The 72,089-nt window shown below is 39.3% G+C and overlaps 1 protein-coding gene across 2 annotated transcripts; it reads right to left on the bottom strand.

The window, feature by feature from the left end:
- Window positions 1-6,914: 6,914 nt before the first annotated feature.
- LOC139735721 (E3 ubiquitin-protein ligase RNF38-like) lies at window positions 6,915-57,787 on the bottom strand. Of its 2 annotated transcripts, none has more exons than XM_071646468.1 (8): window positions 56,883-57,787; window positions 17,490-17,725; window positions 13,551-13,773; window positions 11,905-12,318; window positions 11,118-11,276; window positions 9,515-9,621; window positions 7,751-7,954; window positions 6,915-7,252 (listed from the first exon to the last, which is right to left on the bottom strand). In XM_071646468.1, the coding sequence occupies exons 2-8, from the start codon at window positions 17,693-17,695 to the stop codon at window positions 7,090-7,092; spliced, it is 1,476 nt and encodes a 491-aa protein (XP_071502569.1). In that variant the 5' UTR covers window positions 17,696-17,725; window positions 56,883-57,787; the 3' UTR covers window positions 6,915-7,089. The 2 variants fall into 2 exon arrangements, with proteins under 2 accessions (XP_071502569.1, XP_071502568.1); XM_071646467.1 differs by lacking the exon at window positions 56,883-57,787 and adding an exon at window positions 21,832-22,228.
- Between the last annotated feature and the right edge of the window lie 14,302 nt (window positions 57,788-72,089).

Here is a 72,089-nt window from a genome sequence, read left to right on the forward strand (position 1 = left end):
GTTTACCCCTACAATATTTTCCTGTTTGGGAATGCTTCTCTACACATGTCCATAAACTTCAAACAACCAAGATTTGTTTGGTAATTTGTATCAAATACCAACTTGGACCCTGACAGACATAATTACAGCTACGTTTCTCAAATAACAGTAATCACAGAGTCCAAAACAGTATGAGTGAAATATGCGACCATCAGATTTACAGCCAAACAAAACTACTCTGCTCTAATTGTGACATCAACTACTGTGAAGAATCAGGAAATTAGTACAAATGTACACATCCCAGAAAGTTCACATCTTTCTGATGATTTAAGATCACTTCATACTATACGACTTTCAGTCGCATGACTGACCAACTTTGGATCTGAATAAACAAGCATGTTTATTCTGAGGCTATTCGCTTTATATCAGATCCAAATTCTGTCAGTCGTGTGACTGAAAGTCGTATTGTGTGCGGTGGCCTTTATCAACAGCTGATGCGTTAACCTGACACTTCTTTATTTTTTTTTTCTTCTTTTTTTAAACCACAAGTTGACCTACATAAACCAAACATCATGGTACATGTAGTTTAACGATTAATGGAAACCAAGCGAAGAACTACAGTACTTCAAGACTAATGTTAATACTTCTCTGGTACTATGTGGAGTTGACATGATTTGGATATGGAACTGCAGTCTCGTGCAATTCAAAGCTCTATGGAGAACAAGCCTTGTGGTGAAAACACTACCTTCAGTGAAGTGATGAGAGTCCGTCTCATTCAAAAATGTGTTTCAAAAACCTGATCATCACAAATGTTTGATTCCAGATATCAAAACACTTGTTGTCTGGTGAAGTTGCTGCATGGGAAAACTGAATGAGAATAAATGGTCACTATAACTTGTTCTTCTGACAAGCCCTTGTGATGCATTTAGCTACTGAAATATGATCTTTTTGACCCGATCAACATTACCCCTTTTTGATATCTGATTGTGAGTCCAAGTCTAACACTACATGACATTTGAATGGCCTCTACCAAATTTTGTGAATGAAAACTGACAGGCTCAATAAGTGAAGTTATCGAGGAAATCTATACGAATATAACTTTCATACATCAAACAAACAATTGTGTCACATTTGTTTCATCGTTACAGTTTATTGTTTTTTTTTCCTTGCTATTTTGAGCACAGAAACTTGATGCACACACAACGTACATAAAGGATAGCAAGTGGCTGTATATGTGGAACTAGATGTATTTTTTTTTTTTGTTACTGTGAATCGAGTCAACAACACCACCATCACTATTATGAAGATTAAGGCTACACAATGGTTGCAAATAGAAGCTGAAATGAGGTAGATTGGTGAGTATCATCTCTAACTATTATCACACAGGAGGAACCAGTGCAGGCCCTAGATAAAAAGCAAAAAGAACACCAAAAACAAACACAAATTCAGAAACGCAGTAGCCCCTTGGCCTGCAGTTTGATGTAGCTTCCAATGAATAATGCATTTTTACATTTGCTCATACCTTACTTCCTTTGCATTTGATAATGCAATCTCATTTCTTGAGTATATGGAAATCATCGTTCACTAATATAATAGTATGGAGTACAATTTCTTTTGTCAGTGCAACTACTGCAAATCAAAATATCTTGTTGTGACAGTTTTTTTTTAAAACCAATATTCTGCACTCTGTCAGAAGTAATATGTACCTTTAAAGCCTACATCTTTTTCTTTTTCTTTTTCTCACGAGGTACTGATCCGGAGGAATTTTCTATCAACACTCATAACCTGACGGTTGGAACTAAGGCAGAAATTTGTGACTAAAATCAAATCTCTCCAAAGAATATACACTCACTTCCCTAATCAGTCAAGCCATTTAAACACAGCAAACCATCAACAATGTATTCGTCAAGTAACTGCCATACTGTCAATAATGCGCATTTTCAAAACAACCGTGTAACGAATAAGATTAAAATCTAAATATCAATCCCAATATAAACAAGACCTAACTTTGTGACCACGACAAATGTAATATGTGATACTGAAGCATCTCGTCAAAGTGGACCCAAAAAATTCTTGGAGGCACGAAAATGACAAATACACTCAAGAAAAAAAAAATGCTTTTAGACCAGTTGTGCACACTTGATTCAATCAGATTTCAAAATAACTCCAAGGAATATTTCTGGTGCAAACAAAAAAACTTCTACTCTAGGGCCACCAACCCACGAGAGGTGACGAGAAAAAAAAAACCTCTCATGAAAATTCTCTAAAGCTATCAAATTCCATGTAAAAAGACAATGTGGAGATATAAAAAGATGCATTCATATTTGTTTGTGTGTGCTATGAAATATACAATGGCCACTCTCCAACCAACAACTACAATTTGATCCAATTTCACAACGTGTGACAACTTTCCACCAATGCTCAGTAAACCTGTAATGACACATCCATCTCACGAACAAGGGTCCCACACTAATGTATCACTGCATTTCTACACATACCACATTATTTTCCTCCCTCAATGTTCACGAGCATGAGAAATCTATCCTAAGATCAAAGATGCATACAAACACTGAATTCCATCTTACAAGAGACCAAAATATGAATTTTGTATTTCTGACATTCATTTGATATTGACTCGTTAAAAACACAGCAAATTCACATGCTAATTTTTTTATCAATTTGGTTAGATTTTTTTTTTCTCGTTTGTAATCACTAGACAAAAATAATGCATTACGAATTCCACAGCTATTGATAAATAGACCATTAGAAAAATTCTTCATACATTTCAGCAACACCATATATCATCATATATATGTGTGTGTATATATATGCATTGTTAGATGTACAACGATACAAATACTGTGAATATATATATTTTTTTGAAAGCAGCCGATAAGAACATCCTGGTTTCATACTTCCTTATCTACGAAATGCAAGTATACCACTCAAAGCATACATCTGCTTGAAACAAGTTCCAATGTTGATATACAGTTTTTCCCCAAAACCAACCGGTTATTTGTTGATTGTGTTGTTCGTGTGTCTTTTTCTAGCACTAATTTTATCCTACATTAGTTCAGCGTTATACTAGGCACTCAAGTCATGAACATCCACATTCCAAAAGACCTTAGCAAGACCAACAAACAGGCAAAAGTTATCGAAACATGTAAAAGACGAGAGTAATATTCCATCCACAGAGTGCGACGGCCTAAATTGGAAAACATACGTGAGGTAATACACAACATTAGTGGCAGAGACATTCCCAATCGGCCAAAGTACCGTAATACCATGGCGTGATGCATGAGTGAGGTTCAATTGTAGTTTGCCATTCCATCTATGTGCTCAAACTTTGGATTGTCTCTACTGGATAATACTCAATATCACACAGATGTTCATGCACACAAATTTTGAAGAAAAAAAAAATGGAATGCAAAAAAAAGAAAAAGATAATAATGACAAAAGATATGAGGCGAGGGATTACTTTTTCGGTCATAAAGAGCTTCAAGCAGTTTTGCAAGGGAAGATTACATCGTTCATCTCCGATTTAAAACCACGGCACGGCAAAGAGCTGGTTGCAGGTGTGCGAGAAAACATGACACTCTCGCCTTTGAGGATTTCTGCATGTGTTTGTACAAAGCACCTCATCTTTAATATGGCAATTAATTGACTACACACAAACCATCATTGGTACTAGCAGCACTAAGCCAACATATACAGCACAATGGAAACCTTTGTTAACTAATGTGAAATACATGTGTGTGTGTGTGTGAGGGTATATGTGTGTATGTATACACACATACAATATATATATAAATGCACACAAACACACACACATACATTTCATCATTGTAGAGCACAGACAGTATAATACTATTTCAAATTGCGTAAATGTGGAAAAACTGCATGTTAGCATATTTTGTTATCGACAATTAAAGTTAACTTTGAAACAACAATTCCCTGTAGGCTACAACTGTAAGTGTCTCTGAGCGCGCTACATACAAATGGACTTTTTCACAAGTATATTCTCTTATCTCTCTCTTTCACTCTCACCCACCCACTCACACACACACACACACAAACTCACTCACTCACATACATGCTAACAGTAAGACAAACACTTTGATATCCCATAATCTATCACAGCCATACATATCCATATTCCCATCACATAATACCTGGCTATCAATTATTACATTTTTTGCCGGTACATCTGAATCCTCAAAAGAGTGGTATCTTTTGCTGCTCTTGGTTTTTTTTTATGAGACTGCTCTCAAGTTTCTACGGCTTAGATGCAAAAATATAGGACATAAAGACAATCATCCGAAAAGGACACAAAAAACACAGGCCCATTCTATATTTTCATTACCGTATAAGACAGCACCACATTCTGCAGAATACACTATTGCATATTGCCTTCTAGTACAGCATGGGTTAGTAATAATACTCTAGAACTGTTCCTTAGCCAAACATCTCACGGAGAAAGTCGCGAGTCAGGGGAAATTCATGAACAGACCTGAGGAATCCTTTAAGACTTCGTGTTCAAGAGGTTGAAGAGAGCTTGCAAATTCTGAACTTATAGAGGAAGTCACCCCTGCAAAGATTCTCCTTCCTCGGTGACTATCTCATCAAGCTCAATTCCCATGATTCGCAACTTGCATGCATGGAGATGCTGGGCAGAACAGTACGAAGACTGGACAAGAGAAAAGTAACATGGTCATTTTTAAAAAGAAAATTGTCTATTCAAATTGCGAGGGAGGGGGAAGAATTTGTCGTACAAGAGAAGAACAGAATAGATTCAAACAATCTACAAAAGGAATAAATATTGCATTTCTCGGTTGAAATGATGTTAATTCCAGCAGGCCAGGGCCGAGACATATAAATTCTACATACGGAGAAGACAAAGAAAACTATATAGCCTTTCTAAGCCCGTAAACTGTATCAAAACAAGGTACATGAACATTTCATGAAATCTATTGAAAATGTAATATGAATATAAAAAAGTAAGTACACCATAGCAAAGTTTGAACAGTGCCCACCTGCTTCACAAGATCAAGACACTCTACTATAAATTGTACCAAAACTTCAACAGTGGACGAAAAGGAAAATAGAGGAGTCAAACCTATAAGGCACTGTCAATGACTTGTGAAAATGGAGAAAAATATATTTGAAAAAGACAAAAAAGGTAATGCACATACAATGTAAAGTTGCTATAATAGGAAACATATCAAAAAAATTGGGGCAAACAGAATGAATTTTAATAGTGCTATGAAAAAAAAAAGAAAAAAAAATCCTTTTCCGAGTTATTATGGAATTCCCTGAGCATACATAGTTTTGCTGTGAGTAATGCTTGTGGGGAGGGCGCATGCCATAAAGCTGCAAAAACCAAATGAATCAAATTGGTACATCCTGCGTCAATGTCCTTTAATAGACAGGATGCTAGGCCCAAATGGGAACAGTCGTAAACGAGCTTATATGGAATCTAGGTATGTAGCACTAGCAAGCATCCCTCTTTTCCCAGGATTTTTGGGTTTTTTTTGTAATTTTTTGACACAGGCTTGTTTATTTTGGGAGGAAGAAAATGTATTTACACTGCTGGCTTTGTCTTTTCTGTTTATTAATAGAATCAATCCCTTGTGAGGGACAGACGGGAGACAGAAATTGTGCGCTGGGTGAACAGTATACAATGATGCAGCATTTTTTTTTTTAAATCAAGAATTTGAGGCAGAGGGGGCAGGAGATCTATGGTAGAGAGCAAAATTAGCCCTTCATATTTTTCTCTTTTTTTTTGACGGAATTGTGACAATTTATGTGATTGTTATGCAACAGAGAATAGCAGATACACAGATTATAAAAGACAGCAGACAGGATATGTGCAAACTCATTCCTATAAAAATAAATATATGGGTAATACTTCAGTTAGTGGCAGGCATACAATCTAGGAGCTGGAATTAAGCAGCTTTACACAATCAAACAAATCCAAAATCAAAGACTGGCTGTATGTTTCTTTGACAGTGGTGACAAGTATGGTAAGCTAAATTTTTATGGCAGCCGGAACATGTAAGAAATAAGACAAGAGATTTCAACAAAACAATGCTGAATGAATACAAAATAAAATGAATTTAAGTAAACTGGCACATGATTTGCAGACAGAAGCAAAGAAACTGAAAAGAACGATAATAATCATCAAAAGCAAATGGACAGCAAGGTTTGAAATCGCAAATCTTGAATTAATGCAAATACATTGATAGAATGTACAGAAAAGCTCATAACAACTTAAAAAAGCTTGAGTATAGATTGCACAAGTTAATCTAGCCAGTCAAGTTAATTGGAGGAAAAAATAGATCTGCCTATAAAAGCACTTGCCTAAGGAGATACATCTATTGCAGTCATTAGTAAATCTACTTTTGACAACAAAATAAAAACACAGAATAAAATCTTGCGTACTTGAACTGGCCTTTTACACTACACATTATAATAGTGCTGTTTGAAAGAATTGAAATCAACTAGCAAAATTGGTAGCCAATAACTCATTTTATATGGAATAATCCAGGTAACGATACTTTGAGTTGTCTAGATTATCTACTGAAAATATTCCCTATCAAATATTAGATAATTTGAAATAACAGTACTAGCTTGACTGATCATATAGTATTTCATATTTGAAAGGACTGAGTATAGATCGCTCTAGTTTACCAAACACACATTGTTAGTTACTTTGAGGTACAACGCAAGCATGACTAGATAATGTTCAAACAACAATCTATTTCTCTGCATAAAGTGCATATTCAACCGCATAAATAACAAACAAAATAATCCTAAATTTGAAGCAAGTAAATAAGTAAATATCCCTGAAATATATAGAAAAAAACAAACAAGACTTTGTTCTTGCGTGGCCGGCAATTCGGCGCCACTTGGAGCCGCAGGCGACTCCCCCAACGACAACCCCTCTCTTGTAGCCCCATAGTTTTCTCATCTGCTTGGCTTGCAACAGAAGCAGGTGCATAGCCGAAGAGCGCCCCCCGCTGCCCTGCTCGTTGGTCACTGTTCGCTGGTATCTTTCTAAGGTGGGGGAGGGGGGCGGGAGGGAGGTGGTTGGCACGAGATGCAGACGCTCTAGCTGGATTGGCTGGTGATCTCGGAGGCATCCGCTCTGCAGATGGGGCACGTCCTGTTGCTCTTGAGCCACTTGTCCACGCAGCGGGCGTGGAATTCGTGGCTGCAGGGGAGAACACGGAGGGTTTGCCTGGTCTCGAAGTCGCTCATGCACACCACACAGCTGTGAGGGGGTGAAACACAAACAGCAAGGTGTTACACTAAAAAACAAGCCACCTTCCATGAACTGTGGTACATGCAATTCATCACTTCTTGTTGTCGCTGAATTTCACTTTATACAATTTTCAAGCAAGCCTCAATATCATTTTAATATGTTCTACAAGTTAACTTCATGTATGGTATGGTGTTTTTCCAAAGAAAATCTAAATTTCTCATACTCTAAATGATAATATATTCAAATAAAAGTTCAGGTCTCCCCCCCCCCCCCCCCCCTCAATAGCAACAAAAAAAAAAATAACACCATCATCACAATCTCCAACACCACCACCACCAAACACAACAACACCTACACAAACATCACAATCTACAATACTAACACGACCACCGACACCACCATCAACACCACCACCGACACCACCACTGGCACCACCACCAACATCAACGCCACATCCAACATCAACATCATCACCATCAATAGCAACAAAGCACTGCTTTATCTCACCAGGTTTGGTCATTGATTGTGCGAGGCGTCTCGGGATTGTAGCGGTAGGATGGGAGCTGATCGATGTTGGCCTTACTCAGGCCCCGCGGCTTGGCCTCCCCGAGTCTCTCGGCCAGGTTGAGCAGCGCCTCGTAGTTCTCCACCTCCGCATCGTCTGTCTCGAGCTCGACGGGGAAGCCCTGCGTCACCTGGGGACTTGGCAATCTGAGGACAGATTGGAATGTTCAAGAGAGAGAGAGAGAGATGATCTTTAGATCAGGTCAACCAACTTACTGGAGATTGACGGATACATAAGCAAACCACTACCACAAGATTACCTAGAACTATCTGTAATACATCATATTCATGTACCATTACTACCCCTGATGATGATGATGATGATGATGATGATCACCATAACAAAAATGATGATAACAACAACAATACCACTACTACTACTACTACTACTGCTGCTACTACTACTACTAACTAGAAATGTCGCCGACTGGTTATACCCCCGCCAAACAACATTTCATAAGCTTTGGTCAAAACAACATTTCATAAGCTTTGGTCAAAAAACTGAGGAAGTAGTTAAATCCGCAAGATCTTTCCTTGATCTTCTGCCATTAATATGCCGTTACCATGGCAACGTACTTTCGGGTACTGTCGAAAAATGCGTCTTGCACATCTACAACCAAAGGCACACATCTGTACCAAGTTTCATGGAAATTGGGCAAAAACTGAGGAAGTAGTTTGCAACACAAAATTTTCCATCATTTTGGCTCATAATATGTGAGCTGTTACCATGGCAACATACTTTTTGTCACTGTCAAGAAATGTGTCATGCTGACCTATATCCTAAGACAAACATTCAATATGAATTCCATGAGAATTGGAAGAACACTGATGAAGCAGTTTTGCCATGAAGCATTTTGCCCTATATTTTACCAATAACATGCCGTTACCATGGCAACGCACTTTTTGCCACTGCAGAAATATGTGTCTTGCACATTAACATATTCAGATGAACATCTGTACCTAATTTCATAAAAATTGATCAAAAACTGTGGGAGGAGTTCGCGACGCAAGATTTGTACCCATTTTTGCTTATAATATGCCGTTACCATGGCAACATACTTTTGGGTACTGTCAAAAAATACGTCTTGCACATCTACAACCCAAGGCACACATCTGTGCCAAGTTTTATGGGAATCGGTTGAAAACTGAGGAAGTAGTTCGCGACGCAAGATTTGCAACGGACCGACCGCAACCGACCGCCCCCGACCGACCGCCCGACCGTCCGCTGATTCCTATACACCCCCTTCAAACTTCGTTTGGCGGGGGTATAATAATAATAATAATTATGATCATCATCATCATCATTGTAATGATAATAATATTGATAATAATAACAACAATAATGCTATCATACAGTAGAAATAATGTATAATAGACGAGACGACAACGATAGATTGCAATAATTATGAAGGAGAAAGGAAATATAATGACATACCAGTCTATTTCCTTCCCCTATAAAATTGTTTTTCCTTACATACATGTACATTGTACTACAGCAGCAGGATTTTAAATGATTGACTGACCTTAGTTACACTCTCTTTAGAAATTAGGGATATCGACGGAAATTATTGATGAAGATAAGCATCTCGAAAATTAATGACCAGAACTCGGAAAACTTAGATGCTAGCCCCCTACCCCTCCCCCCCCCCCCCCTCCAAAAAAAAAAAAAAAAATTAAATGAATAAAAATAAAAAATTGGTGACTTACAAATATCTGAATAACCACGGTTGCAGAGCAGCCGGAGGTGGCCTCAGAGGGCGGGGAACTGGTCTCCTCTGATGACGCCCCATGCTGTTGAACCTTGGGTAGGTGAACTGTGAGATACAAGACGAGATAAAGCAATCACTACCACATACATTCAAAAAATGTGTGACATAACATGCACACAGAACATTCTATACAGCTGTAAACAGCTTGTGTATTCATTTCGTGTGTCTTCACCTGATTTGCTAAAATGGAATTGATGTCTACATTAAAATGATAACAATGTGATGTGTCTTTCAGATTTAATGGATTTAACTTAAATACATTGCATTCTTTGTATCCATATAAATTGTTATACCGGTAATTGATTGAAGCCATAAATCCCTTCATATTTTATGTATGTGTATTGGTCAGAAAGAGTGCACATACAGATTGTACATGTGTACAGATGATGTATCATTTGTTTTTCAAGAAAACAACAAATTTATTTTCCCTAACCCTTACTGCGCTTCGTTCACCGACTGGAATGCTCACCAGGGGTCCTTTTTTCCACCAAACAGTGCAGATGTCTGGAAACTAATTGTCAATGAACAGAGATTACCTAAAGCCCCTAATCACTATTGTGTCCCCATGGCCTTTGCATTATATGAACCAAGGCACACTGCCACACCTGAGCAGGCTTGTTCATCTATACAATTAGGTTGGATGGCTTACTGCATGCTGATGATAAAGCTTGGTATTAGTTAAAGGGGAATTCCAGTGCAGGTGAAAGTTAGTCTGAAAAGGAGGAGTAAATCTTTCTTGGCACAATGATGAATATTTGATCAAAATCGGAAGAAAAATACGGAAATTATGAAATTGTGCATTTTCACAATTTCTTTTTCCTGAAATAGTTCTTTACAGTCAATATGAATATGCAAATAGTGAAGTGATGATGTCATCCCCTTACAACTTGCATTACAGTTTGCACATAAAATTTTGAAACTTCCAGTTTTTATTTGAAAAGCAATTTTGCCCAGTGTTAAATCCTAATACATCTGACTGATCATTTATTTTGAAGTTATTCAATCTGAAAAAAACATCATGGTTCACTCTTTAATAACGCAAAAGTTGAGTTTTCGTTTTTCTTGCACACAATCAATGGGAAATTGTGAGGTGATGAGATCATCAGCTCACTCACTTGCATTTTCATGTCTAACTGTATGACAACTTCTCCAAAGAAATCAGTGAAAGTTCACGATTTCATAACTCCCCTAATTTCTATCTGATTTTGATCAAATTTTCACTGTTGTACTTGCAAGATTTTATTCTTTCTTACCAGACTAACTTAAAACTGGTCTGGAATTCCCCTTAAAGCTAAATGCCTGGCTTACAAAGGGTTAATGGAACCCACATGCATGTACTCCACATAGAGACAGGTATATCAATCAAGAGAAAAGGAGAAAGATACACCACAAAAGAGCAAAAGACACAATTAAGTGACATAAGATATGAAGAGAATAAAAAGAGGGGAAAAAGAGAGAACAAAGAATGATACATATTGCAAAGATAGAGAGGAGAAAGCCAAGTGAGAGAAAGAGAGAGATGGGAGAGGCCGAATACTCACCAGTTGGTGAACATCTGCAGAAGTCCTGAGGTAGGGATCTGCGATGATGTGGAGGGAACTGGAGGAGGTGAAGGGAGGGTTGTGATGGGTGGAGGAAGGCACATGGAATGCTGCTGGACTTTCACTCATCAAGTCGACCTCACCACTTCGCTGGTGATGCTGCAGAACAGACAGACAGACAGACAGAAAAGCAAACAGGCAGACATGAGAAGTTGATCTAAACATGCTTTGATTCATCAGAATTTTTAACAGAATTGAATTATCATAACCTGCAAAGGGTACATTATTCATCATACACCTAGGCAAATGGACAGGCATAACAGTCTGTGATGAAGATTTCACAATGCAACCTTCTGAGTATGCTCATCACTGGAGGTACATGCCTCATACAACTACAGAACACTAAAATTGGACGGATGTACAAGAATATAGAATCATTATGTTAAAAAGATGACGAAAAAAAGACAAAAGATGCCCATCTTTACATTCAGCTCTCAGAGATTCATTTTGAAATCAGAGGTTTTTTATCAATTGCATAGAGCCTCACTAGGAAAAAAAGATTTTAAGGAAATGAAATAAAAAGCAAGGAGGCACTGACATTTTTGTAATGGCAGTTTGATGTTTAAAAATGACAGATTTTCAGGGAAATGAAAATCGAGAAAGACTAGCATTGCTGAAAGCAAAGTTATCACTCCTTCCGAAGGAATAGCTCCATAGAGAGATGAGTAGATGTGAGATATACAAATGAACAATTAAACAGCCTTGCAAAAAAATGTGCCAAACCAACCTGATGATGTGGTGCCGACGGAATGTACTGCACCTGTGCCGTGGGCATGTGGTGGTGATGGTGGTGGTGGTGGGCCGCTGGGTGCTGCTGGGCCGCCGCCGCCGCATGGAGGTGGCCCAGGAGGGCCTCCTGGGGTAGGATGGAGGTCTGGGTGCCCTGGGAGACGGGCATGTGGTGGCCGTGGCAGGTCGGCATGTGAATGCCGCAGACCGGCAGGTGGCCCACGTTGCACATAGGGATGTGGGTGGGCGTGGGCGGGTGGTGCGGGGGTGCCCCGCCGGCAAACACGGGCGACGGATAGTGGATCGACTGGCTGCTGCAGGTCGGCATGGTGGTGTGGGCGGTGCACATTGGCACGGCAAAGGTTGGAACTGACATTGGAATCGAAATTGGTACGCTACTTGGCACAGATACCTGCAACGAGACAGAGGAGAATGGTTTGCATGTAGCTCGCACTGATTTCCCTTGAACTGTTATAGAAACTTATTATCATTATCATCCTTTTTTTTTCATGGAACAGCTGTTGGTCTAGGCGGGGGGAACTAAAATTAGAACATGCAAGTCTCTCACCACATGGAATTTGGGGCTGCTGCTGTATGTTCTCATATGAATACATTTGGCATGAGCTGGTGCTGTGACAGACAACTCAATGATGCCTGAAAAGACTTAACGACCTGGTTAAAAAAAAAGTCTTCAATATTATGTGCGAGCTGGGCCATGACTGATGGCAGTTTGTCACGGTGCCAAAATGGAAGCATCTTTCTGGCACGCAGAATGGCAACCTTATCTCCTCATATACCTCTTCAAATGATATTTCTTTTCATCTCAAATAACATCCTATTTTGCGGTCCTCTGCCATGCTTGAGTGTACATGGAGTTATGTAAAAAATGTAACGCTTCAATTCTAGGGTCCAAGTATTTCACACAAAACAGCCACTTTATAGGACTACAGGAATACATGTGCAAGTTTGATATAAAAAGATGCCTTCACTAACTTGTTCCATCTGTACCATCATTCACTCGATTGTCCATTGTCGTGTATACTGCTGCTGACTTACTCTTAATAATCTCACTCTGCATGTGATACTATCATTGCAGACAGAGGGTTAGATTTCCCTGAAGACTAAAGCACCACAACAAACAATCATATCATTTAAAGGTACATATATGCATCACCAGTACAGAATAAACTGTAGAACAAATCACATGGATGTTGTTGATGGGAAACAGAAAAACATCTATCCCTATCACTGAAAAATAGATAATGTTTGTTGGTTTCTTCTCTGTTGTTTTGTTAACAGTGAAACGAGCCACAATCTACAAACACTGTTACCCAGCAAAGGAGAACTATAACTTTTGCAAAGTTGCAAGGAACCGTAACCTTTTGCAGGGCTGCCATGCTATCTTTTTGAAACCCTTCAAGTAGATACAATGATCAAAATATTTGTAGCAGACTTTGGACCACTGTATATGAGCCCTGCTAAGCTTGCAGAGAGCTAAACACACCAACACACTGTTTGTTAGGAGTTTGGTAGCTGCATGTGTTATTTTTACTCAGAAGGGAAACCATGTCCCCAGAGCAAAAACACTTCTCCTATAAACAGACTTTATAACGAGAGCGAGCGTCATATCGTTGCCACGGTTACCTCATTGCTGAGGTCGATGATGAGCTGGGGCTGGAAGGGCACGCCCTGGTGGTGGGCCCCGTGGGTCCCGTGGGGCAGGACCCCTGGGTGGGGAGGTGGGTTAGGGGGGTGGAATGCCCGCTGGTCGGTGCTCATGACTCCCAGGGAGGTGGGCTGGTTCCTGCTCCTCAGCAGTCTCTCCCGCTGGCGCTGGCTCTGCCTCCTCATGCTGGTGGTTGGCGGACTGGAGAAAAACAAGTCAAATCACAGTTGGGAAGATTCAAAGTCAGTCACATTTTCAGAAGATACAGTCTGACACCAAGAATAAAAACAAGCAAAAAAAAAAAAAAGAATAAAAATAAGCATTGAAGTACTTATCAGCATTGCTCTTCACTAACCCCCCCCCCCCACACACATACACACACATATACACAATGGGGGGGAAAACAACTTCACTATTTACATCCTCTGCACTTTCACTTGGGTACAGAGTGTCCTTTCAGTTTTTTTGTTTTTTTTTTGTTTTTGTTTTTTTTTTCATGGACGGAGACAGCACTAAAGCTTTATTTCAGTCTTTTCAACAATTTCCTGTGGTTCAAATATTTTGATTTTCAGTTTCTATTGAATTTGTTCCAACTACAGTGGGACATACCCATAAGCCACATTCTAAAGATGTATTTTGAGTGTTTGTTCAAATATTCTGTTTTTGCCCAGGATATCTGAAACTTCTTTTGATATCAAGGACCACATATTATCATCCAGTCCTTTATTTTTTCTCTCTCTACAGTGAGTCTTGATGCTCTCCACGATCTCTATCAAGATAAACAAGAATAAACCCTACAATACAGCATGGACACCCTTAGACTTTGTTTGATACAGCTTTTATTCTTTTAAAGCGTCATTTATGATTTTGTTCAGTCAAGAATTGCCCTTCCTCTCACTGACATGCTCTCACAGTACTGTTCTCGTTGCATTTAAAATAATGCACTATCTCGGGTAGCGATCAGGATTGTGACCCAAATATTAAAAATTGTCACAGTTTGAACAGAAATCAACTCTTTATTTCATGAAATTCAGGTCACAATTCAAATTGCAATAGTTTTTGCTTTTTTTTTGCAAAAAGATGTAAAATTGTGCAGTGTAAATGGTGACTGCAAATAATTTCAAGATTTTTATATGCTGCTTGCTACTCTACTAGCTGTAACATGCTGTAGTACATTGAACTGTGGCATATTGTGTGTAATCTTTGTATGCAGTAAGCCAACCATATTCGTGTACATGTGCAGATCAGCTCTTCATAACTGATCACAACCCAAGTTTCAAAATTCTTCAGTGAGAACGATGTATTAAAACGATGTGACCCTGATCACTCCAAATTTCACAATCTTTACACTGAGAATGTCCCTAGAGACTCAAACTCTTCCACTTTGAGGCCATTCTTTCCTGCTCTGATCTCCCGCTTGAGTTTGAATTTCTCCTGCTCTGGCTGTGTGTCTCCCAAATAAAGTATAGCTTTCTCCCTTCCAACCTTACTTCTGCCATGTGTATCAAAAAAAAAGAAAGAAAAAAGGCTAACATAGCACCAGAGAGAATCTGAGTTTACACCAAAACTTGATAAAGAAAAGACATATAAAGAATCATCGTATAGCTGACAGACCGTTCAGACGCTAATCTCAACTGTTCTGGAAAACGTCGTATAGATGCGCAGTAACCCACTGCGCATGTTGTTATGGTCACGAGTCACGAGTGACGGGTATAGGGTCACCTTTCGTGCGCACTCCCATTAAGCCCTGCCCAGTTTAACCATTCTATGGTCGCCATAGGTTCAGATGCCTATGGAATGCTGATTCGTTATCGAGTTCTAGTTCGAAACGATGCTCTGACCGTTGTTTCATTATACGTCGTTTCGTTATATGTCGTTTCATTATACATTGTTTCGTCAGTCAGCATTCAGATGTATAAATTCATCATAAAGCTATACTGTTTTGGTATAGCTATACCGTTTTTGTATATCTTTTTTTGCATCTGAACACCTTGATGATGGACCCTGGCTGCAAGAAATGTCAGGCTTTGTGCTCATGATAAATATTGTGCACATTCAACGATTAGAGTCTCCAGCTTGCCAGGGGGCATGGGTGGAAGAATCTTCCTTGTAAGAGATACTTGGGCTTGGAGTCTCTGCTCTGATCTCCCCTTAAACATAGAATCACTAATTTTGTAGAAGTCTAACTATGAACAAAGGCTGCCAGATATCAGAGATTTTTGTTAGGATGTTAAAGAGATGGCATAGTATTGGTTGAGGTGAGGATTCAGCTTTTAATGTTTTTTGAGATATTTAGAAACCGCACTATGAAATGTTAAAGACCATACAAGTCTCTAGGAAACTGAAAGTAGGAAACCTGCCACCCCATTTAAACCAAAACTCTATCATCCCTATACAGCTGTAATGTGATGTCATGAATTCAAATTGGGGAGAGGGCAAAAAAAAAATGTTCACAAAGAAATTTTTACTAAAATCCAGAGCATAATGAGCGAAATAAGCTACGAGGGAATACTATCAGCACAATTGGCAGGTTGTCATGAATTCAAAGTAATGGCTAACTTTCCCCGAGGACCATGTAATGAGCTATTCAATCCTACTTGTTCCTGCTGCATGCATACCAATCATTGGCCAGTTCACCTTACATGTATTGCGTTAGTTATTGTTGTGTCCAGCAGGCCAGACACAAGCTCTATGGTAGTCAGCAAAAACCCTTTGTGCTGTGAACGTCCATATTGAATTTGAAAGCTGGTCAATTCAACAGGCTTTCTGAATATATCACAATACTTCCAATCCTGTTTATATCACTAGTGGATGGTGTGTCAGAAATGTCTCTGGCAAAATTTGTGGTTGTGAATTACAAACTTTGTTTGATAATAAAGGGGAATGAAACCCAAATAGTGGATTGATGGAAGGCAGAATTATTAGTAGAACACATCAGTAAAGTTTATTCAATTAGTATTGGATGATCCTTCAAAACCTAGGAATTTTTAGTTTCAGCCACTTTTCATTTTTCTAGCATAATGAAAGGGCACTTGGATTACCTCTTTCAGAGGGCAAGGGTACCGGTAATAATAGTCCCATTCGAACACACTGAAAAAGCGTGATTCGAACTGTGATGCAAGTTGCACTTTTTGTGCTCCTGTTTATATGTACACAGGCAAAAATATCGCCATCAAAATCTCACCACTTGACGGAAAAATTGCAACTCACATCGCACCAGTTTGAGCATTGCCAAACTATTTTGACCTGATGTATGCCTTGTATTGTGGGATATATAAAAAAATGGTGCGATTTTGCGCAGGGTTCGTGCACACTTCGCTCCAAAAACAATTGTGACTATTTCAGAAACGTCACACTTTTAGTGGTGCATGGATTACGTTTTGAATCTCACTCACAGCACGATTATTATGTCCATGCACGTAAAAAAAAAAAATCATGATTTGAATTGTGACACAAATAATATTGGCTGTGTGAATAAGCCTAACATTCCCCTTAATAAAAACATGTCAGAAACAAGTGGAAGGAATGTGTACTTTTCATACAAAGTTCCCAGGGGTAAATTTTGAAGAAGTCTTTTTATATATTCTTTACAGGTACTTGTAATTGTCCCAACTGTGACATCACAAATTATTATAGTCTTCTTATGTAGCCATGGAGGTCACTTCAAAAATTCGAATAACTTTTGAACCAATTGTTTGAATTTCCACAAACTTCACTATTGTGTTCTACCAATGTTTCTACATTCACTAAATCAACATATCTAGGTTTCATTCTCCTTACATATCAATGTCAATATGGAATATTGTTGTTTTTTTCTTTTGTTTTGTTTTGTTTTGTGTGTTTTTTTTTTGGGGGGGGGGAGGGGTTGGTTGGTTGGTTGAGGAGGAGCGGAGGTTGAATGGAATTGCGTTCCTTACCTAAGTCTACCCGCCGAGAGCTGGGCGGAGTTGTTGCACCAGTCGAAGGATGCAGTCGTCCCTCTGGTGTAGTTGATTGGGGTGGAGCGGTGCTGCGCCCCCGTGCCACCGTGGAGGTGGGGGTGGTAGGGCGGGGCGGTGGAAAGCCAGGGCCTGGAAAGAGGGGGACTGGGCGACGTCGCTATCTCCACCAGGCCTTGAGACATCCTCCTGCGCTTACGACTTGGACTCTCACTCTGTTGAGATCAATCGTACAGAACAGACGAAAGATTGAGCATGGAGCGTGCACAACGCATGATTATCAAAGAGCACCAGCAATTTATTGGCACTGTACGTGCAGCAAGGAAATTGATAACATCAACACTGCTTGTATGTGATATACCTCCATGTAAAGAAACACATTCAAAATAATGTTCCTCAAAGGTAAGGAAAGATATCATTCGTGAACATCAGGAAGCTATAAGTATCCATTTTTTTCCTACCCTTTGAGTGCCATATTAGTTTCTTCTCCATATGTTTGTGTGTGAAATTTGGGCACATTTAACTCAATGGCACAGAAAGGGTTAAAAGGACGGGAGAAGAATGGATAGGGAAGATGATACTTGTGACTTGTGCAATTCGTGGTATTCTTGTAAATGCAATTGTTGTTGTGATTGTGAAAAAAAGATCACATGTAAAGGAGTGGCCGAGGTCAGAGGACTCGGGGGAGGTGATCTGCTCACCTCCCTGGAAGACTTAAAGGGATAGTATAGTTTTGGTTGAGACCTAATTTCAGGTTTCTAACATTTTTTGGGTGAGATGAGAAACCTCTTATGAAATATGAAAGAGTATGTAATTCCATGAGGAACTCAATGTTTATTTGATGAAAATTGGTTTTGAAATGGCTGAGATATCCAAAACAGAGCGATTCTAATAAAGTGTGGGACCCACATTTTATTACGATCGCTTTGTTTTACTTTGTTTTTGGATGTTTCAGTCATTCCAAACCCGATTTTCATGAAATAAACTTTGAATTCCTCTTAAAATGGTATGCTCTGTACTATCTCATACGTGTTTTCTTGGTATCTCGCAAAAAGTTAAAAGCCCAATCCTCATCTCCACCAATACTCAACCATCCCTTTAATAAATGTGTGTTAGCATATATAATGCTTCATGCAACTGTATTTCCCAACTCTTTGCTGTGTCTGGGCAAGTAACTGCAACTTAGACTACTATGCATGCAATCCCCTTGCCAGACTGGGTACATGTGAAACATAAACAAATGTATAGACATCTCTCTTTTTTTTTTTTAACGGAAACAAGGTACACCTATGCTATGGACTAAGGACTGCTGTATCTGAGAGACAAAGGGTTAATCAGTCATGTTCATTCCAAAACAAACTTTGAAAATGAAAACACAAACACATGTGTCAAGTGTACATGACGATTGTTCTTCAGTTGATGGAGATGAATAAATGTGTATTAGCAACTGGCAGTAGGCCAACACTCGTTGCGCAGAGCAGAAATCACAGAGTCACATCCTACATACATGTGCCGGGAATGTCTGGGATGTGATTTGGTTTGTGTAGTTGTGGAGTTACCTAGGCATTGCCTTTCAAGCCTTCCAACACTTCTGCAATGTATTAGATGCCACAAAAAAAAGGGGTAACAACAACAACAGAAATTATGCCTAAGTTAAAGGGAACCCAAACCCAAAGAGCAATGAGGATTGAGTGAAAGCAGCAACATTAGCAGAACACATCAGTGAAAGTTTGAGGAAAATCAGACAATAATCATTGATGCAATGAATTTTTAAAGTTTTGTTGGAACCGCTGAATGAGGAGACTACTAGAGGTTATGATGTCACGTGTGTACAACAATATAAAGAAAATATAAAGGAAAATTCCACAAAAATTCACTTTTCTAGCATAATGAAAGAGCACTTGACTAAACACTTTCAGAAAGCAGGGGGAATAATTGCTACCCTTAACATTATATGTCAGTACCAAGTTGATGGAATGTGTAATTTTCATGAAAAATGAATTTTTGTGGAATTCCTTTTATTTTCTTTACATTGTTGTCCACACATACAAACCTATGTCATGATCTCTAGTAGTCTCCTTATCCAGTGGTTCCAACTCAAAAACTTTAAAAATTCATAACTTTTGCATCAATTGTCCGATTTTCCTCAAACTTTCACTGATGTGTTCTACTAATGTTGCTGCTTTCACTCAATCCACATTGCTCTTTGGGTTTGGGTTCCCTTTAAGTTGTTGCCACTAATGCCAGTTACTGCATGAGTCAAAGAAAAGTGTGATACACGTATCTAGCAAGGGCAGCATTCATCTCTGACATTGCGTGATACGAAAACCTTTCGAAGTATATGATGATAATCACAGCTTGAAAAACTGACTCTTTCACCTGAATTTCTTTCAATTCTTCAGTTTGTATGTGACACGCAAAGTAATATAAACAGACATGAAAGTAAATAAGAGTAAGCGCTCAACTGCATGCCCAGAGCAGGCATCATAAACATTTCACACACACTTATCTCTGTAGGATTTCTTGAATTATCATGTATGCAGACTAGTAGCGACAGCCTAAAAGTGGTTGCAGTGACAAGTTGCACGCTTCTGTATTCTTGCATGAGAGGCAGCAAAATTCACTCCAAGATCTGAGAAGTTAACTTTAGCAGGCAAAGGATGCAACAATTTTCCTGGTCTTGTTAAAGTCTATATATTATATGTCTGCTATTAAAGGTAAAACATAGTTTCCATTTCACTAGAGAAACTGTCGACTTCTGCTTTGAAATGGAGACAAATGTCTAACAAACATGCGAAATAAAGCTGCGATAATAAACACGGTTTTAGTTTGGTAAAGACAAAATGCAAAATATTGCCCCAAAAAGATATGCTGGAAGTATTGCAATCTCAGAGCATTCCCAATTATGGTTGCTATGCAAATTTCCCCATCGATTACACTGACTATCATATATCAGGAAATAGCAGTACATGTATTTGTCACGTGAGAGTTAACGGCATTCACAGGTTGTTACCTGCATGTGATTCAGTACTTCATGTACTACAAGGGCACATTTCGATCATCACATTTAAGTCATGTTCTACCAACCCACAACTGAATGGGAAAGGCGCTTCGGCAATAAAAGCTGTATGCATTGATCGTAATAATTGTACTCTTTTATGATCGCAAAATACTTCAGAACAACTCATTATCCCTGCAAATTACATCTGCCGGACAAGTTTCTCAATAGAGACTTTCGATATACTGCAAGCAAATTCCAGATGGTAGAAGATGAATTTCTTGTTCCTCTGAGAACTACTGTATGCTTTGGCTATATGGAGTATATAGTAAGAGAGATTGCATATGAGAAGGGAAGATACTGTAAGACACGATATTTTCGCGGCATGAAATTTTCGCACATTGCAGCCAACGGCCTCTTTCGGGGCACGAAATTTTCGCGAGTTGCCTCTAACATTCAATGCATATAGTGTAGACAAGAACTTTCGCGTGCATTTTAATTTTGCAAATCTTGGCTCTCGCGAAATTTGCGAATTTAATATGCAAGCAAACATTCCTCGTTTTACAGTATAATGGAGGATACTAGGGGAAGAGATTGGCTACAGTGCGGTGGACTCAATGGGTCATCACTGCAACACGCTGTCTGTGACGTTTAATATGTTTGAGTGAAGCGACTCAGCACAGGAGGAATCATAATGATTCATCACTACTTCTTCTCACTGAATTTCTTTGTCCCTCCAAACACTGGCAACGACAAGCGAGAAACAGAAGTGGAATATACACACGCAATGAGGAGACAGAGAGAGAAAGAAAAAATAAAGAGAGAAATTATGTTCAGGAAAAAAGAAAGGATGGTGACTTACAAGAGAGAAAGAGAGAGAGAGAAAGAATGAGAAGATAATCACCTACTCACTTACGAAGAGTAAAAACATAAAACAAATAGCACATACAAATGATCAAGACAAAATATTTCTTCAGCCAAAATTGAATAATCTAGCCATTTCACAGTAATAGAAATACGTAATCATAAGAAAAGATATTGCAATAATCACATTTAAGGAGGAGAGAGAGAGATATATCTGTGAAAAGGTAAATATACAAGAATATACACATCAACACATGAAGAAACTATGGAAGGGGGGTGCATCAACTAATACTAGAAAACATAACAGTACAGGTGAATCAACAATGTGATGTCCACGGAAGAAAGAAGGTTGAAAATATCTAAAATGCACCAAACAGGACTGAGTGATAACAATTATCTCCCATCTGATTGCGCCTGGACTGTACACAGTCAGCCAGCAGAAACACCACTCGCACCAACCTTTTGCCTTTTACGATCACCACCTATACAGCCCATCGGAAATATCCTCCACTTTTTGCCACATTCGTCCGACTACTGGCCACTGCTTTCCAATCGAGTTAATTTCCCAGAGATTCCAATAGTCGTATGTTGAAGATTGCCAATTGATACAAACGATCCTGTAGCTGTAAGCCTTGTGTATAGTACAGTATATTCCTTCTCCGCTGCGTACAGTGGCGGCTCACAAGAGTGTAGGCTGTGTAGACTTGTATATGTTCTCCAATCCGTAGTGCATGTAACTCCCTATGCCACAGTGCACTGGCGCTTGCTGTGTATTGATGTATGCCTTCTCTTCTCTGCGAGAGAGCAAAGTCTATTCTGCATGCCGTATCTGTGCGGAGGGGCTTGCAGTGAGTATAGAGAGGAAGCCCTATGAGAACACTGGCGCAGAGAGCTTGAGCGAGTCTGACCCTTTCCTAATGAATGCTCCGCTCTGTATGGCTGGCTGGAGCCATGCAGGTTTCGCCCCCCTTAGCTGCTGGCGCTGTTTGCTGAGAAAAGGAGGGATTTGGCTTTTTATCGCGGGGCTGAATCAGCGTGGGGCATTGACCTGTGTTTGTGGTGGTATTAGTTGAATAGGGGGGATGGAAGCTTGGGTTAGCTTGGCTATTTTTCTGCCTGTACCTCCTCCTTCTTCTCTCCCTCTCTCGCTGTTATGTACTTGTATCTCTCTCTTTTTTCTCTCTCTGCGGGCAAGGCTGGAATAGGAGTGACTGTGTGGTACCTGCATATTTTTGTTGCGGTGTAATATACAGCTCTGCCAGCATGTATTGGAGGATGGGAGAGAATAGACAATAGCAGGATTTGGCTGTTGGTCATAGGGTTGTGATTTGTATGGGTAGCCAAAGAGTAAGTACATCCAAACAACTCAGAGCTACGTCCTCTCTCCCTCTTTTATCTAGATAAAACAGGAACAACAGCAATTTATAGACGAAGATAACATGGGCATAGAGGGCGTGTGAATAATAAAGGCGTGCGTGTTTTGCGTAGGATGACTGTACCAGAATAAATTCTAAGAAATTCAGATGGTCATGTTGAACTATGGCCACACCAATGAATCAATACCAAAAAGACATTTTGTTCTTGTTTTCTGTCAGTTTTTTTTCTCCCATATAGGCCTACACTGAAGCAAGTATGCAGAGATAAAAACATTTTAGCATTGAAGTCACATGTACAGTTGGTTTAAAAACCAAAGGCCTATAATTGATTTTATGTGGTATACTGTAAGTAGCATCTCTCTGGGTACAAAACAGGGGCAGAAGCTTACTAGTACTAAACTCTGGCCACACATGTCCTCTAATTTCTGTGCACCCATCTTCATTTGAAGTTAAGTCATCCTTTCAGATAATTCTCAGTAGTCTGGACTATCTCCTATGGATAATGACCACAAACACTTCATCCCTCTATTCTTTTTTTCCTTTTTTCAAATATAGATGGAGGGACCTTCTCAGTGGTCAGCTACCGCATCTTCCCACTGACCACTGGCCCTAAAGTCCTATTGATTGGTTCCCGAACCCAATTTACCCACGGCTAAGGAAAAGTCTGCATGAATGGCTGGCTGATGCTCTCTGGAAGAACGATGCCAAACATATTTTTGTAACCATCCCTGCTGCCTCTTGATCTCCTTTTTTTCCTTTCATTCTTCTCTTCTCCCTTCCCTTTATTCTCTCTATCACTGTTTCTTTTTCTACCATGTCTCATCTTCTGTACCCCCCTCCTCTTTCAACCTGCAAAAAAAAAAGGGGGGGGGGGGGCTTAACCACACTAACCCCTATGGGTTGGAGGAGCTCTGAACCATGCTTTTGTTACTACGCTAAGCCCATGACTGAATAGGGCTGGCTAATAAGACAGGGCCCCAGTTCGGCTACTCTACTCAGTGTACAACAGACGCTGTTCTATCCTTCCCGCTGTGGCCTCCTTGTGGTGGGGGGAGTCAGCCAAGTTTGGGGCAGGGGTCGCAAACGTGAGAATCGAACTATTTGGCTCACCCTCATCTCGACGGTCTCACTGCTTGAAATTGGGTGATACTGGAAATGGGAATATGCGCAGTCAACCGGGATATCTGAGCCAAGAAGGCTGTTTAAAGAATATGCCAAACTCCCTCTACATTTCAAAGGATCTAGTTAAAAAAAAAAAAAATCTTGCTATTTCTGGTTCCTCTATGAGAGCACACATTACTGACATACTGTAAAACGAGGAATGTTCATGTGCATCTTAATTTCGCAAATTTCGTGAGTGTCAAGATTCGCGAAATTAAAATGCATGGGAAAGTTCATGTCTACACTATATGCACTGAACGCCAGTGGCAATTCGCGAAAATTTCATGCCACAAAAAAGGCAGTCGGCTCCAATTCGCGAAAATTTCATGCTGCGAAAATATCATGTTTTACAGTAATCTTATCTACTTTCCCTCTGTGCAGCCACAGGATACAAACATTATACCAAAATATTTACTCTTTTTTTTTCCCCTTTTTTTTTGGGGGGGGGGGGGTCTATTCCATTTCCATCTTCCATCATAGCTACTAGATGCACATGATGGAAAACACATCTGCTTCTTCACAAGAAGTGACAATGATATGCAGCAGCGAAAGAAAATGATTGCAATCGAAAGAAAAAAGAAATATCAAAAGCGATTGATCATATGAGAATCATATATCAATTCTTTGCACAGGAATTGCTCAGTCCCACTGCACTATTTCATTCTGTGTTGGCATGCAGACTATACAGTGTAAGTGACTGATCGGAAGGAACAACCTTTACATTCAAACAAGCAAAAAAAGTAAGAATAAAACTGGGCAAATATCTGTATTACATGTACCTTCATGGCTAGCAAAGGGTATATTTAATTCCAGTGGCAGAAAATTTTGAGGGTATTACGATTTTTGCTTACAATAGAACAAATATCCATCTCTCATTATTTACTTGATCAGAGAAATTGATTGCCATATAGTTCTGTGGATTCAGCACACTTCCTGTTTTGTTTTGGTTTTTTTTTTTTTCCACAGGGGAAAATATCAAAAGCCAGATACAAAACTTGGAGTTTGGAGACTGAATGAGATTCTGGCCAAGAGGATAGATTCATGGATCATTTGTTAGGAGGATGGGATGTTCATCAAATATGACCCCTCACCAAGTCATCCTGATATGAGTGAGAGAGGGCAAAGCAAAGGAAACTGCAGAACACCATTATTATGGAAAACGACTGGCTATAAAGTATTTCATTTTTATTTTTCCTATATCACTCGCTTGCTCTCTTTTCAATATTTCAATTTGAAGAGTCATTCATCTACAGAAAGGCACATCGTCCACTCTGGTGTCCTCAATCCATCCCCTAGTTCAATAAATATAATAACAAGCTAACAACAACACAGACTGAGAGTTCTCAATGTCAAGATTTCAGTTCAATCAGAGAGAGAAAATGGTAACATTTTCCCGGTTTTACCTTGTGCACTATGCTTTAAAGTGATTGTATAGTTTTGGTTGAGACTTAACTTCAGGTTTTTATCATTTTTTTGGTGAGATAGTGAGAAACCTCTTATGAAATATGAAAGAGCATGTAATTCCATGAGGATTTCAACATTTATTTGATGAAAATTGATTTTGAAATGGCTGGGATATCTAAATCACAGTGATCCTAATAAAGTGTGGGACCCACATTTTATCACGATCGTTTTGTTTTACTTTGTTTTTGGATGTTTCAGCTATTCCAAACCCGATTTTCATCAAATAAACTTTGAAATCCTCTTAAAATGGTATGCTCTGTACTATTTCATAAGTGTGTTCTTGGTATCTCTAAAAAAAAGTTAAAGCCCAATTTTTATCTCCACCAATACTGTACCATCCCTTTAAATGTGGGCGAATGTCATGATAAATGATCAATATTTCTGCTGACGTACACCAAATGGATTCAGGCTTGTGGGTGGCATGTGAACAGACATGACAATAACATCAAGCTGAACTTGAACTATGGCTTCGACATACCCGTTTTAACAATAGCTGAGTACCTCAGGGCTTGAGCAAAAAAAAAGATTGCCTCTTTTAGCCATGCTGTTTAAAACACCCACAGAGTACCAAATGTCATCATTCCTTGCAGCCAGAAATATAGAACAAGTACTGATATAGGCCCATTCACACTTACAAAGTATTACCACGTTATTTTGCGCATCATTTCGTAATGTGAATGCACATAGACCGCAAAATACTGTGGTATTCAGGATGGTAATTCAAACGTCATGCAAAATACGTATGTGACGTCATGGAATACCACTCACAGTACAAGGGTATATTCATCACCTGACCTGACACATTTCTTGTCTTCTCCACGTAGGCGATAAACGTATACGCAGTGCCTACCTAGCCTACATGTAGGAGAGGTGTACTTTTGGGCCAGAAATGCCACGGTTATTTCGTGGATGAAATTGGTCTCATCTGAAATACCGCGGTAGCTATCATTGTGGCATTTGCTAGTGAGGAGGGCGACAACAAACTATCGTGGTATCTAATCATACTACGGTAGTTCCACTGTGCGTGCGCCTTACGTGATGGCGACAGAGACCAGGCTTTTAGCTTCATCAGGTGGTTTACATTCAGTCTCCCGACAGGGTTAACCCACAGGAAAGGGTGCTTTCCTGCAGGGCCACGGACACACCAATCCCACAATGCCCCACCAGGAAGTTTACGTCCCATGATACTTTCACTTTCTCTTCACCGCATCTTGCTAATCAATCCACTATGAACAGCTGTGTAAGTAAATACACAGCAGCCAGACTGCACGCAACTTTTATGAACTGTTAATACTAGTGTAAGGTGTCACGGTCAACACTAAAAAGTAAAGAGGCAATACTTCGTCCCAAGTTTGCTTCCTGTCTGATGGACATTTTTTTCCCATTTAATTTTGTGGGAAATTTTGTGGGAAATGAGACATAAAATGATGTCTAAGTTGGCATCAACATTGTCTTGCTGTATATATGTATATTAAATATATACGGATATACAGATATAATATATGAAAAATCAAAATCATTTCGAACTGGCAAGGGGGAAATGTGTAGTTGAGGTTTTCAACTTGAAATGACTTGAATGATTTTATACCATACTCTGGAACTGCATAGACATTTGGAATCAGTTTTAAAAGTATAAAATAACTTGTTAAAGGACATATGTCTATATTTCCAATTTATTTCTACATTCTCATGTAGGACAAGGACATCTGCTTAGTAACAAAAACAAAAACAAAAACAAAAACAAAAACCCATCACCCATCCCTCCACCATGCTCCAGGAGAAGTTTGATAAAGTGGTCATATTTTCCTATTTCATATTAACTTGTGTGGTTAAATTTCAGAGGCAACATCCTGGTGAGGCTACGTCCGCCTTAATGTTTGTTACTGAAAATGGACCACATCCTCCCAGCTACGACACTCGCGATCTTTCCTCCTCATCACGCCCCGAGAACGAGAGTGCTTTCCAACTCTCACGGAATAGGGAAATCAAGCTGGGACGGCAAGCGGGCAAACGTGTGAGGGGGTAGGGCATCCAGCGTCACACAATACAGTGATTCACACCATCGTAACCCACTCCACTTTCGCCCTGTCCTCCCTACCAGCATTAACAGAGTTTCACACATGTGCACACTCATCGGTCTGCATTTCTTGCAGGGCAATGGGTAGTCTCTCCATCATAACCCTTTACTTCCAAGCTCAACTCACTATTCCAGTTAACACTTACAAACTGGTTGTAGACCATAAAAAATGCTCGCAATTGAACTAGACAGAGATAGCCCAAAAGTAACGAGAGCATGAGTGAACACACAGTCAGCGGGACGACGTAATTGATACATCAATGCTTATTCAAGTTGTTCTGAAAGAGAGACTAGCTTTGGGAAGGGTGAAGCAAGGTTCACACACCAGTGCTTGACTCACGGTCCAGCGAGTTCCCGGTAATGATCGCCTACGTCACTGTGCGTAACAGGGCGGTATGCATTCACAAGCATGTGTAGGTGGAGGGGAGGAACAAAGAGTCCCTCTTGGAAGAAGAGATGGGTAAGGGGAAGGGATGGACACTCTAGAGCCAAATGGCCAAGCAAGCGGCCAAACTGGAAAAGTCCCCAAACAAAGGACAGTCTTATCTCTCTCACACACATGCTAAGTCTGGAAGAATGTGGTAATCTATATCAAAGCACATGCAAATGCTAGTTCTTCATCCAGACTCTGATTAGTCTAGTTTCTGGACACATGATCCAAGAAGACCAATGTAATATCTGTGATAAGTTCACAGATTTTTATGAGCTACCTACATGTAGTACCAAACCAGAAGCAAAACACAGCGCCACAAATCATTTTTCTAAAGTACTGTAAAACCAGAAACTTTTGCATGAAGAGCCGCAGGGATTGCGAAAGGCTTTGTCTACACAATGCACTGAATTCAAGTGTTAATTCGTAAAAAAGTTTTGTGTCCTGGAAAAGGTCAATGGCTCTAATTCGTGAAAGTTTCATGCCGTGGATGTTTCTGGTTTAACAGTAGGGCCTATACCATTTATGAATGATAGATGCTCTGATCTCAGAATCACATTGTACACATTTGAACATAATATGTTAACAAATCTGCGTACACCCAACCAGTATAATAATGTGCCGACGAGAGCCAAATCTCCTGTATTGATGAGATGTAAGTTACAGCCAGCGGGATCATTCTCTCGCTACAAAAGGGGGCTATAAAATATCATCATACACACAGGTGATTCATCATGATAAACAAAGTCTGAATCAGCTAGACTAGTGGGGCATAGCAATTCTAAAGAGTCTATTGCTTCGTATTAGGGTCCAATAGTCACATTCACAGCAGCCAAAGTTATCCGCCTCGCTGGCCCTGGACAAAAGCACCCCCTACGTCACTTCCACCCACCAAGCCACCCCCAGCGCCCTCATACAAACAGGTCCTTCTGCTGGGTCCTGTAATGTGGCACAGCTCAAACAGAATGCCCGGAAACTGTCTCCACTTCTTGGAAGGCATGCCACAGCAATGACTCTGTATGTTCTCTGACTGGCTGAAAAGATATTCGCTGTAATTTTGGGGGCCACTAAAGCTGAATGGGCCCTCAAAACTGCACAGAATCTTGCCTAAGCCCTTGGTTTCAGTTTCATACCAAGTACAAATTCAGCATGGGACATATGGAAACTTTTTTTGTGTGGAGGTCCCATTACTGTGTATCAGCTCTCTTTACATTACACGCTTCTTCATTATCTTTAATTGTCTAGTTTCGTATTCATTGAAGGTCACCATTCATGGAAAACGAATTTAACTTGAGGAGAAGATGTATGAATGCAGTGGTTATGATTATTCAAGCTGGGTTGTAAGTTGTTCCATGACCAGTGTGAGAATAGGGACTTTTCAATCGTGTGGATGAGGACGCCAGTCTCTTTCTCTAGTGGTGCCAAAAGGCTGCGGTCCACACCCTTTACGTCCGCCTAGTTAAAACCCATTAAAATTTTCAGTTCTCATGTTCACATCACGAACATCATGAACTCACAGGCTCTGCCCCGCAGCTAGTCTGATTTTTACATCCGCGTACATCATCTGTCCTAGAACTGAAGAGACAATGAAATTCTTCACATACTTGCATTCTCGATTCTAGCACTGAATAGCCTATATGCCAGAGAACCTTGAGCATGCACAATTACTTCAAGTCATCACCATGTCACCCATTACATGGACATGAAATTTGAATGCTGTTAATGATATCACCCCAACGCTCTCAACACCAATGGCCCCTAGTATGTGCACAATGTCAGCACATTTCAGGCAGGTGGGTGTGAAAGGGTTAATCCGTGACTGTAAAGGTCAAAGGTCATGTGTGGTGTGGCATCTCTCAACACAAAAATCAATCTCAAAATCCCTTTTAAGGCAATTCAGGCTGGAAAAAAAAAGAAGAAGAAGAAGGAACACGGAGCACTTTAGATCGTGATGCTTTGATGTGAACAGAATCTATCAGAATACCTCAAAGCAGATTCAGAGTAAAAGTCATTTGTGACGAGTGGAAGGGTTGATTTGAACACGCAAGCAATGCCATGCTCTTACTTCACTTTGGCGCAAAAAAAAAAAAGCAAAGTGGTGTGAGAGGTTAAAATGCACAGTACCTGACCTGGCACAGCAAAACAAAACAAAACAAAGAAAAAAAACCATAAAACAAAACGAAACAAACAAATAAACAAATCAGCTTGATACCAGGATTTGCAAGTCACTAATCTTTGCAGCACAATGTCACATGCTTGTCCCTGAAGCACTTTTGGTAATATTATCAGTAAAAAAAAAAAAGTCATTTTACAAGCGCTGTTGGGGTTGAACACGATGTTTTGGAAGTGTATAACAGAGCTTCAACTTCAGCTGCTCCTGTGCATGAAGAAAAATGGGCACTGTAAAATGTGGTAAATTATAGTACATTCCACTAATGATGTGTCTTCACTTTGAGCATAGTGGGATGGGGGGGGGGGGGGGTGGGGGGTAAGATACACAAATATGCATTACACTGCATCCCAGAACTAATACACAAAAGATCATGGATTTTTACAAAGCCTGTGTAGCATATCATGCACACACATTCTTGTGGACAGTCATTCCTCTTTTTATCACAATCATTACAAAAAATGCACAATAATGACACTAAAAACAAATACCAACATGGCCATGCAACTTCTGAGATATTTAAGATTTCCAGTAGAAGGTCCAATTGCATCTAGAAGACACACTAGTTAATAGGTTCACATGATGTTTTATCTTTAATACAAAGATTAACTTGAAGTTTTTAAAACTTTGGTGATTAGCTTTAGGCTAGAAGTTTAGGTTCAATACTGTGGAGACCCAAGTGAAGATTTGGTATAGCAATCTTAACGATTAGTTGATGATTAGAACCACAATATATTTGGGGGTTTATGCTCTTTCCAGAAGTTACAAGGGTCCCCACTCATAGGTTAGCATCATGTGGACACAATAATCAGCAAACTTTAAAGTTGGTGTAACCCTCCATGAACTCTAATCTCCCTCAGCTTCCGGGTCGACATCTACTGCACATTGCAGACTGCTGTATCATCACTCGCTAGGACTGTGTGTACGTGTTTCTTCTGGTTCTGTGGTTTAAAAATCAAGTGGGACTCTCACTCAAAAGTTTAAAACCACAGTCAAACCTGCCTTAGCAACTACCTGTCTACAGCGACAACCTGCCCTGTATAGCCACTAAAAACAATTTCTCCCAAAAGATAAGCCCCATTTAAAAAGGCCCTGTGTATTAATAGCGGTCACCTGTCTATAACAGCCACTTTTTGTCTCCCTTGGATGGCCGTATAGACAGGTTTGACTGTACATGCTTATCACTGAAGTTTTCAAACTTTTGAGTACCCAGTGAAGAAGAAAACCATTAGTTACGTTCAGACGACAGGCCTTAACCTCCAGGTTAGGAAACCTCGAGGTTAAGCTCTTGCCCCCTAAGTAGACGTGCGTCCACACGACGAATCTTAACCTCGAGGTTAAGCTCCTGCCCCTTTCAGTACGTTGATTTTTGTGTCCTCTCGGTGCGTAACTACAAGTGGGACCCCCCGCGGCTTGTAGCTAGAGCGCTAACCATGAGATATCTCGTGGCTCTGAACATCGAGCTAACCTCGAGGTTAGCTAACTACGAGTGTGTCTACACGGTCCCTAACTACAAACTTAACCTCAAGGTTTCCTAACCTCGAGGTTAAGGCTTGTCGTCTGAACCTAACTATTGTGAGAACCTAACTAATGCTTGGGGAAAAGGGGAGGAAGTAGAAAGCCAGAGCTAATTCTACGAAAACTTTCCTGAAGGAGGAAGTGAGAGGGGGTGGAAGGTTGGGGGGGGGGGGGGGGGTGGAGGGATACTGGGTCACTACTGCTTCCTTCCAAATCACTTCCTTGTTTGCAGGAAAGAAAGGGTATCGGTGTCAGGACTGGCAAGGGACACAACCTATAGTCCCATCTCCTATAGCTACTTTCTGAAAACAGTGGTTCATAAACCTGTACATCGTACTCTGTTGTGCGAACAAATCAGAATAGCAAAATGTAATGATAGGTCTTCGTTTGATGACACATCTTGGAAATTGCAGTAAAAGATCTATTCGAAAAGACAGCAAAACTTTTGATATTAAAGAAATCATGACACAAACTTAGCAGCAAGTGTTGCTGGGCAACTGTAGCAAAAGTCAGCCCAAACAGCTTCAGAATCACTGTGTGAAATTTGCTGTTAACATTTTCAATGTGAATTCTTCACTGCTGAGAAGTTGAAATTTTGTCATACCGTGACCTAGAGTCAATGCTTACATCACTCCCGCAGCCCAACATGAAAATGTTAAGCTGGCTTGTCAGATTACTGGTAATGTTATGTCCGTTTGTGAGCAGCAGACAGCAGAGTGTCCGTCAAGGTGGCAAAAAGTCACAATTTTTCTCTTGTGCTATAATATTGCCACTTTCTGTAATGATGCTGCACAAAAGAAAAGGTGGAACATTGCCATCTAAAATATGGTAAGCACTGTTTCCTGTGAAATTTGATTGGACCAAGGCATACCCTCTTAAGCAGGGAGCTCACACTTTAAAAAAGAATCTTGGCCATACAATTTGTCAATATTGTATGTAAAGAGTGTCCGTTATGAGGAAAATCATGATAGTAACTATTGCAAGGTGTGTGCAATATTGTTGCTGTAATAGCAAGTTTCAAGAGAAAGATTAATGACATGATGGAATAGGTTGATTTCCTCTCACAGCATCAGTTTGAGCCAATCAATTGAACAAATTCAAAGGTCTATCATCTATTAAAGAGCAAGGCATGCAAAACAAATTTGTCATTAGTCTAGACTTCTGGTCTTATATTACTGCAGCATGATGAGATTTTTTCACATGCACAGATGAATCAATTATGTGTAACTCACTTTCTGAAGTTCCTAGATGGAATACGATGATATATATTTTGAAAACAAAAACAAAAAAGCAAGTGTGTCGAAGAATCTATATCACCAGAACATGTTCGTCAGCCATTTCTGCGGGTTTCCATTCTGGTTTCAGCGATTCCGTAGGAGCAATAAATGGGCGGCACTATCAGACGTTATCGCCAAATCTATCTACTTATCCCCGCAAATGAGTTGCCTTGATTGCACAGCAGCGATCCTTGCACCCATTCTCGGCAATAACCCAGCATTCTGGATCACAGCACACCATGCAACCAGTTTAAAGGACTGAAATCACGTATACAGATTTAAATATATATGGGTCAGGGGAAGAAAGACATCCACACTAAGCTGTATCAAATGAGAGTGATGGCATGGCAAAATGGACAAAAAAAAAATTAGGTCTGGCAAAATTTGCGGAGAATCATGCAAATGTTAGAATCAACTTAACAAAAAAATCACTGAATAATCACTTCCAGGCAATTCAGTTCTTTTTGATATCACTGATGTTGCTCTACCCATTTGTTTCATACCGAAGGGAAATTATCAACTTTCATGCATTTCGCTCTTTCGACATGCACTTTATTTATAAGGCGGCACTAGAAATTGATAATACCGTTCAGATCATAACTAACTTCCCATGAGCACACAAATATGTGTGGATGGACGTGGGATTGAGGGGTGTCAATTTCCTCAAACTAGTACTTTCTAGAAATCAAACCAATTCTTCATTTGTATTTCTACTAAAGAACAAAAGAATAAAACTCAAACGGCAGATCTCCTTAACTATGAAAGAAGAAATCCTTACTATCTCAGTTCAAAGTTTCGACCCAAAAGCAATACCTAAGCGAATGTGTTCAGCATCAACAACTAAAACTTCAGTAACACTGACTATACCCCTTCTGACTTCTGTCTTTTCATTGCCAGAATATGTAGATGGTGGCAAACAAGATACAAGTACGAACTGCATGATAGAAGAGCGGAATACTATAGTATGTTCTGATTTGATAAATCAGCAATGAATTTCCAAAGTGGTTTGCTGCTTTAAGCCACACAGGGAAGAAAATCCACCTACTGAGGACTGACCATTTGCAGAGTAAACAGATTTAAAAGGTTTAATCCTTGGAAAGAGGAACCACACAAACTCAAACAGGTCCTGATATCACTGAAGGATGGCCTATTCTGATTAGCTGCGTGCATGCTTCACGACAGGCACAATGGCATAACATTGATATCTCACAATTTAAATCCCACCACTGTTATCTATGAAGAAAACTTGCGGGAGGAAAAAAGACCGCTTATAATGTGGTCATTCATGATAGAGGCCACACTGTTTGGTGGTTGCTTTAATATGAAAACCAAGACAGATGCAGAAGTTAGAACATTATGCCCTTTGTTAACCCGTTGAGGACGAGTCCCGAGAATACTCGGGCAAGCGTCTATGGGAAATGTGTGTTGTAGCAAAATCAAACCATCCTCAATGGGTTAAATATGATGTGCCAAGCACAGGTAGAAATGGATAAGAAAAAAAAAATCCTTTTGCTGATACTGCATAGCTAGGGCCTTTATAGCAATCAATCAAAATGTGGATGACATCTGCCAATCTCTCTAGACTTAACATCATTGTCACTGTAATCTAGACTATCAGCTTAAATCCTCTACAGTTTTTTTTTTTAAGTTATAGAAAAATGAGCAAAGAAAATGGGATTCCATCAGGATTTTTCAGTAAGATGTACACTTGCACTTTTTTTTCATCTTCTGCCTCTTTTTCAATCTTTTCTTCGATCTCTTTTTCTTCATCATCAGTTTCATTGTTATCAATGTCGTCACCGCCTCCACCGCCTCCTCCTCCTCCTCCTCCTTCTTCTTCTTTCTTCTCAATTATGAATCCAACTCTACAGCAATACACAAACATGCACAGCACGTGGGGTTGAGAACAAAATGAGTAGTGTACTACATTTCCCAGGACAACAAGCTGAAATGTATTTTCAGCAATTCAGAACAATTTGAAAAAGTGCATTTGCTTTTGCTGTGTTTTGCTTTTTTTTTGCAACAAGCAAAGACATTCCCAGTCAAATGTTTAAAAAAATCCTACCATGTCATTTGCTGTAAAGACATTATTGTATGATATCTATCTCGTTCAAATACATTAATAAAAATACAAACACACACACACATTCAAAATGTAAAAACCAAACTAGAAAACAAATGATACTCCATCTGGTACTGGACTGTAAGCTCAGACTATTACTAAAACAGTCTAATTAACAGGTAACCTTTGTCAAAGCCCTCTCACTGTAGTAATTGCAGCAGAATCCAACAGCCATTTGTCACATGAGACAGAGTAAGGCCACCAGCGAGAGTCAAGCCCAATCAACCCTGTCTGAGGGTGAGTTTATGCACATATTTGCAAAGGCAGAATCACTGTTATGAAACTCTGATCTGAAATGCTGATCCAAACACCACTCGCAGAAGTACTTACTGTTTATGCTCAATTTTTGGAGCTCAAGAATGATCCAATTTCCCAAACATTCGCTGCTCATTGTAGAAAAACTATAAAACTCTATTGTAGCTACACTGTACCTGTTCATTAAAATCAGCGCATGGGATGTTGCATTGAAAAGTCATTTTGGCTTCAACAACACAGTTCAAGAAATGGTGTTTTGGTCAACCTGAACACCGATATTTCATGCTACGCTGCGTGGCACAGTACCGATGTCCTAGCGTGGTCCTAGTTTTCATGTACATGTATCTACAGTGTGTGTATGTAGATTTGTATGTTAAATTTCAGGCAGACTGGAATTTGACTAGCTCACCTGCATGATCTGAGGGGCAATCAGTTACCATGACAACAAGATCATTTATAGCAGACCCCTATTCGAGAATACGCATGTATAGTACGGTTGTGGGCATCACTGGAATCTAGCCACTGTTTTGGTGCATTTTTCTTATTATATTGCTGTCTTTTAAACACTCCCTAGCAGCCAAAACTTTCTTTTTTCATTCTTTTTATATATGGCTCTTAAAACAGTCCACAGCAGCCAGAATTTCTGGTTAAAATGTTCGATGGAGCTATAATTGAATTGCTCTCTGATTAATAGCAGGGCACTACAGAGGATATTTCTCGTGTTTGCCCTATGTAAGTGGGCAATTAGGCAAGAGCTTTGCACTCTTTAACAGGCAAATAATAATTTATCATACTTGCCCGACGAGTTTTAGTTGCCTAAGGTAAGTGGGTGAGTGGGTTTGTGTGGCACGCTGATTGGACTGGCTCCAAATTTCTCAAGGTAGACTTAACGAGTCAAAGATTTGTACGCAATATGTAAATCATCAGTAACAAGGTGTCAAACCGATTATGATGTCCATTTCTGCACAGAAACAATCAGTGGATCAATATAAGAATCATTTCACAATGGGAGAAAAGCAGGTTTTCATGAATCAAGTGTAGAGCACCAAATGATGTGATGCACAATGATGAAGTTTGCAAATAAGAACTACAAATATTACCAAAGAATGCATTCAAACGGTATTGGTTTCTACAATGATCAATACTTCACCTTGTTCTGTTTTGTTTTGTTTTGTTTTGTTTTATGTGGAGTATCTACAGTGCCACTTTACATGAAGAAACAAATGTGGTTGAACAGTCTGGCAGGGAAATATTCAAACAAAACTTCATTCTGCACTTTGAAGGGGTGGGTGGGTGGGTAGAGATTCCGAGACACTACAAACCAAATGATTTTCATCGTAGCATCTAAAGCTTGCTCATACTACCACGAAATGCAGAAATGCATGCGGATATGATAAATAGACTTGAGCGGGTTTTCACCGCGTCCTCTCTCTCAAAACAAGAACAAAACAGAACGAACCATGGCCTATGCTCAATGACTCAAGAAGTATCTGAAAGCTGGCCCCCTTCCCCTTTCTCTGCACACCCTGATCCACATGAACTTGTGAACTGTGAGAGCACCCTATAGGATTACAATGCAAATTGTTCTCTCAATTTTCAAACGCTGCCACCATGAGAGGATCGGCACTTGCATACTAAAACTGCTCCATCCCGACACATACAGTCATGGGTCCGTGTCAAACAAATGACACATGCACAATCTATCACTCTTTCTTTTTCTTTTCCATTCCTAAAAAGCAAATAACTAATTTCCCTTGTAAGATTTAGCATTGATAACAATATATTCAGATGTGTTATCGAAATAACACTGAAAACACAATGATGTATGCACATTGTTCACTCTGTAGAAAAGATGTTGTGTTGTTTCAACGTTATACCTAAGATTTTTGTTCCTCTTTTGCCATGTGTTCAGGGAATGAAATTTTCCCATCTCATTTCATCCTCCTCCTCTACAAAGTTATAGACTGATTTTGCACAGCATTACCATGAAGCTCCTTGACATTATGTGAGCATCACAAAACTTTGCCCTGATGAATTTTTTTTTTCTTTGCTGGAAAGACAATTACAAAAAAAAAAAAAATATGGCTTCACTGACATTTTGAATCAGAACGAAACTGCTTTCACGTTGGGTACCAATTCCAGCATCAGAAGCATTTGAAATTAAAAGAATATTTTCAAATAGTCACACAAGAAGCCATGAAAGAAAAGCTGCAAAAAAAAAAAAAAAAAATCAAATTCAAAGTTCAGAAAAAAAAAAGAGAGTGGTAAAGACTTTTTCAGTATCACGATGATCGAAACTTTCATGATAGTGTAGCCCAAAGGGTTCATAACTTTACGTTTATATTGGGACTGTGTGAATGTAACTCATAGCTAGCTAGTAGCTAACTCCAGGTTAGCATAGACACTCCAAACCACAAGAAATCTTGTGGTGAGGTTGTGGTAGCTTGATAGAAAGGGCACCCCTGCAGAGTAATCAGAAGGCCCGTTCACAAACAAGGGAAAAAGTGAGATTTAAAAATTGATTTTCTTATCGCGATTAAAATTTCGAAATTTTTTCCTGTGAGGACAGAAAAATCTCACTAATTTTCGCGATCCTAATCGTGATCCAACTCGCACTATTAGGGCAATATTTCAGAAAAATTGTGATTATTTTGCCTAGCGTTGTGTGTGTGAGCACGATCAAGATTCGGAAATCAGTATTTTCAATCCCATCGTTCGTAGCGCGCGTGAAACTCTATTGGAACCGTGGGGTCAGTCTTCGGTCATGCAAGTTTAGCGCATGCGCAATTTGGCCACTGATTGTTCTTTCCTTGCTGCGAAGTGCGATTTTTCCCTGTGTATGAACGGTCGAAAAAAAAAAATCAAAATTTGGATCGTGATTGTAATTTCGATTTTCGTTGTGTGTGAATGGGCCTAGAGTTAGCCTGCCAGTGTGAACACATCTAAAGGTCATGGTGGAGCTCGACCCCTGTGAATGATTACCTTAAATTGTTTAAGCACTATTAGCTGCATTCCCACACACTTAAAATCAAATTTTTTTGATCATCTTTTTTCACAAAAAATAAACTTTCACAATCTGCATTGCCGTGTGAAAAACCAAAGGGGGCACTGTGGCATAGTGGATAAGACTCTCGACTTCTGATCGGAGAACCCGAGTTCGAATCCCGCACAGTGCTTACATCCTTGGATAAGATGTTTTTACCCACTGTGTCCCTCTCGACCCAGGTGTATAAATGGGTACCTGGCAACGCTAGGGTAATAATAATAGCAAGGCCCTCTGGTAGAGCAGTGGCAACACTGAAGAGGCTACCCTGGGTAAATAAGACCTTATTACTATTATTATTATTATTATTATTATTATTATTATTATTATTATTATTATTATTATTATTATTATTATTATTATTATCATTATTATTATTATTATTATAAAAATAATCCCACTTGATTTTCTTTTTCAAACTCTTGTGATAACTTGTCCTGCATGGTGTGGATAAATGGCATACAGAAATTTAATCATTCTTTTTTTTTTTAATCCCATAAAGCAACCCACCACTGTAGATCCTGACACTTGGATGCCTGGGGTCACATCCCAGTCACTTTTTTTTTTCTTTGATCTTTTTCGGGGCGATGTATCCTGAGCAGTGTGTGTGAACGATGGCAAATAAAATTGATTTCTGCATCGTGATGCAAAAGGTGATACCTCCTGTGTGTGAATGGGGCTGCTACCAGGGAGGTTTTGTGCAAATGCTCAATATGCCTAAAACAGGAGTCATTGCATGCAGCACACCACAATTTCTGAGTTTTATCATCATGTGTAGCTCACTAATAGCTACCCATGAGTCCTATATCATCGATGATAAGCACCATGCGTACATAACTTGGTGTTTAGGCACAATTTTCCCTATCATTGCAGATAGGGTGACCGTGTGAACATGGCGGGGGTGGGAGGTGTAACTGAAAGGGACTGTACCGTACTGGTTGAGGGGAGGATTCAGGTTTATAACATTCCTAAGTGAGATGATGAGAAACCTCTTGTGAAATATGAAAGAGCATGTAATTTTAAGAAGGATTCAACGTTCATTTGATGAAAATTGGTTTTCAAATGGCCGAGATATCAAAAAAGCAATAATAATAAAAGGTGACAGGCCACGCCTTTTATTAGGATCTCTTTGTTTCACCTTGTTTTTGGATATCTCAGTCATTTCATAACCGATTTTCATCAAATAAACTTTCGATTCCCCTTAGAATTGTATGCTCTTTGACATCTCATAGAGTGGTTTCTGAATATCTTGCAAAACATTAAAAGCTAAATCCTCACCTCAACCAGAACTGTACAGCCCCGTGAACAACCACTACAGGTAGCAGAAGTCATGGCTAGGAAGAGGAACTCAGAAGAGTTGCAGAATGAATGTAATTTGAATAGAAGACAAGTGATGATCGAAATTCAGTCCTCACTGATAAAACAGAAGCCCTCCTGTGAGTGAGGGTTCAATCACCTGTGTTCCAGGCGCAACTGACGCTTGTGCACAAGTTCTTTCCACAATTTCCATACCTTATTGCTGTTACTGGGTCAGCTGACATATGGTTTACACTCTAGTTTACATTTTGCCTCTTACCAGATGAATCTAGAGTTGAGGGCAGGCTTGACTCTGCGAATCAGTTGGAGCCATGCCTGTAAAATTCACGAAGATAAAGAAACTGGGGCACATTACACTCTCTTTTTTTCTTGTCTTTTTTTTTTTTTTTTTTGCACTACAGACCCACCCCCTTGGCACAGTTTGTTGGCAAGAGGTTATTCACAAGCACGAAAGGAAAGTAATTAAAAGCTCTACTACTGCGTATAGATGTTTAAATATGATTAATGCCAATTGAGGCATTTTGTGCATCTTAGGACACACAGGAGTCTGTAGGCATGCTTTAAAAAAACAAAACAAATTGACCGATCTTACTTCAGAGATATTGTTTAAAAAAATGATAAATGAGAGTGGCTGCATTTTGGGATACATTTTTGTCATCTGATGAGCTGACATCTTTGATACCTTTGAGGAGAAAAAGCGTCACTCATCTTTACGGCATAATTTACCATTTGCAGATGAAACAAAAACCCAGCATTAGTGCTTCAAAATAGTTCTAAAATGTGAGTTAGGGATAGAAACAACCAGTGTAATGTTAAGTATGTTCAATATACAAAATGTGAACGATAGTTATAATAAAAATGTTTCCAGACTAAACTGTCTACAGTTACGGTTTATAGTGATATCTCCTTATATTTTAGGCTTTAGTGCAAACATTTTATATGGTAGGATGTTTTGTGATACAACTGACCTACACATATGCATCATAAGTGATATCTTGAACATTTTTTGAATCACTGCTCCCAAAGGTAAACAGGACCTTGAAATACTCATCCTATAGAAATCAACAAACCTTGTGACTATCAAACATAATCTGTGTGGTACATGCACATACAAGCACATAATGTATCCATCAAAAATCAACCCAGTCTTTCTCATCACACAATGAATAAGACCTACTATTAACTAGCCTTTAATTCATGCTGCTAGTTACCATGGAAACCAACCACACCCAAAAAGACCATTTACCTTCCACTTTGTCGACTAATTTCTTGTTTCTCCCCATTACTCAGCATCCTCCACCCTACCTATGTTGAGTTTATCATTGTGACTGTACTGTAGGCCCATTCACATACAGAGTTTGATACTGGTTTTTGGATTGCGCTGCAAAGATCAATATTATTTGCTGCCATTCACACAAGACCCCCCCCCCCCTCCAAAAAAAAAATGAATAAATGAAAATAAAAATAAATAAATAATAAGAATTTTGCTGCAAGAAGGGCACTTTTAAAGGGACTGTACAGTACTGGTTGAGGTAGGGATTCATGTTTTGAACATTCCTAAGTGAGATAATGAGAAGCCTCTTATGAAATATGAAAGAGCATGTAATTTTAAGGAGGATTCAACGTTTATTTGACGAAAATTGGTTTTCAAATGGCTGAGATATCCAAAAAAGTGCTAATAATAAAAGGCGACATGCCCCAACTTTATTAGTATCTCTTTGTTTCACTTTGTTTTTGGATATGTCAGCCATTTCAAAACTGATTTTCATCGAATAAACTTTTGATACCCCTTAGAACTGCATGCTCTTTGACATCTCACAGAGTGGTTTCTGAATATCTCACAAAACGTTAAAAGCTAAATCTTCACCTCGACCAGAACTGTACACACCCTTTAATCTCTGATCTGCTCATGCTTTCAACAATGACCAGTGCTTGACACTGTACACCCTCACCCTGGCCTTGTTCTGCGAATTACATCATGATGTTAACCCGTTGGGGATGGACTAATTTTGCTACAACACGCATTTCCCATAGACACCTGCCCGAGTATACTTGGGACTCATCCTCAACAGGTAAATAAAAAAAATGTCTTTCTTTCCTGTGCCGTTCCCACACACTTCCCAAGGCAAATTATCATGAGGGTTTAAACAATAACAAGACAGACTAATTTTTGCATCATGATGCTGATCATAATAGTGATTTGGTTCTGTGTTCACACTCAAGAATTATCGTTTTTTGCATCGCGTAACAAAAATTGATTTTTGAAACCCATCAATATTGGGTGTGCATGAATGTGCCTACAGCAACATAATAATGGTGGCATGTTGGTTACAAAAAAAATAAATGAAAATCCTTGTGATGATTGATGGGAAAAGATACGAGATGAAATCTTTACAGGTGGTTATGCTTTCACCATTTTGATGGGAGAGAGAAATCGTGCCATCTACGAGTGTGCATCATGACCTTTTAATTTAGCAGAGACAGCCAAATATGTATGCAAGAGGCATCACAAAACTGCATGTATGACTCACCATACAATCTGGGAAAGTTGCATCTAAAAACATCGAATGGCACAGCCAACAACAACAGTACCTTAAATCTGTGCCACTAAGAAAGGGAAGAGTTTCAGAGAGAGCGTGAGAGGGATAAAAAGAGATTTCAATTTTTAGCGAAAGCACTGACAAAAAAAAAGAAGCAACAGATAAGTGAAAATTTAAGCAAAGTTGGTTAAACATCTACAAAGTTGTGGACTGCTGTTGAGTCATCTACACTTGTACCACTGCATTCCGTGGGGATTCCAGAAGTGGTGTTTTGGTCATATGACGATTTTGCATCACCGCCACAACACTCATATGTTACTGGTTTTATTTTTTCCATCATTTTTGTTTCTTACGCCCACTATTTCACAGATGTGATCATTTACTGTATGCATAACATACATGTAGTTATTTCTTCATGCCACAGCTTATCCAACTATCAAGGTTTTAATGCTGCTAAAACTCATGTGAGAAACAGATAATATTAATCCTTCACATACACACACTCATACAAAATGCTTGAGGCAGGTTCATCTTTTCTTTTTGCACTCAAAGCAGTTTCAACTCGAATGAATATTTCCTCCTTCATGAGATAAGTACAATCCAGAATCGCAATGCCAAGGGTTAGGAAGAGACACATGACCATTTTTTTTAATGAAAAGACATACACATTTATCACATCATGGTTATTCAGTACTAAATTATATTGATTTAAATCTTGTTTTGTACCTGGATATTCATCACATATTCATTTCATTCAGTATCAAGATTCACAAATCTATTGGATTTCTTTTTTATAACTAGAAGATTAAAATTTTCGATTTTGATAAAAGTCTTAAAGCACAGATTTGTATGCCTATGGAATAATATTTGATGACTCAAGAGAGGTTTAGAGGATTGTGAAATATCCTTTGTAACGCTTGTCAATGCTATTGCTATTGAGCCTAGAATATCTTCATTTCCTTTTTGATTTAACATACCACAACTAAAGTAACAGTACCATGTCACTGCATCCAAATGATACTATATAACCAGAAACATTCGCAGCATGAAAGTTTCGGGAATCGCCACGGGCATTCAGTGCATTACGCTGGCAAACACTTTTGCATGCATTTTATATTCGCGAATCTTGGTTCGTCGCGAAATTCACGAAGGTGCACGCAGAAATCATTTGTTTCACAGCATCTGCAGCAGGGAAGCTGTGACATATGAATGGCTGGCCTTCCTTTCCTTTCCCATGGTTGCGGAACACTTCTCGTTATTACAGAAACTGGAAAAAAAAAATGAAAGAAAAACAAAAAAAATGACAGGGATGGCAATACTGAGAGTGATGTTGAAAGAAAGAGCCCAGCACAGAGATGCGTGGAAAATAGTTTTAACCCCAAGAGCGGAATGGAAAGAACAGCTGGATAATGCGCCATTGGTACATGCATGTCACATGACTTCATCATGCACATCATTTGCATCTCATTAACTCTGGGTAATATCAAAGTCTGTGGGAGATGCGAGTAGATGATGGTGGGGGGGGGGGGGGTGAGTGAGAAGGAGCTGTGAGTGAAAGGGCAATAACTTGCGTGCTGCACACTGCATGAATCATCGCGGCAGATATGGGATCCAAACGCGGGAGGGAAAACGTATTATCTGTGGCAGGAAATTGATCAAATATTTTGCGGGAGTTTACTGACATGACAGCTTTATTCGTATCATGGAGTCCGTCCATGTTCGCAGGCTCTGCCAACAGGGAGGACATTTTATCCCATGTCAGCTTCATCCGAATGACTTGCACAACGACACACGTACAGATCAGATTGTTTATCACACTAGCGCTGCACTTTTGATATATCCAGGCTTATGAATCTCTACCATAGTGCTCCGCAGCTCCCAACAGTGAGTATCAGCATAATCACACAACCCACAAGAGTTCATTGCACTGGACTCTACACGATTGCAAGTTGCGTACACGTAGATTCAACACTTTATTTTAGCGATGGACACATCACTGACACTAATATCATGCACTGTATCATTCTTTGCTATGTTGAAGTTGATCAGGATCCTAAGAATTTAAATGCTCAAAAGTTGTCTGGTATGGTTAATATTTGTTTTTATCTTTATTTTGTTTTGGGTTATTTTCCTTCATTTTTGTCAGGGGGAAGAGGATACAAAATTGAGTCACAGACAGAACAGAAAAATGTAGGAAGAGAGTTTGGAGGAGGAAGGTCAGTTTTCAGGACTTATCCATTGTGGGTCTGATGACACACCATTTAGCTGAAAATCACGTTCAGTGTCATCTCACTGTGCACGCATCACATAATCATGACTGCGGAATACTGTATTTCCTTCACGAGTCAGTATAATCAGTTCGAAGCCTGCCAGCCAAATATGCTGCACGGACATCCACGACATTTTGTACAGGGGGGCTGGAATACCTCGAGCATGACATTCAATTACGGAGCACGGCGTGCTGTGATTGGCCAGTTTAAAATTTCTGGACAGATGGCTAGAGCTGAATCATTCCTCAGCAGGGAGGGCTTCCTCCATCCTCTCCCGTCAGCCCCTTTTGCCTGCTCGTGGCTCTTTGTCGGCCAGCCAGCGAGAGCTCATAATTGGACTCCGCTCTCTCTCTCTCCTCGTCACCTCATGGCAGCCACCTCACAAGACACAGGCCAGGATTCAAGAGGGATCAGCCTGATTACAAGAGGGCGCACGAGAGCCCTCCCAGCCGATTAGCCCCTCAAATGACTCGCCTCCCTCACACTTAATCGGGATTCCTGTGAATGGGAGGGCGGGTTACAGCCGTGGCCCAAGGATGGGTCCCTGGGGATAACCCCAGGCCAGGGAGATAAATGGGATGGGAGGGGCCAAGGCACCCACTCAACTTCCACCTTCCCCACATTTGCAAGTTGAATTGCCGCAAGAAATTTTGCCCTGTCTGCCCTCCAGAAACAGGAATGAGGAACAGAGGGAGGTTGTCGAATTAAAAAAAAAAAAAAAAAAGGATTGCAAACATGGGAGAGCCAGTAGCTGATGTTTTCCAAAAAGTTGATACAATACAAACAAATTTCACCTCCATAGAATGAATCAAAAATTCAACCCAGTATGGAGAGATACTCAATAAAAACAATCAACCCCTGGCAAGAAACATACACCAGGTACACAGTAAAGCTGCTTTGTCAAACTCAGGTTCCACTTGCTACTCGTATGCTACGTGACATCCCTATCAGGTATTTGTGTTCGACAATCAATGTCCAATCAGTACAGTCTGAACGATGAAATTCATGCTCACAAATCTCCGGAAATCAGAACTACTCTCCAAAGGCCCTCTTCAACAGTGGTCATGTGTACTGCACAAGCCTTCTGAGGTCTGTGAGTACTGTGCAAGTCTTGGTGACTTCAGATCTCTGGAGGATAATTGTTGTCTCGATGAGAGGCAGTGTCGATGAAAATTTACAAAAGAATCATTCTGGCAAAAAATATCTGCAAAAATTCACACTTCTGCTGAGAATTATTCTCATGCATACACACAGAAACCTCTCTCCACATTTGCAGCGTGACTCAAGCTGTAACGAGGACGTCGGGCCTGTCTAATTTACTCCAAGATATCCAGATGCTCGTTGTATCTGTACACTTGGAACACAGCCATAAATGTACACTGTATTACTAGCACACCACAATATTGATGAACAGCAAAGTCGGAAATCCAACAGGAAAGTCCTGAGAGAATTCTCACAAAAAAGAAAAAAAAATCTATTATTCTCTGTTAATACGTTTTACAAAGTATGTCACAGAAAAGACCTGCTTTTCATTACATTCTTATCCACTAAGCCTATTGAGCTCAGCTATTAAAATACGGAGCACACATATAGGCCCATGTGGTGCTCATCACTGGGGCAGTCTCCATTTATTACAAGCACATAATGACAATGCTGACAGGTATTATGGAGAGTGATTATTCAAGAAAAGTTTGCTGATTTCGGCACGTCACATGATTTTGCACATTGTCTGGTTCAGGGCCTTTACGTTTCTTTCTTGTTTCGGCAAAAATTCTTCTTTCATCTTCTTTGTGTGTGTTTTTGGCCCAAAATTTATCTAACAATGAAAGAAACTCTGAATTCCCATAGGCTATCACATCAAAGTTAGTTCAGGGACCCAACGATTTACCTTCTCAAAAGCGGATTCTTGTTGCATCGACCTCGCTGTACCCAGACTTCCTTGCATTTAAGGCCTGTGACATGCTGAGGGGGGCAAGTAGTCTTTCTCACTGCTATGGAGTAAGGTCACTCGTACAATATTCCTATGACATCAAATCTCCTGTAACTGTACATCAAGAGTTCTTGGATGTAGAGTGACCAGTCCAGAGCAGAAAAAAAATTTACTCACACTTGACCTCTGTTTTAGCTGTTGCCATGGAAATATGATACCTGGGAACATGCCTTGGAGACGTGTCAATTTTTAAGAAATATGGGGGAGGGGAAGAGAATGAGGATGGTCAGGAAATAGGAGCGAAGACACGGTGATGCTGAGGTGACCCGCTGACACGGTACTGACACTCACTTAATACTGGAAGTCGATCTACGCTTCATCTTTTACATGTTGACATGTTGACAGGGAAAAAAGCCAAGGCTGATATTGCCTTACATGAGCTGATAGGAGTTTTCTGGTTGAACACCACAACTCTAGATGTGGCTTGCACTGGGCCAGGCATCAACTACAAGCCTGTACCTCTTGGGATACATCAGCTGAGCATCAAGTGGCCCAGACCTAGATGATCGAGGGGCATTCACATTCTTGGCAAGACCTAACCAGAGTCCAGACCCAAGCGTCAGTATGAATGGGGCATGGATTCAGGGAAGAGATTTGTCTCCACGTTGCTGGCATACCGATCTCAGTGGACCGGTGTCCACGATCTAATGGGGCACGATGGCTGGAGGTTGCCGCTTCCTATCCGACACACGAGGGGGCTGTTCGGAGGAAAGGAAAAAGGGACAAGACCTGCAGGCACACAGTTATGCTTTCACCATTATAATTAGCACAATGCCTTTATCAAATGTCCATCCAACTTTGCCGTAAACCATGCCCAAGATGTCCTAGCTGGATGGTCCCTGTGATGCATGGTGTCTCCTTCACTATGATAACACGCAAATGATACACAGACACCATATTACTCTAATAGAGTCAGATCAACTATAAGCAGGAGTGGTGTACGGCAGCCGCAGTTCTCTCCCTGATAGTGCAAATCTCAGATTCTTTCTCCCTTTCCTCCATTCCTAGAAATATATCTAAGTGCTTCTTTCAGAATAAATCATGTTTATCATATTTTGTGACTTCCACATGGAGATCCTCTTGCCTGTTTGATGTACAGTTGTAAATATTCATACATAGAGTCTGTCTATTTGTTTGTTTGCTTGTTTGTTTGTTTGTTTGTTTGTTTGTTGCTATGTCTGGCATAAGCAAAGGTAAGGCCTAGGCAAGCACTTTGTTGTTGTTGGCAAATAAACTTTGCCCAGGAGAGCATAAATGAAACTATACTAGTAGATCTGGGGCATACAGATGGACTAATAGACCAGCTGACATTATGAACACCTGTGACGCCCATAGGAAGGAAGGCATGACGAACCAAGCAATTAGCATAGTGTAAATATTGATGGCCTCCCTGCTATCAACACATGTAACTATGACATCAGAGCATAACAGTGAATGCACACTAAATTTCCTTCTCCCCCCCCCCCCCCAAAAAAAAAAAATGTTTCAAGTGATGCATCTTTTACTCATGCCAACCGTAAATGCCCCATGTCTCCCCCCCCCCCCCAAAAAAAAAAAAGAATGCACATACAATATGACCTTTAACATTAGAATAGACCTTTCAACATTGGTGTTCATTCTACTTCACTTGTCTTATAAATGCCATCCATCTAGTAGTCTTCTCTACGAGAATCTAGTTCCTTCTTTCTCTCTGTTGCTTTTTTTTTTCATCTTTTTTATTCTTAAAAGTATTGTTTACCGTTGCGAGCAGTGATTTATAAAATGTTCGAGTTATCACATTTGATGCATATGTGTAGATCAGTTGTATCACAAAACATCCTACCATACACCAAATTTTACAAAAAGCCTAAAATACACAGAGATATCAGCATTTCTCTCAATAAACCATATCTGCAGACGGTGTATTCTAGAAAACAATTTTATCATAACTACTGCTCATATTTTGTATATCTAACAATACTTAACATTCATTATACAGATCAACGTTTTTTACATTGATTGTTTCTATCCATAACTCGCATTTATTGAATTATTTTGAAGCAATAAAGCTGGATTTTTGTTTCATCTGCAAATCGTAAATAATGCCTTTAAAGGTCATGTTTACCTTTGGTAGCAGTGATTTAAAAAAATGTTCTTCAAGATATCACACTTGATGCATATGTGTAGGTCTGTTATATCACAAAACATCCTACAACATAAACATTTTGCAATAAAGCCTATAAGGAAATATCAGTATTTTTCTCAACAAACCATAGCTGTACATGGTTTAGTCTGGAAACATTTTTATTATAACTATTGTTCACATTTTGTGTATTTAACAATGCTTTAAGGGATGGTACAGTATTGGTGGAGATGAGAATTGGGCTGTTAACTTTTTGTGAGATACCAAGAAAACACTTAAATGATATAGTACAGAGCATACCATTTTAAGAGGAATTCAAAAGTTTATTTGATGAAAATCAGGTTTGGAATGACTGAAACATCCAAAAACAAGGTAAAACAAAGTGATCGTAATAAAGTGTGGGTCCCACACTTTATTAGAATTGCTCTCTTTTGGATATCTCAGCCATTTCAAAACCAATTTTTCATCAAATAAATGTTTAATTCCTCATAGAATTACATGCTCTTTCATATTTCATAAGAAGTTTCTCATTATCTCACCAAAAATGTTAGAAACCTGAAATTAGGTCTCAACCATAACTATACGATCCTTTTAACATCAATCATACGGATTCGAATTTTTACAGTGGTTTGTTTCTATCCCCCAACTCACATTTTAGAACTATTTTGAAGCACTAAAAAGGTGAATTTTTGTTTCATCTGCAAATGAATGGTAAATAATGCCTTTAATCTGCTACCAGCGTGAGAGCTGGCCAGCAGAGAGTGAGAGACAGAGGGAGAGAGAAAAGGAGAGAAAGCGAGGGGGGGGGGGGGGATTCTGAACTTGCCTCTCTGCAAAACTCATTTGTTGTTGGGTTCACCTCAACTGGCACGGCCAGGACAAAGTACAGGGTGTCTCAGCAAATCAGCAGTATACATGCCTACTGTCATGAAATCAGCTGATACTGTAAAACACGATATATTCACGGCATGAAAATTTCGCAAATTGGAACCGACGTCCTTTCTCGCTGCATGAAATTTTGGTGACTTATCACTGGCATCCAATGTACATTGTGTAGGCAAGAACTTTCGCGTGCATTTTAATTTCGTGAATGCTGCCACTCGTGAAATTCGTGAAATTAAAATGTTCGCGAACATTCCTTGTTTTACAGTAGTCAGCCAATACTGCAGGGCATGTTCCGTGTACAGTGTACACATACAGTACTTGCCCAGTTCAGCATCATGTCCCTCTTTTGGGGCACAAAACACCTATACTTCCCTCCTAGCCCAGGGCAACTCAATATAACTGTGGGACAAGTAGAATAAATGTGTACTTGCCTTCTTGGAAGTATGAGGCCATGCCCACATGCCCAATCCGGCAAGTGGCACATATTTTTCATAATGTCCTGACAGAAACCTAACACCATGTTTAATTCATATCAGATTTATGAAGAGTCAAGTCAGACATATCTTGAGCAGTGCATATTTCATTGCAAAAATAACCTCCCCCCTTGGCGGAGGTAATAAAGTGATTATACACTGTAGCTTCTCAATTCTCCTCCTGTAAGTTTGAACACATATGATGTCCCTACCACAAACAGAAACAAAATAATTGGTATATAGGCCTACACCTACAATCACAAATGCATACCACTGAAAAGTCATCAATACTAAATCATTCCAACTCTAGAATGAAATCAACACATATGATCCATACAATTGCATTTTCCAAATGTGGATTTAGTTAATATTTGTTTACAAAACAAACAGAGACTTGTATGGTCATGATATCATGGCCTACTCCAATTTGCATACACTGTTGCCTAAATCATAGAGACAACAATTAAAGGGTTACATAACTCACTACTTTTGGGGGTCTAATTTCACCGCATCCTTCACTGGATTCTGTTTTTCAATCTCATTCTTTCATTATGTTAATATGTATCAAACATGTGTGATTGAGAGAGTCACAACTCATGCACATAAAAAATCCCACTTCATTCATTCATTGCAAAGAGCAGGGTGCACAACCTGGTGAAGTGGTCTGTCTGACATCCAACTGGACCCCATGGAAGACCAGCTAGTGCAGCTGAATATGGGCTATCCAGCCATCTTCTCAGATGGAGAAATGACCAAACAAATAATTTGGACAAAAATGTGACACAATGCTCTGTAATGGGTATGCAACAGCTTAACATCTATTACACTCATTCAGCTTAATTGTTTGGGCAAGTATATCATGCACATTTTGAGAGATGTTTTGCCCAAATACGTAGAAAAGTTGTTTTTGTTTTGTAATGTGAGTTCATGACTGCCAAGGGCAAGAACCTTGATCACAAACATTATTCTTTTTTTTTCTCTTTGTGTAAGGGTGATCATGCATTGTCACAAATAAAGAGTGGAGGTCATTTGGTGCACACATCACAAGACACAAGAAAAAGACAAATATTTGTATCTAACATCCAACATGGTAAACAGGTCATGTTATAGTGTCACAATTCTCCTCCATTTGCCTGAAATTTCACTGGCAATGCATCCACACACAGTGAACCTACTGCTGATCTTATTCAAAGTAGCTCTGTTTGTGGTAAGTTTTAATGAACTTATGAAGAGAAAAAGTATGGGGGGGGGGGGTAATAGCTGGTGATTCCATTTAACATCTAAGAAAAGTGACAGAGCAAAGAGGCATTGCTAAATAATGCTACTTGTATTTGCACTTAATTTGTCACAGGCACTGATATCATACAGCTCAGTGCCATTGCTATGAAAACTATAGGCCTACAGATTTACCAATTTTTGTAAGTCTAAAGCATTCTTGATGTGCATCAGAAACAATTTTTTTCTGTGTTTGTAGTCTTGTTTTTTTTTTTCGTGGGTTATTTTTGTAGGGGTCTTTTCTATTCTTCCTGTACACAGTGCCAAAGCGAGGCTGACTCTAGCAGATCCTCTTCCATTGTGCTGCTCAAGAATTTAGCCCTGGCTTGCTGGCATGAATGCGACCTCAACATGACCCGCTGACCCCTACGCCTGATTTGGCGCACTGCGCGGCAGGAAATAGAAAAAAAAAAGAAAAAAGAAAAGAGAAGATTGACCCCTACAGTTTGCATTAGCCTGCACTTTCCATGTATCAACTCGGTTTCGTTCGCTCGCTCGTGTACACGCTCCCAACGCTGGAATAAGTCAGCAGCAATTTGATTTGAATCTGATCTCTTCGACATCTTGTTTGCAGTTGATACATTTCATACACCAGTTTCTTCCGGTAGGCATATACTAATGAATAATGCATGTGCGAGAATGGATGAAATGCATCCCCGTGCCATTGTACTATTTTGGATGTTCATGTTGCAAGCTTTACAGCATTTTTGTATTAATGACAAAGATGAATTAAATGTTAAAGAGCACTATGTTTTACACAGGCTGTCCTTCCTTAAATGTGCAGACTGCACTTTTCTGCCAGGAAAAAAAAAACAAAACAACAACAACAAACAAACAAACAAACATTTTTAACATCAAAATATTTCATTAAAGGAAAAGCTAGATCCTGCAGTTTCTTGGTAAACTGCTCTACTGGTAGCATTATTTCAAATTGATATTTCATGTCAATGATTCATTTCAATGACAGAGCATTAGGGATGCACACTAAAAGATGAAATGAGTTGTTATAGCAATTGACTTCTAGATCTATATCATCTAAAAAAAGACAACAACAAAACAAAACAAAACTATACAGCAAGATGTAAAGCAATGACAACATCACCTCACTATTTGCATATATTCATATTGACTGTTTAAGAGCTGTGGAGTTGTGAAAATTAGCAAAACTTCACAATTTCATAACTTAGTCTTTATCCAACTTTGCTCAAATATTCACTGTTGTGCTTGTAAAATGTCATTCTTTCTATCTTAAACTAAAGTTTAACTGGTCTGAAAGTAAGGGCATGGTACAGGAACATTTTTGCATTGTATGATATGCTCATGTTCGGTCATTTTCTTTTACAGTTTTTGGTACAGAAATGTCTACTGAATTTGCAGTATTAAATCTTGGACTTGCACAAAGCCCAAGGGCAAAATTTAAATGATGTAGCATGCATTCAGACGTAGGATGGAGCATACCTGTAGGCCTTGCCTGACAAAAAGTAAACTCAGAATTCAAATATGAATCTTGTCTACTATTGCATGCATGACATCACCTAAGGGATGCTCAGGAAATAATGGTATTCTCAGCAAAGATGAATGTGGCTCTGAAATGTGGCAAATTGGTCGGTCACCTGAGAATCAATTGATCGATATTTCTGTCAAACATGTTCCACTGAATTAAAGGAAGCTTCAGCCAGATTGCATTTTGAATTTGCATCAGTGGTGTGACATGCTCTTATCAAGAATATTATGATCATCTTCTATCAAATTCGAAATGCTTTGTAAATGACTAATCTCCTATCCATTGATAAATGATCAAAATATGAATATTGATGCTGGGGTGGGGGTTATTTTTCATAAATACTAACAATATGGCATTTTGGTAGCATTCACCTTCTACTCGAGAAAAAATCTTCACTCAATATCAACAAAAATGAAAACAATACAACCTTCTCAAAAAGGTTATTGATACAACATAATAACATCTCAAGTAAAAAAAAAAAAAAAACAATAACAACAAACAAACCAGAAATGACTGTGTTTAAATACTTGAAACCATCGTGTGCCTGAATGGCAGGGTTTGCTGTGGCTTATGAATACAGCATACATCTATTAAAACCGTATCATCTTCAGCCTATAAATAAAGTCAGCGAGACCTCCCTTCCATCTTATCTGAGACACGAAGTAAAAACAAATCAAGACACAGACTCTGGTCATACTAATACAGTTGAACCTCTCTTTAATATCCGGCCTCCCTTTATCCGGATCTCTCTGTTATACGGACGCAATCTCGCCGTGATTTTTTAAAAATAATTACGGGAGGAAAGGGGGATTCCCAACTCCTTGAGAACTCCTACACAAACACACATGAATTAAATATTACTTCCAACATGATTAACATACATTACATCAAATTTCCTTCCAAATTCTTGCAAACACGAACCTCTTTTTTTGGGTCTGTTACTGAGTGTAACAATGAAAAGGTTGCAGTATACACATTACTACATGTGGTTCCGGTACTACAATGGGCTACATCAGTACTGTGTATGTATATGTACATGTATAAAGCATTGAGTCTCCCGTATCCGGCCAAATCTCTTATCCGGATGAGCCCCGGTCCCGACTTGTCCGGATACGAGAGGTTCAACTGTAATTGTCAATGCAGCGTGAAATAGCTTCAACCAAAATCACAGGCTCAGAAGCCCTAGATTACAAGGTGCACTCCACAGTAGTGAAAACCATAGTATGCAAATGTAGCACATCCATGTATCATCACTCCGCTATCATACAGTCTTTTTCCACACGATGAACTATTTGGGTTTGTCAAAACAAAAACATTCGGGCTGATGATTCCGACTAAATCTGGCATGAAGTTTTGAGAACCAATACTGATGCCCCTACCTCAAATTTCTACCACAGGGTGAAGACTCGGATGGTTTGGCCTGCGGACGTCTCTTTCCAAAATGCAGACGAGCAATAGTCTGAGAAGTGCAAATGTTCTCACGCCCTCTAGATCTACTTACTATAGTACCTTGCATCATTGACATTCAGGGCAATGGTATGCTCTGTAAGGATACGTTGTCGATGTCGTTACTCTTCCGCATGAATGGGCACCATTGTGCCTCTGTGATCCGAGAAATATTTGGGAGCCACAATTATAGTAGCACACGATTATGATCTCCTATATGCCCCCGCACCAGTCGCCCCCATACGAACACTCCTCTTGACCCCCACCTTGTTCGACAAGGAGCATACTTACGGCAACACAACACCGCCAAACAGAATTGAGGTCTTCTTTCTCATCTTAATCCTGCATTCTTATACCATTCAGTCATTTTTTCTTTCATACTCCGTCTACCAGGCCTTATTCACTCTCAGCTCTATTTAAACCTCAATTTTGTACTGCTCTTTGGTCTTACATGTACCAGTCGTACAGACATTCAGCTGTACCCCGAATCCACCTGTTGTGTTTAGACTGGAGATGTGGATTAGATACTACTCTGATTTACACAAAAGGATGGGAGGGATTTGTTGCTTTCAATACAGATCTGTAGCCCTGTGCCAAATATTATGAAATTAAAGATGTTGGGGAAATATTTGCTTTTATACCCAAGTTTCTAGATTGACAACTACTTTGTATGATTAACCCAATCAGGATGGTCTGATTTTGCTACAATATGCATTTCCCATAGATACCTGCCCGAGTATACACGGGACTTGTCCTCATTAATAAGCATCTCTGGTTTCACTTCATTAATCTCTAATCACCCATACTGCCAGAAGTCAAAACTGTGCCAAAAGTTGCCAGATAATTAGACAAATATTTTGAAACATGATGTGTGCATTGCATAATCCAGTGTGCATTGCATAATCCAGTGCACATATACCACTAGTGTGCAACTTTTTGATACTGGTGAATAATGCACAACCTCATGACAATTTTTTTCAATGTGACAAGAAGCAATCAAGGTTAATGCATTTCTCGTGAAAGCCGCTTAATGAGAACATTAAGCCCAAATTAGAATCTGCACTTTTCAAACAGGCAAGCTTGATATGACATCAAACCTTCGATACGTAGGTAAAGCCCAGATTTGCAAAGATTGTATAGCTCACACTAAAATTCACGCTACAATGCTTGATGTTTCTTTCATGCCAAAATAAACAGGATTGCACAATCACAAGCACTGCATTAGACTAAAAAAATGAAAACGAAACGAGAGCAATCATTTGACAAATTGCTAAAAATCTCAATTTTAGCATGCACTTAAAAGAATGCTCATTCCTCATACTTATTTTGGAACTTTTCGTACTCAAGGTCCTCTTTAAACTTACATACTTTTTGTTGCTATGTCCATTCGTTCCCTCATTATATGATGAAGAAATATGAATCTGAAGGTATGCCTCCAACCATTTCCATTATCTGAATAAAGCCAATTGCTCTCAAAAGAACTATCTGCCACAAACCACAAAATAATATAGGGCTTCCATTTTGTAACAGAGGCCCCAAAATAAGATATTTTAGCCAGTGTCAGGGTAGTTTATGTATTTAACTGTTTTCTATGTTTTCTAAAAGTGTGCTCATTAACATCATTAGAACCTGTGGGGATTCCTATAAAGCAAAGGATGTGTACAATAATATCTTCTCCATGACTGTCCATATAAACACAATCTTCCCACCCCCGCCATTGGCCGCCTCGAACGTCACTTCTCTTCAGAAACCGACATGTTCACCTCAAGAAAAACAAGGTTCCATGGGATTTCGTAACAACATGTTTGCGAGAACCGAGGGTGCTACGTGGTGTCAATTTGCAAGGCGTATAAAGAATTCCAGCACTGTGTTATGCTGGTTTCAGGCTCAACCAGTTCGAAAATATTTTAAAGTGAAATTTTGAACTGATGCCTCCTCCTATTGGTATCCCTAATTATATAAATAGGCAAAAATATGGATGTGTGATATAAAATTCATTTGCATGCATGGGTGACCTCATGCGTCTCTCTTTGTGTACCAAATAGTATACTACAGCATGGTTTAAATGTACGGTACTTTAAAAAGACTCGCCTTTGTTACATAGGGTATGTGCAACACAATTCCCTCACATACAACATTCCCTTCATTCATTCATATATGTGGGAATGATGGAGGTATCTGCATGGGACGCACCATAGCTCTTCCCGATCCCTGGGCATGACTGGAATGTCTTTCACAGTCCCAGAGCAAAGGTGAGATTCCCTTCCGATTCGCCGCATACTGTAATTCATCACGAACTGCAAACAGCTGCTAAGCCAATGCAATATACTCTCTGCTGGTTACATTTTTAGAGCTGGAGCCCTCAGTATTTATAACCCTGCATTCCTGGCAAGCGCCATACCTGCATGGCCATGCCTTCTTTCAACTTGCAGGCGAGCTGCATTCACAGCCATTGCCACTGCTATGTTATGCCATGCCCTCAACTCAGCACAATAGAGACAGCCAGCTCGCTAGGCACCGCAGTGTTGTGAGCAGCATCAAGGTCCACGGCTGCATGCACCCAGCCCAATGCATGGCAGCCTCTTGCTTTCGATGTAAACAATGGAACGGCGGGCATGCCGCATGTGCACACATACACACACACACGACCAGGGAGCTATCTAGCCAAAACAATGCGCCACCGTACGATGGAGCGTTTTGCACCCTCTCTCCCCCTCTCTCTCTCTCGGCATAGTTTCACAGAGACTGATGGGAAACCGAAATTTGATAAAAAGAAAATGAAGACCACTGCTCACCTCTTTGGATTTACCACTTTTTCCTGTATGTTGATCGGCAGCCTGTGACACCACACGGAAGATAAGCAGGTTGAAGCAATAGATTAGAAAGATGGCAACAATGTCGTTGGGTAGAAATCTGGCTGCTCTCTGCGCAGTGCAGTGTTGTTGCCAGCGAACTCCCGTGATCCCGCGCTATCAGGGAAGTTCAGTGTGGGACACGCATCCAGCCTCAGAAAGCGCACAGGAGAAACATGGCATGGAAAGCAGTCGTGGTAATAGTGTCTCTCTCCAGTATCTCACTGTTATAGAACACAGACATATAATATATGTACACAGATGAGATACCCAGCCAAGGTTGGGCAATAGGCTTGTGGGAATGTTCGCAGCTGGTGCCCGTTGCTACATCAGTTTGTGAGTCTTGCTCTCTGCCTCCATACACGCACTGGCTAGAGGCTCGCTGCGCCAGAATCAGTAAACACCATGTTTTTCCCTATCTCTTTATTCCACGCTCTGCAGTCTCCTCATCTATTCTCTCTCTTCCCCTCTCTCTCTCTTCCCTTCTCCCTCTATTTACCTTGCTCTCTCTTCCTTTGCTGTTCAGCCATGCGGACTACGGTGGCGCTAGTGCAGATCTGCCGTCGCTCCCTCAACCACACGCTCAAAAGAAGAGAAGGGGGGGGGATCACTTCTCGTTTCGAGAGAGCAGAAAAAAAAGGCCATATGTTTCTGTAGTTTTCTGTTGCAGCATTTCATAAAGGGAGTTTAGCCTATTCTGCCCAATAGAGGGAGGCCTTTGCATTTCTTTGTTGTGAGGTTACTTGTATTTCTACTGCTTGCATATAATATAATAGATACTATGTGCAGAGAAAACAAGAGAGGGGAGAAGATTCTAGGAAAAAAAAAGGCTGTTGTCTTTGCTTCTGTTATATCTACATTAGTATATATATTTCTAATATAGAAATAAATAGTATATAGATAAGTATAGATATATATAATTATACATATGAATGATATAAATAAGTATAAGTAAAATCTGCAAAAAATCACAAATCATTAAAAACAAGGTCTTGTGAAGCAAATATGATACTCAACCCCTAATGTTGGGGAGGTCAAATACAGGGAGATCATCATCCACTTTATCACTCCCTCTTTTACAATGTCTATCAATCAACATGGTAAGAAAAATGAAAAAAAGCACATGGACCTCAGACATCCCACAACATTCCATCATCACATAATGTGAAGTATCAATTGAGCTGTAGGCATAATATATAGAAGTCTATACCATATTTTACTCTTTCAAACATTTGTTTGTGTTGTTTTCTCTTGTTTTTTTTTTTTGTGAATTCAGCACAATGAGTAGACAAGTAAAATGTAAATACATCTAAGATATGTATGAAGGTACAGTAAAAGACAATTTTGGCATGTTCAGTACATGGAAGAGAAGTATATTGTAATAATTACAAGCATTTGTAGTCTAACAGAGAAGAATGTTTTGCCAGGTGTTGCATATTGTATTCTATTATCAGTTTTATATCTTTCTTCATGTTTTGTATTATTTTTTTATTCCTAGAAAATCAGGGAGATAAAAAAATAAGCACCTGCACAAATCAAGAATAAAAACTGAAATGTATAAACTCTTTCTCATAATTGATACATTTCCTTACAACATTGCGCTACACAGGCTTCATCTCCTTTATAGCCAATCGATTACCCCTTCCTCCATCTTCCTTTCTTCCCCTTCTCCTAATTCATTCCAATGCATCCTTCATGGATAGGCCTACCCATGGGTACATCCCTTCATCTCCCCCTCCCTCCTACCTTTTTTTTTAATAACTTTATTGAATTTCTATATAGATCAAGAGGGCATAATGATACTCACAGAACTCTCATGCTCTCCGTTTTTAGCATCTTCTCCATCCAAAATAACATACACCACGGATGATGGGGATGGGGGGGGGGGGGGGGGGGTGTTGCTTGAGGAAAAAGGGGAGGGGGTGGGGAGAGGTGGGCTGGTGGGATGTTAATTGGATTTTTTCCAGTGCAAATTTAATCCTGTTCACTCGGAAAGTGGATTTCAGTCTATTTCTCCTGACTAGCAAAGGCCAAGACGAGGGATCTACCACGCACTGTTCTCCAGGCAGAACCTCATCATGCACTGGGTGAAAATAGGAGATTTTTCACTCGATATTCCTTAACCCACTGAAGGCTAGTCCTGAGTATACTCGGGCAGGTGTCTCAGTGATATGTATGCTACAGCAAAATCAGCTTGTGCTCAATGGGTTCAAGGAATATTGCACATATACCTTTGGCAATGGTCCGAGAGAAAGGCTGGGAAGCATAACAAAGCAAAGCAAAACAAAACTGGAACAAAACAAAAACAAACATGGAATGTATTTGGTATATGAATATAAATGATAATCATTTACATACACTTGTATGTTGCTGCAATCTTGTACATTGCACTCTCTTGAAATATTCAGAATTGCACATCCCTCCATACAATAAAGAATATTGCAAAACTTAAGGATTTGACTTAATTTGAGAAGGAAATGTGCATGTTTAAGTGTATGTGCATTCAATATTATGAAGATGTACATAATTGTTTGACTTACTCCCAAGTTTATGGAAACGAAAATTGTGTAACTCATGTACATACTGTATGTTCCACATATTTTCATAATGTATGAAGTCATGTAACACTGCCGAGCACCTTTATAACTAAATGGGCCAACCCTACAGGATGATATAAAGAAAACAAACAGATAAATGAATAGATGAATACAGTCTATAATGAAAGACAAGTGTTGTTGTTTTTTTCCATCATCTGTGTCACATATCGGGTATGGAAGAAAAGAAGCCCACAGCACACAAAGAATGCTAGGATGTAGGTGCCTATTGTCTTGAGTAGAAAACAACAAAGACTTTTCACAATACAGGATGTTTTTAGTATCCCACGAATAAACAAGCATGTTGTCCTTCGCACTTGGTGTATGCATGTTGTCTGTATGCTTCATGTATGAACGTGTGTGTATGTAAATTTGTATGTATGTTGTCGCACAATAAACAAAGACTCGAGAGAGAGAGAGAGACGAACTCATCAGACTAAAACTGCATGTAAAATCAAGTGACTTGAGTAGAACATACAATTTATGACAAAATTTGTTTTTTGTTTTTAAAGATATTTGATATTCAACTAATTCCTACCCAAATTGAAATCTAAAGACTAATAAAAAGCACAAATTATTGATTTCAATGAAGTACGTGGGTTTTCTCTGCATAAACCACCAGATTGAAAGAAGCATACTCTTGTGTGTGTGTTTTCACACCAGTGACTGACTTGGGAGATTTTAAGGATAAGCTCCTTTCTAACTCCACATCTTCACAAACAAGCATTCTAATGCATGTACATATTAAATCTCATCATCACAACTATATCACTAGGGCACCACTGAGCACAAAAAGAGATTCATTCAGCTTTAAAAATTGACTTTTAATATGACTCCCCTGCATGCAAAATAGAACACTCCCATTCAACCCAAATGCCCTGATGGAATATGCATGAACTACAATATTAGCATAGCATCGCCCCCAATTACTATATGCCTCCAGTGTGTGCAACACACACATACTCTTCCTGTCTGAACACAACAAACAACACACATGTGAGCGCGCACACACACACACACACACATAATATAGCTAACACACACAAACACACACACACACACTCACACACACTGGTCACATTGACCTAGTGCCACACACAAACACAAACACTGCACCCAATCTATACAGACTACAGACTGTGGATGGCCTCCCAAGTATACATAACTGGAAGGTTCGTTTACACACGCTCAATGCAATGCGCTCAATGCGCTCGCCCGCACAGTGCCGCTCTGTATACACATTGATCTGTGCTGGCATGCATTCATGCAGCATTAGAAGTGGGAACAAAGATGGATTGGCTCACCCATTCAACTTTATAGGGTCAGTACGCTTTACTAGCCAGGCTTTACTGTACATTTTGAAACCATTTGCCCAGATGGCACGCTGACCGCAAGAGGCCTCTCTTCCTCTGTGAAAATTGTGGCAAGAAGAAAGAGAAAGCTATGTGGTGGTGGGGAGCGGTATACAGACAAAGCATACTCTTTCTAGCATACCACCACTCCCTCACCTCTATCATGCATTGTTATGCCAAAGTTCCGGATTTAACCCATATGCTCTATAACAATAACAAAAAAGAAAGAAAGAAAAAAGAGGTATGAAAAATGACATGTGGAATACTTTTAGTATCTTCTTCTTAAATCTGATCCAATAATTCTTACTTGCAAAATTCCCAGATAATCTTAGATTTTGTAAAGATTTTGTATGTATTTCTCTCTTTTTCAAGTTGTTCAACCCTCTCTATAGTTTGTTATAGCACTAGCAGTGTGTGGGTTAAGAGCTCATTTGATTGAGCCTCCGTGGTTTCACAGTTGACAAAGAAACAGAAAAACCGAGGGGGAAAAAAAATGACTCATTTCTCCATCACAACAAATAAAACCTGCACCCAAATCCATCATTCTGTATCAGTTTCTGTTCTTCACATCTCCTCTCCTTCTCTCTTCTTTCCACCTGTTCTCTTTCTTTTTTTTTCTGTCCTCCCTCATCCTCCCCCCTCCCCATCTCATTTTTTCTCTTTTTTTCCCCCTTTTTGTGGGGGTGTTTCTTTTCCATACTATGCATCTAACACTGTTTTTCATACATATTGACAAAGATGGCATACTCGTCAGTAGTGACGCAGAAATCCGTCTGAAACAGAAACAGACTCTCGTTATGACAGGGCCTACCACTACACGGAGTTTCGGCTACACCCAGAGACTCCAACTCTCCCGTTTTCGACGGGAGATCTCCCGCCGAAAACCCGTTTTTGCAAAATCTCCCGTTCTCCCGTTTGAGATTTAATTTCTCCTGCCCTGGATCAATGTTTCCCGTTTGAGAGGATTTCTTACTTATTGCTATCGTATGTTGCAAAAATAAGCCTTTAGATAGCACCAGAGAGCATCTATAACCCTAGGAACTTCGCGCTTCGCACACATAAACTTGGGTCTCCCGTTTGCTAGGGGTTTCAGGCGGGAGAATCTCCAGATCAGAAGGTGCTTGGGGTTGGAGTCTCTGTACACCATCAGCAGAGAGCTGGAAGAATGGGACATTATTCAGTATAATGTATGTTTGTTTGTGTGTACATATGCATACATGTGAATGCGTGTATAGTGTATTGGTGCATTTGCATCATGTACAACATATGTATCTCTGTATGTATCTTACCTACTTACTTATTCATTTATTGTTACTTATACAGGTATTTCATACATATTTTGTCAAGTTGGCGTAATTAATATGACCTTTATTGTTGTTGTTGCTGGGGTTTTTTCAGGAAGTCTTTGTCAAATATGTGATATAAATGAAAAGGAAAGGTGGTCACTGACAAAACTCAAGGTCACCTGTTACAACAGAAAGTCACTGAATAGGCCTAGTCAAAATTACCTCAGTCCATCAGTTAAAAGCAACTACTGTACAGCCGAATATTTAATGAGGTTATTATTTTTGCGAATTTCGCGAGTCAGCTGCTATTCACGAAATTAAAGACACGCGAAAATATTTACTCTGTGTGTATACATTTCTCCATTCAGTACAGGACTCCATGATCGCGAATTTAACCACCCGCAAAATCGTCAGGAAGTCTCGATTCGTGAAAATTTAGACTCGCTAAATATATGACGTATACAGTAAACTAAGGGGAAGACTAAACCGAAAACAATCCACATACCGTTTAACAAGATCCCTTCGATACTAATACTACAAACATGGGTTTAGCTGCCACTACTATTAAAGGTCCTACACAGGTGGTTGCTGAGGACAGGTGGCCACACTGAGAGGCCTATATCTTGGGACTGACAATGATCGAATGGAATGATGGAACGTGGACGAGGGACCAAGCTGCATTTCACAATGATACTAGATTCAATGAATACTAAATACTATTAAAATGATTGTTACATAACTTCCTGAGTTACTACATACTGAATGAATATTAAAAAAGGGGAAGTTTGGCTGTAAATTATCATCCAATCAGATGTGGAACTTTAATGAAATAACAGAATGGCCTCTCTATCACGTACAAATGATAACACTATGGCTGCATGTAAGGTACATACTTCTTTACAGATGTGAACAAACCCACAATTATCATTTTAAATAAAAAATTTATGGTACAAATGTCTCAAAGAATATGTTCTTTCAAGTCCATGAGCATAGTCCATGATTTATGTTTCACAAGGTTCCTCTAATTCAGCATAATAGAACTATCACTGAAGGTTTTACCTGCGATTTCATTGCAATGCGGGTAATAAAATGCATACTGATAGGCAAATATTTTTGGAGAGACACTGGGCATACTTTCTTTTAAAGATTAAGAATTTGAATATTCTGCACACATGTGACCCGCTACAACAAAAGGATCTGAATGTCGGGGGAGGACGATTTTCAGAAAATGACATGGCCTTATTCCCTTACTCTTCCGCTTTAATTTCATATGTAACATGACTCATAAAAATACTCGGTTGTGGAGATATCAATGATTTTATGAGAACGTGTTGAGTGGTCTATGAATTCAGCATTTCAAGAAAACCACCTTCACAGTTTTCCTTCCAATGCAATCGTGATCAAGGGGAGGTAAGACAGTTTTCACCTCTTGACAATAGAAGGTATGTTCCCAGCAAACCTCCGCCATGATCATTCAAGCTTAGCGCCAGCGGTCTACACATGACCAATCAGTAACCAGGATGCCATGCACTGACCAATGAGATCACTCCCTCATTGTAAGGGGCGGAGTCTATCTGCGGAGCTGAATCGGAATCTTTGGACACATTTCTGTTCAGCTGAAAGTCAGAAAATCATGGCTCAGAAAAACGCTTATTTCTTGCCTTTCCTTTGATCATTTAGCTTCAAAATTTCAGCAGAAGATAGAGAAAACATCAGACTACAAAATTCTGTCGAAAACAGAAATTTGATGGTTTTGACCGATTTTGATGATCTGACTTGAAATTTGATTTTCTCGGCTCAGCCGTCAGCGACTTTCATATTCTTTTGTTGTGGCTGGTCACATATTGTGAAAAATGACAGCAGTAAACACACAATATACACAAATTACTAAAATATGGGAAAAAGGGACTGACATTTTTTTTTTCATTTCATTCATCAAATTCAAATACCCAACATATTCGTAAATAATCAACAAAATATCTGCTACTACATCAGTCTTCAACAATTGTCCTATGTCAAATTAAGTGAAATTTTGAATTCATATTTTAAACTGGTCATTCTCCTAAACTTGATTCAGGCTCTATAGACACTGAACATCTTTGATAAAAATGATACTCCTCTTTTTTTTTTTTCTTCTTTTTTTTTCTTTTTTTTTTTTTTGGGGGGGGCTCTTTTCTATACATCAAATACTTTTTTAAGAGTACATAATAAGTTTATATGATTAATGCAATCAATTAATGTAAAGTGGATATTTTATTAACCAACTATTGTATTCACATTATACAAGAAACCTATTGAGGCAGAAAATATTTTTTATTCATATGCATTCTATTTAAGTGAATTTCGGTTTTCTAACTGACACATCTACTATTTTACATTATTCATAATTACATGAAGCAAGCATACATACTATAGCATTTGTACTACCATCCTATTATTTCCCCCTAAGTTTAACTTCAGTTTTAGCCCTGCTGGTTCATTTTCTCTTCAACTGCATAAATGTCCTTAAAGGAGAATTTTACCCTGAAAATTAGTTAATGTGAATAGAAGCAGAAAATTACAGGAATGTACAAGATACTGTAACAGTGACATTTTTAGCAGATTCTAATAAAAACTCAGAAAGCTATTTTTTTATTTTTTTTTTACTTCAAGTTGCAGGGGCGGATCCTGGAATTCTGTAAAGGGGGGGGGGGGCGCAACTAATATTTCTGGTGCCACTTCCGGGTTTAATCTCATTTTTTTCCTTTTATTTCTTTTGTTTTTAACAAAAAAATAAAGGGGGGGGGCGTGCGCCCGGTTGCGCTCCCCTCTGGATCCGCCACTGAGTTGTGATCAATCAAACACAAATTGGCAACTTGGTGATGCAGCATATGCAAACTCACCTTAAAACTGTACTGTGCAATGACATTCCATAAAATCTTGTTTTCTTCATTGATGATGACAAATATATTTTTTTGCAAACACAGCTTGATGTAGAAAATTATCTATAATATCTGTTTTACGGGTGCAGATACATGCATGACTGGAATTTTACTTGATGGGAAAATGAAAATTTCTTAAGCTAAAGTACAGAGCAAAATGGGAGACATATACACGAGTTTGTGTATGACATCACAGAATTGCCAATTTGTGTTTGATTGATCACTTCAAAAAAATCATAACTCTCTTTCGTTTTGATCAGAATTTGCTTAAATTTTCACCATCCCCCTCTTCTAAATTTTCCGCTTCTATTCACACTAAACTAATCTTTTATTAGGTGGATTTCCCCTTTAACTCTCAGTCCCATGAGTAACACATAAATTTACATACAATGTCAATACAATTTTAGGATGTTGATCTTGGGGCAACAGGGGAGCTGGTCGATTGGCCAAGGGTACAGAAGACAAAGACACACAAAATAAAAACTTACGGCCCATGTATTCTGAAATACCACTCACCCAGTTATAGTGAAAGACAATATTTTTCTATTTATGGGAAAAGATTATTTTATTTCTCACCCTTTGATGAAAGAGCAGTTTCCTCTCCTTTCATAGGATATTGCCAAGACACATGTTTGAATTTCTATAAGGCTGCATTTATCACTCTTTCCCATGTTTGAAACACTTTTCAATACCCACTATCAAAATGCATTTGCAAAGGCCTTTCTGATTGCGTTTTTTGAGTTGTTGCGTTTATCATCTCTCTATCACAAGTCGAAAGGAAGGCCTTTTCAGAGCGCAGCTCATATTGCGCTGCTTGACCTGAGGAGCAGAGATCACATAGTTGGAGTAGGTAGGTTTGAGCTATAAACACATTTCCTAATGACTTTGCTTTTATCATCTATACAGAAATGCGTTTCTGGCTTGAAAGTGTTTGAGATTGCACTGTTTTCAGCATTTCAGGAAGTGTTTCTAACCCCATAATCAAAACAGCTTTGCGTTTATCATCTGCCAAATCTCTTTGAAAGTCGTTTAGAAACCTTAATTCTACACCAAAAGTGCATTGATAAACACACAATAAATAATGAATTTGAATTGCAATGATTTTGAAATGTTTTTCACTTTACTTAATTTACATAAATTTTCATCATGTCATCTTCGTAAAGATTGGTGTTTTCTTTATTATTTTTGTTCTTTGAATAGATGAATGATAAAAACAAAATCATTGTCTTCCTGCTCGTATGTCGCCCTCTGACAGATATAGAGTGCACTGATATTGCATTATTTGTATCTAGAATCTCATTAAACTCACAGAGAACAGTCACGAAAGATTTATTCCACACTTTTGATTGTTCCCTTTAACTCAGCCACCTCGATAGTGAAGTCTCTTCAGCACTTGATCTACGCACGCACACATAGTGGTTTACCCTGGCACAGAGCCGACATTGGGCCAGGCACTGAACCAGTGCTTCTGGCTCTAGAGTGAGCTGCTCTCTACCCAAGCAGCCATGTCAGTCTCACGTTTTCAAACTGGCATTTGGCCCCGCTTCATGTATCAGATTCAAACTGCCTCATGTGACGGCATCAAGTCAAAACAGTTGTGAAAGTAGGCCTTCTATCTAAAAAAGCCAAGTGAAGCAAGGGGTGGACATCATCTGGGTTTTTGTTTTGTTTTGTTTTTTGTTGTGGATTGTGCACAACAATGAAAGAGTGGACTACATGCTAACAGGCTTCCCAGTCCATCACAAACAGATTTGTACAGGATGTACATGTACATGCACTGATATACACATTTACTGTACATACAAAACACACACAAAAAAAGATGAATTCCACATATAAACTCCTTATTTGTAGTTTGAGTCACTATAGTTTTAGTCGCTGCACTGAAGTGAAACAAACAAACAAGCAAACAAGCAAACAAAACAAACACAAAACAGAAAGAAAAATGCCCCGCACCATGTAGTCATTGCATAGTCCTCTGAATGTTAACCATACATTTAAAGGGATGGTATAGTTCTGGTTGAGATGGGCATTAAGACTTTAATACTTTAACATATGAAATATTAAAGGGCATACAATTCTAAGAGGAACTAAAACTTTATTTGATGAAAATCAGTTTTGAAAAGGCTGAGATATCCACATTTGTGAACAAAGAGGTCCTACTAAAGGGTGGGATTCATCTTTTATTAGGACTACTTTGTTTTGCTCTGTTTGTGGATACCTCAGCCATTTCAAAACTGATTTTCTTCAAATTAACTTTTGATTCCTATCAGAAGGTTTCATATACTTAGTAAGTGGTTTCTAATTATCTCACACAAAAGTTAAAACCTGAATCCCTGTCTCAACCAAAACTATACCACCCCTTAAAAGACCAAAGGATATCATTATGGGGAAGGTACAGTTCTGTGCATAATATCTTGCCTTTGAGTGATAACGTCTTTGTCCATGAAATACATGTATGAAATGCTAAATTGCCTGAGGTACAGCATCTGAGTCATGTAACAGTTGGTAAGTCAGTTCTTTATCCTGCAGAAAATGAGATAGCTCTCAAGATCACTTCAAAAACAAGCACTGACCACATATTCAATAATGTGACATAACGCTGTGGTTATGATATCATGTGGAAAGGACCGATTTCAATATTATCCAGCAAGCTTTTTCCCCTTTCAGCACATTCTGGGATGCAATCATTTCATAGAGGGCGCTACACGGCAGGCGGTCACAAGAGTCTGCATGACGCCATCTCACATACAAGCCCGCTGGCTAACATCGATCGCCGCTTCAGCGAATCAGCCTCGCACGAACAGTATGACTCAACTCTCTGTATGCATGGGTATATCACACTGGCATATACATTGCACAGACATACGCACACACACATACACACACAGACACACACACGTACGCACGCACACAGCGCAGCCTCTCGCAGTCTCTCCCTGGCGACGCACGATGCCTGCCCAGCCAGGCTTGACGTCGCTCATCTTGATGTCTTTCTCGCCTTGCGCTCCCCGGCATCAGCCAGATGGCTAGGTAGTTGAAGGCGATGCTGAAATGAGCCTACCACAGTCGTTTCTTTGTTCGATACCTGCAGCAGCGGGAGTATGGCAGAGTCGTCTGAGCGGCAGCGGGGGGAGACTTACCCCGTGTCGCCATCGAACAGGTTATTATACACGCAGGGATGATATGTATACGGAGCGCTCTCTCTCTCTCTCTCCTTCTTCCTCTTCCCATCTCCTTCACTCTAGCATTTACGTAGCCATGCTTCGCTGCACAGCTGGGATTATGTTCACCGAGACAGGGTTTGCACATGGCATCACATATATCATACCAGAGTCATTATGAATTGACCAAAATGTTAATATCCACACAAAGAATTGATGCTATAAAACCAGTCACAAAATTCTCCATTTAATAGGATGTTCCCTTAAACCCACAGAGGACGAGTCCTGAGTAAACTCGGGTAAGTTTCTATGAGAAATGTGTGTTGTAGCAACATCAGTTCATCCTCAATGGGTTAAAATGACATCAACGATCCCACATCAACTGAGACAATGAAATCCATTGGCTGGAATATGAATTGACTTCTTGTCTATTATTCCTTCAAGGATTAACTTGTGTTTGGATGACAATCCTGCACAGTTCTCTCGTAATTACAGTGAACATGATTACAATCGCATCTATCTCTCTTATAAAAGTTAAGCTATGATAAGCAAGAAATTACTAGGATAACTAAAAACACACAATAAATACAAAAAAGTTTCGATGAAATTCCATCATACACACATGAAACATCAAAAGTTACAGACAACTAGACTTTTACATTCCAAGTCCATCACAAAATGCAGTCCACAGGCCACAAACAAGACACCAAGAGAAATATAACCTTTGACCTTAAAGGCTAAACACTGAGGGCAGCATCAAAATGATGCTGCCCTTTTAGTGATGTTACCATCTTCACAAAATTTGAACAAAATTCATCCAGAAATATGACTAGCAGAATGCACACAAGCAGACCCTAAGAAATTGACCTTTTCGTGTGTAAAGACTGAATGAGCCAGGGCACTACACCAAATTCGTAGGTGGCTAGATTCTTTAAACTACACCTCCACAGCAAATTTGGATAAAATCCTTCAAGAAATGTGGCAAGTATTGCACACACAAACTTTGGTGCGTGGGCAGTGCTCAGCATATTAACACTGCTATATAAAATCTAAAATATCCTCTGGTCCTATGGGGGGGGGGGAGGGAATAAGATGAACATATCACTGCCTTTAATGCGTGTAATGCTTGCACACACACACACACACACACACACACAGAAAAAGACTATTCAAACTGCCAGTGAAAAATCACATTATTGGAAAAAAAAATTCCTGTGGCAATACAGTAAAAGTTGCTAGGCAACAGTGCCAATAGCCATTCGATTGCAGAAAAACTGCAGACCAGCTGTGATTTTTTTTCTTAACTTTGTGTAAAGAGTGCTCCAATGATTTGCAGTGAGACCGTTCATTCCACTCACACATACACACACACACACACACACACACACACTCACACACACAAACACAAATCACTTTTAATACAGTATATCATCTATGAAATATGTAGCTAGCCAGCCAGGCTTTTTGTTAAATCATAGTCATAGTTGCAGGCAGCAAGTTCTCAAGCCAACTGTGCGTGTGCACTGCAGAACAAAAAACCTGCAATTCCGCTCTAGCGCCCAGTGCCATTTTCAAGAACAATGGCTGATTAAGGATTGTTTTTTTTCCATTGAAGTATTAGTGGACAGGTAAAATATCATAATTTTCATTATGTGGAAATAATTTCCTATGAAAATAGGCTAAAGCATTTCTTTTTTCTCCATCGAGATTTTCTTTGGCAAGGATATGAAAACTTTTCCATTTTCTCACATTTCCTGTATATTCAGGCTAACATGATCTCTTGTAATTCCAGTGAAATATACACCATTCCAAAACTACATAAATTTAAGTTTTCCCCGTGCTGAAAGTTAACACTGATGATGATATCAGCTACTCTCCTGGCATGTGGTATACTTATCTGGTCAGGATTCAAGCCAAACATGTACCGGGTATGCAAGATTTGGTAAAGATCATTTTATTTGAACAACTTATATTTTGGAAAGTTTCTGTTTTTCTTCAAAAGTATGCATTGCCATGAAAACTAAGTTTAATATGGGAATATTTTTCCTGCAAAATATGGTAGTTAATGGGTGTCCCTATAAATGGAAGCATTGATTTGAATCAATTCTTCTTTTTTTTTCTGTTGACACGATGAAGTATTAGACCTCAATACGTCACCACCTGTTTTTGCTAGTTTGTTGGAATAAAATCTAATTTCATAGCAAAGACAAAGATGCATAACAACTGAGTAGTCAATGCCTGGACTAAGCAAATAGAAGAATATTTGTATAAATATAAATCAAAAGCAGGGCAAACAGCATGCATGGCCCAAAAGGGCTGCCTGAAAGGGAATTCACCCCAAACAATATGCAGAGCCAATTAATGCCAAAATGTTAAAACACATCAGAAAAGTTTGACAAATCAGATAATGACCATTCTGAAGTAATTAATTTTAAACATTTGCGGTGAAATGATTGCATCCCAGAATGTTCTGAAAGGGGAAAAGGCTTGCTGGATAATATTGAAGTCACAACAGTGCAATTATATTAAAAAAATAAAAGGAGAATTCCAAATATCTTCATTTTTCTCGCACAATGATGAAAAATCTTTTGACTAACTTGATTCATAAGGAAGGGAGAATACAACTACCCTTGGCATATGTCTCTAACAACCTTTAGAAGAGATCATAAACTTTTTCACACCAAACGAACCACCCTTGTTTGCTTTTAAAAACTTCACTGAGGCTTTCAACCATTTCAGCTCTGAACATGAAAATAAGAATGGACATAGTACGCAAACCATGGCTATGAAAGGTCCACATCTGATGATATACTACAAATTTTTTTTTAATGTATATAAAAAGGCATTTAGTATAACTGATGACTGAAACATAAAGATGATAGCACTGATGCTAATCACAATCATGAAAATACTTGTCACTGTCATCACTGCAATGACTATTATAATTAGTAAAACTGCTATATGTATGCCCATTACTTATTACTACACAGACGTGGTTATCATTGCTATTGTTATTACAGTCATCATCATAATCATTGTAATATTGTTAACATTATCACCATCATCATCATCATCATCACTATTGTCATTATTATCATCTTGATTATCACCATTATAACTGTGATCACTGCAGCTGTTATTGTCATATAGACCTGCTCAGTTATTCAGGGCACTTTCTATGTTAATGTCTATTTTAGCCGTAATTTGGAGGGGGGAGGGCAGGCTTCAGTATGCCTATCAATAGTTGACTTATGCGCTGATATAGCAATGCATCTGACTCATTACATAATCGACTGAATCACATTTTGTTCTTATACGTATTTTGATATAATGAATATAAAATGATATTTTGTCCCCAGTTATGGCCAACATAAGTTACAGTGCTTTAAAAGCAAATAGGTCTATGACAATAAAGGGCTTTTTACACTTGTGTTTCTTAACCCCGGACTTTCTCTGACCCAGGACTATCGTTAGTCCCGTACCAATTTTTTCAGCTTTTTACACTCGCCAATTAGTCCCGTACTATCTCTTGTCCGGGGCTAAGGAGAAAACTAACCTTTTTACACTCATATTTCTTAGCCCCGGACTTTCCAAACCACATGAATATTCATAATTACGCTGTGTACTGTATGCGTACACGCACGCACCGGCAGCACTTGATAACCTCGTTTCTGATTGGTCAGTGAGGGTCGCACTTCGTCTCCGTCGCTTAGCCCAGGATTATTTTTTCGTTCTGTTTACACTCACTTGCTTGGCACCGCAATTGCGGTGCTAACCCCTGCTATTTTGCAGGGCCAGATAGTACCGTACTATCGGTGGGGCTAGCCCACTTT

Source organism: Diadema antillarum, unplaced genomic scaffold, assembly GCF_040938485.1.
Source record: "Diadema antillarum isolate AM-2024a unplaced genomic scaffold, OU_Dant_1.0 seq00000593_RagTag, whole genome shotgun sequence".
Lineage (NCBI taxonomy): Eukaryota > Metazoa > Echinodermata > Echinoidea > Diadematoida > Diadematidae > Diadema > Diadema antillarum.

What these genes read in the sequence shown, in the direction of transcription:
- LOC139735721 (XM_071646467.1), bottom strand. Translation starts at nt 21,867, where the DNA reads ATGGGCTGTATAGGTGGTGATCGTAAAAGGCAAAAG. An exon ending in GTGATCGTAAAAGGCAAAAG is followed by an intron (nt 17,726 to 21,831) that starts GTTGGTGCGAGT and finishes TGATCTCAACAG; the next exon opens with AGTGAGAGTCCAAGTCGTAA. An exon ending in CCGTGGTTATTCAGATATTT is followed by an intron (nt 7,955 to 9,514) that starts GTAAGTCACCAA and finishes ATCTGTCCTCAG; the next exon opens with ATTGCCAAGTCCCCAGGTGA.